We start from the raw sequence: 72,089 nt of genomic DNA, 5'->3' as shown, positions 1-72,089 counted from the left end.
TGGTAAGTTTCTATGATATGAATCTGAACTGTCATTGTTCACTAATCAATCTGATAGATGAGCTCACTCAGTTCATTGAAATGATGAAAAAGCATTATAAAGAATGGTTCTTAAATAGTATGTAGCTTATTAATGCATTGATCATTACTGACTTTGGAGGTTGTTGAACTGAATGTTTTAAAAATTGATTGTGAAAACAATAGTGCTAGAAATAGTTTGGTGTGGAGATAGACTTTGAACATATTAGATAGTCTTGCTGATCAACATAACTCAGCACTCCTGTTAGCACTAAATAATACAGTTCCTTTAAAACACAGGGAGGTCTCATTTATGCATTCAGATCCATGGTATAATTCAGCATTACAATCTATGAAAGCAGCTGGCTGGCCTCACTGTGCCTGCCCTGGATTTCTCCCACCATCATTTTTCCCCGTTTTCCCTCTTCATCCAGCTCCTTTTCAAAATATTCATCAGCTTCATATACATTTATTAATTCGCTGCCCTGTAACATGAGGTCAGCTTCTTGTGCACTGAACCCTATCCCCACCACACTTCTCAAATCCTGCCTTTTGCCATAATTCTGACTATTATGATAATAATAAGTACATCCATTGATATTGGCTTTGTGCCAGCTACTTTAAAAATTACTTCTGTAACCTCAACGTTAAACTCTGGTTTTGATGCCAACAATCTGAAAATGTTCAGCCCACCTTTCATTTACTTTTTTGCCTAAAGATCTTGGGCATGTTGTGGCCTCCGAAGTCGCCAGTTACTTAACTTGTAATAATCTGATTGAACCCTTACAGTCTGGGTTCAGAACACTGCACAGCTGTGAAACTGCTCTGCTTTGAATATTGGATATTTGGAATGCACTGCAAAAATGTATGCCACAATTCTTCAGAAACCACCTTGTGCTCAAGGCAATGTTTCAGAAACAAATGTATATCCCATTTGAACTTCATCATCTGTGGATATTTGTGAAGTCTGCTCTTGTTCGGTCACATCGATTTGTTGTGAAGAATCATCTTTATCCAGCATCGGTGCATGATTATTCTGTTGTAGCAAATCATAGGAATCACCTCTGTCCAATAGTCCCAGTACAAACTTTCCAGGTGTTGAGTTGAAAATTTATACCCCCACTGTTATTTGAGGAGTTGTGCTGAAGTGTATTTCATGATTTTGTCAAGTGTTATCTGGTTTAAGATCATGAGCATGCTCAGTTATAATGATGGCTTGCCTTTCTGCTGTTAGGTAGAGTCTTAGCAACTTCATTTTCATTAGCTCATGTTATTCAGGTGCTTTGGAGAGACCTAACAATTCTTCAATAAAATCTCTCATTGAGAAATTAAACTTTTGTTCATTCCAAACCAGCTTTTACCTTTTGGGAAAAAAAAACTTTACCTATTGTCATAATCTCTGCCATTGTAGGATATTTTAAAACATTTAAATGTCATGTTAATAAGGTTATTTCCTTCTTGTTCAAACATTCCCAGCTGAAATGTGTGGTCAGTTTTAATAACATTGTTGTTCCTGGTATGTTTCTTTGAAGCAACATATCTACCATTATTTTTTTTCAAGTTTTGTGCAGTTTCTGAAATACCTCCAGGGTCTTGAACATTAATCTTGCAGTTCTTACAAACAGCAATATGGTCATCCAGTCTAGTTGATACCTTGACAACTCTATATTTGTTATTCCATTAACTGCTGATAAATCAATTTGAAAAACAAAAAAGAAAAAAAATATATAAGTAACCTAATTTACAGTGTGTGTCTCAAGGCAGTTGCTGTGCAGTTTGTGACATTTTCCAAAGTGTAATTAACTTGTTTATGATTACAGTTCATCTAAACATTCACTGAATGTACCACAAAATCATTTAGGATTTTGTAGCATTTTACAAGCTGTTTCTGAGCTGCAGATAATACCTTTGACTGTTAAGGTAACAAGGCTAATAACTGTCAAGTCTCCACACGAAGTAATAGCTGAACACACCAGTGGTTTCACTTCATGCAATTCAAAAATACACATAAAAATTTTTTAATACTGAACATGAAAGAGTGACATATCAAATCTGAGCATTTTACACTGAAAAAAGCCTGCTGGACAGTATATGTGAGGGGCATGGTCCATTCAGATAATATTCTGCAGGGCTACACGTAATACATTTTGCCATTGAAAATTAGCCCTTGTAGCCAGCAGTTGGCTGGGTAGATATTGATATATATGAAATTACAAATTTTAAACTTACCTTTTCTTCTTTAACGCTTCCACCACAGACTCCAGAATACCACATTCTCTGAGAAAATTCCATAAATCCATTCTTGTAATTTCTCCTTCATTCGAAACTCGTTTTAGGACTCCTCAAAAGAACTGTTTCAACCACTATGGTCTTAGAACTAGTTCCTCTTCCAGTTCCCTGAACTGTAGGTCAGAAGAAGACTGCATGGTGGAAAAATAATAATACTGTGTTCAAACAAATTAATAATTGCTTTTTTAGCAGATTAATGCTTCATTTGAATGGATTATAAATTCACTGGATAGATTAATAATTTGTTCAAACGTTTTTTTTGGTTTTTTTTTTTGCATTTGCCTGACACCTACATGACTCCATGAGAGATTAAACTGAAAGGCTTGATGTACCTGTTAAAACAAAAAAAGAATAATAAGAGAAATGAAAAGCAGAGTCTTAAACAAACAATAATCTGAAAATAAGGCCAATTCAAAAACAAAAAAACACACCCAAAACGAAAGGCCATTTTAAACAGAAAAAAAAAACAAATTGCCCAAAAACAGCAAATGATCAATAATTAAATTTTAATTAAACAATGCCAAATCTCAAATTCACAATTATTATTAAGGAGAAAATGCCTATTTGAACCATAAAAAATGTCAGAACAAAAAAAAAACCTGAAAAATCAGGAAAAACCTTGAATTTTACCTTTTTTCAAAATTTTTATTAACAAGTCATAAACTTTGTTAAAATGAACCTGCCTAGTTTCCTTAATCATCTATCACTTTTTATGCTTGAATATATTTTAGTCAGTAATGATATTGGTGGGATTTCCAAATTGTATCTATTAATTTCCATGTGAATACTACTAGATGATTTTAAGCAACCAGTATAATTTGAGAATTTTTAATCTAGCGAGATTAACGAAATTGGTGATTCAAGTTATGGTTAACACTTTGTGTAGAATTAATAACTAGCAAATGCATCAGTATATGTTTTTAATTCAAGATGTTGCTGAAAAGATGTAGTTTATGTTTGTTGGTCTGTTTGTAGTCTTGATAGATAGTTTCCTGAGAGATGCTCCTTTTTAGCAGACAGCTGTGCTCCTTGCTTTGTGTCACTCTCATACCATAGACTTACACTGCACTTGAACTGAAATGTTCCTGATTCTGGCAATAGGGTGAGGTTCTGAAAGCTTGTAACCAAAAATACTAAGGATTTGTTTCCTTTTATTAGCTAAAAACCCAGAAGGCATTCTAATAAAATTGTTAATTTCTGTTTCCTTAGTGAAAATTATATGAGATTAAGTTAGAGAGAGAAAAGGGAGATATGACATGTAGTGGCAGGAATCACCCAAGCATTAGACATTTGCAGTTTGGAAAATCAAGAAAACCAACTTGCTTTCCTTGCCTTCAGACTGCATCTTACAACATTCTTGAAAGAAAGTGAAATAGAAGTATGCTGAAAATGATTAAACCTTGTGTAGTATTTGTATTTTTGTTACTGAGCTGGTATTCACGGGTCTAGTAGACTCAAAAATGTATTGTTTTTTTTAAATGATAAACTTCCTACAGACTGAATTTATCTCACTTAAAAAGAATATAGTCAGAAAATATGTTTACTATTTACCTCTGCTAGATCACATTGATCAATGGAAGTGCTATTTGATTCTTGTGATAAAATTGAATGTTGCTGTAGAAATCAATAATAATCAAGACTGATGTAGAATATATTGTATTAATCTCGGACAAATATAAAATTAGACAAGGTTTCAAGAGCTAATAATGTTTATTGTTTTTAACTGAACAATTTGAAAGGACAAAGTCTACAAATGCTGTTATATTAAATTATATCCCCTCCTTGAACCATCACCTTATCGTGGTGGAGGGGTTTGCATGTCCCAATGATCCTAGGAGCTATGTTGTCCGGGCCTTTATGCCCCTGGTAGGGTCATCCAAGGCAAACTGGTCCTAGGAGAGGGATGAGACAAAGAGCGGTTCAACAAACCTCCAATGAAGAGCAAAAACTTTGGACAACGTTTTCCCTTGCCCGGCCGCGGATCACCGTGGCCCCCTTCTGGAGCCAGGCCTGGATGTGGGACTTGAAGGCGACCCATGGGGCTCGGCCGGGCACAGCCCGAAGAGGTAACATGGGTCCTCCTTCCCATGGGCTCACCACCTATGGGAGGGGCCAAGGAGGTTGGATGTAGTGTGAGTTGGGTGGCGGCCTAAGGCGGGGACCTTGGCGGTCTGATCCTCGGCTACAGAAACTGGCTCTTGGGACGTGGAATGTCACCCCTCAGAAGGGGAAGGAGCCTGAGCTAGTGCGCGAGGTTCTGGCTAGATATAGTCGGACTCACCTCGACGCACAGCTTGGACTCTGGAACCAATCTTCTTGAGAGGGGCTGGACTCTCTACCACTTTTTGCCCCCCCGACTTGGAGCCTGTGCATTGGGGTTTACCCCGGTGGATGAGAGGATGGCCTCCCTCAGCCTTCGGGAGGGGGCAAGGGTCCTCACTGTTGTTTGTGCATATGCGCCGAACAGCAGTTTGGAGTATCCACCCTTTTTGGAGTCTCTGGAGGGGATGCTAGAGGGCGTACCTTCTGGGGACTCCTTTGTGCTGCTGGGAGACTTTAATGCTCACGTTGGCAATGACAGTGAGACCTGGAAGGGCGTGATTGGGAGGAATGGCCCCCCCGATCTGAACCCGAGCGGTGTTTTGTTATTGGACTTCTGTGCTCGATTGTCCGTAAAGAACACCATGTTCAAGGATAAGGGTGTTCATATGTGCACTTGGCACCAGGACACCCTAGGCCTCTGTGCGATGATTGACTTTGTGGTCGTGTCTTCGGACTTGTGGCCATATGTCTTGGACACTCAGGTAAAGAGAGTGGCAGAGCTGTCAACTGATCACCAGCTGGTGGTGAGTTGGCTTCGATGGTGGGGAAGATGCCGGTCAGGCCTGGTAGGCCCAAACGTGTTGTGAGGGTCTGCTGGGAACGGCTGGCAGAGTCCCCTGTCAGAAGTAGCTTCAACTCCCACCTCCCGCAGACTTCAACCACGCCCCGAGGGAGGTGGGGACATTGAGTACGAATGGGCCATGTTCCGTGCCTCTATTGTTGAGGCGGCTGACCGGAGCTCTGGCCGTAAGGTGGTCGGTGCCTGTCGTGGCGGCAATCCCTGAACCCATTGGTGGACACTGGCGGTGAGGGATGCCGTCAAGCTGAAGAAGGAGTCCTATAGGACTTTTTTGTCCTGTGGGTCTCTGGAGGCAGCTGATAGGTACCGGCAGGCCAAGCGGAATGCGGCTTCGGTGATTGCTGAGGCAAAACTCGGGCATGGGAGGAGTTTGGAGAGGCCATGGAGAATGACTTTCGGACGGCTTCGAGGAGATTCTGGTCCACCGTCCGGCATCTCAGGAGGGGGAAGCAGTGCAGTGTCAACACCGTATATGGTGGGGATGGTGCACTGCTGACCTCGACTCGACGTTGTGGGTCGGTGGGGGAGTACTTCGAAGACCTCCTCAATCCCACTAACATGCCTTCCAATGAGGAAGCAGAGCCTGGGGACTCTGAGGTGGGCTCTCCCATCTCTGGGACTGAAGTCACCGAGGTGGTCAAAAAACTCCTTGGTGGCAGGGCCCTGGGGGTGGATGAGATACGCCTGGAGTTCCTTAAGGCTCTGGATGTTGTAGGACTGTCTTGGTTGACACGTCTCTGCAACATCGCATGGACATCGAGGACAGTGCCTCTGGATTGGCAGACTGGGGTGGTGGTCCCCCACTTCAAAAAGGGGACCGGAGGGTGTGTTCCAACTATAGAGGGATCACACTCCTCAGCCTCCCTGGAAAAGTCTATTCGGGGGTTCTGGAGAGGAGGGTCCGTCGGATAGTTGAACCTCGGATTCAGGAGGAACAGTGTGGTTTTCGTCCTGGTCGCGGAACAGTGGACCAGCTCTACACCCTTAGCAGAATCCTGGAGGGTGCATGGGAGTTTGCCCAACCAGTCTACATGTGTTTTGTGGACTTGGAAAAGGCGTTCGACCGTGTCCCTCGGGGAATCCTGTGGGGGTGCTCCGGGAGAATGGGGTACCGGACCCCCTGATAAGAGCTGTTCGGTCCCTGTACAACCGGTGTCAGAGCAGTAAGTCGAGCCCGTTTCCAGTGAGAGTTGGACTCCGCCAGGGCTGCCCTTTGTCACCGATTCTCTTCATAACTTTTATGGACAGAATTTCTAGGCGCAGCCAGGGTGTTGAAGGGGTCGGTTTGGTGGACTCAGGATTGGGTCACTGCTTTTTGCAGATGATGTTGTCCTGTTTGCTTCATCAGGCTGTGATCTTCAGCTCTCTCTGGATCGGTTCGCAGCTGAGTGTGAAGCAGCTGGGATGAGAACCAGCACCTCCAAATCCGAGACTATGGTCCTCAGCCGGAAAAGGGTGGAGTGCCCTCTCAGGGTTGGGGGAGAGATCCTGCCCGAAGTGGAGGAGTTCAAGTATCTCGGGGTCTTGTTCACGAGTAAGGGAAGACTGGACCGTGAGATCGATAGGTGGATCGGTGTGGCATCCACAGTGATGCGGGCTCTGCATTGGTCTGTCGTGGTGAAAAAAGAGCTGAGCCGTAAGGCAAAGCTCTCAATTTACCAGTCGATCTACGTTCCTACCCTCACCTATGGTCATGAGCTATGGGTAGTGACCGAAAGAACGAGATCGCGAATACAAGCGGCTGAAATGAGTTTCCTCCGCAGGGTGTCTGGGCTTTCCCTTAAAGATAGGGTGAGAAGCTTAGTCATCCGGGAGGGGCTCAGAGTATAGCTGCTACTCCTTCGCATCGAGAGGAGTCAGATGAGGTGGCTCGGGCATCTGATCGGGATGCCTCCTGGAAGCCTGCCTGGTGAGGTGTTCTGGGCTTGTCCGACCGAGAGGAGACCCCGGGGAAGACCCAGGACACGCTGGAGGGACTATGTCTCCCGGCTGGCCTGGAAACGCCTTGGGATTCTCCCGGAAGAGCTGGAAGAAGTGCCTGGGGAGAGGGAAGTCTGGGCCTCTCTGCTTAAGCTGCTGCCCCTGCAACCTGACCCCGGATAAGCGGAAGAGCATGGGTGGATGGATGGATGGATTAAATTATATAATGAGCCCATTTGAACACAAATTCATAACATCGACACACAATATTAAAGGCATTTTTTCTACTGTGTGTGCATTGCAAATGTATTTTTGCACGTGATTCAATTAGATCCGATTAGATTAGATAAACTTTATTAATCAGACGGGGAAATTCAAAGGCATACAGCAGCAGATTCATAAAAAAACAAGGATACAGATACAGAAAAAATAATACGGCCAATCAATCATTCAACTGATAAGTAAATAAAAAAATAAAAATAAACTTGATGAGAACATCAGGTAGAAGCACTGAATTGCTTGATTGTAGTTGGCAGAAAACTGCTCAAGATGTGTTTCTTAGTACACCGTGCTGGAGTGAGTGTAGGCTTGAAAGTGCTCCAAGAGAGCACCTCCTGGAGAATATGGAGTTGACTTTTCATGATGACATCCAATTTTGCGATCTTCCTCTTTCTCACTAGAGCTTTTAGTGTGTCTAGTGGTTGCAGTGTAATGGAGCAGGCTTTCCTTATAGGTTTTTTCAGGTATTTTGTTTCATTTGAGTTCCGGTTGCCTCCCCAGGAGACTGCAGCATAGAACACCACAATGTCTACTATGAACTGGTAGAGCATCAAACACATCACTGTACAAATCAAATGACCTAAGTCTCATTAGCAAGTACAGTCTGCTCAGGCTCTTCTTGTACAGAGCCATTGTGTTGTCAGACCTGTCCAGTTTGTTGTTTATGTAAATGCCCAGGTACCTGTAGCTCTACATCACTTCCATGTTGTCCCCCTGAATGGTAACTGGTCTCAGAGGCTTCTTGGCACCACCACCAGCTCTTTTGTCTTCCTGATGCCGAGTTACAGGTTGTTATACCTGCACCAAAAGATGAAATCCTGCACAACCTTCCTGTACTCTGATTCATCTCCATTATTAATGCAATCTATGATGGAGGAGTCATCTGAACATTTCTGTAGATGGCAAGTGGTGATATTGTGCTGGAAGTCTGTTGTGTAGAGGGTAAACAGGAAGGGAGACAAGTAGTTCCCTGAAGTGTTCAGCACTATTTTTGATACACAGTCCCTCACCCTCACAAACTGTTCTCTGTTTGTTGGCCAGGTAGTCCATGATCCATGAGGTTGTTGTCTCCTTTGAATTTGAGGTCTTACCAATTCCTTGCACATCTCTTGAAGAAAGAGTTGTTTCTTCTGGAGCCTTCCTGTATTCCAATTTGGATTCAGTGCCACCCAGGCAAGAAATGCATTATAAGTGGAGGCCTTCAAATTATTGAAAAATACTACAAGTGACCAGCATAGAATTCTTCTTTTGCAGCTGTAGCCACTCATCAACTTACCAAAGTTATCAACTCCTCCTTTTGTACCATTGTAATCCATTATGATTTCCAGTTTATGATTCCCCCACCACAGATTCTCCGGCCCCTATGCGGTGTGCTCATGAATACAATATGTTTTCCTTTTTTTGGGAGCTAAGACACCAGGGATGTGTTAACTGTGAACAGGAACTTACTTGAATTGATATGCATGCTCTTTGTATTCATCAGCTGAGGTTGGAGCTGTGACTTTTTTTTTCTTATTGTTCCTACTATTGTCAAATTTCTCCACAGGAGTTCTTTTCAAAAATTATGCAAAATAAAAACACATGGTCACATGATGCTGTGACCACAGAGTGCCTTTGTCATATCTAGGACAACCTACATCCCTTGATTTTTCTCATGGGCTCCTCCATTATTAGTTAATGTGTGAGAAAGGGAATGATATTGATGGAGGTTGGATGGGTATGGAGGAATTGATGGAGGTCTTCGTGGTTGATGGTAATGTAAATAATTTGTCTGATGTGATTAGATTTTTGGTATTTGGAAACAAGGCCTTTAAAATGGTGTTATTGATGTTTTATAGACAGTTTCCACACATGTATTGCTCACAGGTTTTGAAGACCCGAACACCACCAATGTAATGTAAATCTGGTGCTGGGAGGAGGTCTCAGTATGTACAAGACAAGAACATTGAATCACAGGTTGATAAAAGAAATTGTTGTATCTTTTTATTTTAGTAAATATTGAAAATGGAGCATGCAGACCCAAATACTACACAACTGTCTAACTGAGACATAGCAACAACCATGACTTTTCCCAACTTAATGAATCCACTCCCCCGGTTTTGTTTACATCTCTCAACCCCATGGCTCTGGCCGCGGTGGAGGTCTCACGTTAATGTATCGTGAGAATTGGAAAGTCTTGCCAATATCTGTTCCTGCCTTCAGTCCTTTTGAATCTCTTGCATGTCAATTAAATGGACCTATTCCTACTATCATTGCAACTGTTTACCGGCCCCCTAAACCAAATAATGACTTTCTGAACAACTTTGCTATTTTCCTTACACACTTATCTACTGTTTCATCAAACATAATACTGCTGGGGGATTTCAATATACTGTACATATGGATAATATCAATGTTCCTATTACTAGAGACATCCTGCCTTGAGAGTTTTGGATTCCAGCAGCATACTGATGTTCCCACAAATTCCAAAGGACATATCTTGGACTTGATTTGCTGTTCTGGAGTTACCCCGCTTGAATGTACTGCAGATGAACTCCCCATAACTGATCACTTTCTTATTTCATTCATTGTTAAACTTGCACTTTCCAACACTAAGCTTTTACATCTCATGTCTTTCTGTAATAATAAGAATATTAACTTAGACTCTCTTTCCTCTAGTATTGATTCCCTTATAGTGGTCTCACAGTATGGACTGGACTTAATGTCTGTTGCTCCATTAAAAACTAGATCTGTTTCTTTCTCCTTTTCTGCTCCCTGGTTCACGCCTGAACTTCGGCTTTTGAAAGCCAAAGGCCGGCAACTTGAAAGATTATATAAAAAAAAAACTGGACTCTTTGTTCGCAAAGAGATGTACAAAAACCATATACTTTATTACAAGACTCTTTGTTCACAAAGAGATGTACAAAAACATATATTTTATTACAAGGACTGTATTGCCCAAACCAAATCTAACTATTATACTCTCATTATTTCTTCCAGTGAAGGAAACACCAAGTCTTTGCTTTCACTACTTAACAATATCACACAACCCCTGGATTCTTTACCTTCTCACCTTTACTCAACTGAATTTTGCAATTCCCTTATTTCCTTTTTTAATGAAAAAACCCAGAAGATTCACCAGTCTCTTTGTACGGATTCCTCCAGTACTGCATTTGAATTTCACCCACCAAATCACTCATTTTCCACTTTTCAGCTTCCTACATTCTCAGAAATCTCAGATTTTGTCTGTATGTCTAAGCCATCCACCTGTCAACTGGACCCACTCCCTACAGTTCTGGTCAAAGCCTGCCTCCCCTCTCTGGTCCCTCTTATCTCTGCTATAATCCACTCTTCTCTCACTACTGGTACTGTTCTTTCATCTTTTAAAACTGCTGCAATAACCCCAATACTGAAAAAACCTGGTGCTGATCCGACTAATTTCAGCAATTTTCATCCTATTTCTAATCTACCCTTCATTTCCAAAATTCTTGAAAAAATAGTAGCTATTAAACTTCATTCCAATTTATCTCAAAATAATCTGTATGAACAGTTCCAGTCTGGTTTTCATTCCCTCCACAGTACAGAAACGACACTTATAAAAATTACTAATGACCTCCTTATGGCAGCTGATTCTGGTTTAATTATTATTCTCATCCTTCTTGATCTGAGTACAGCCTTTGACACTATTTGTCACACTACTCTTCTCAATAGATTATCTTCGATTGGCATTGCCCACACACCACTAGATTGGTTCAGATCCTACCTCTCAGGCCACACTCAGTTTATCAGCTTAAAACATTCACATCCCAACCCACCACTGTTACTTCAGGTGTGCCCTAGGGCTCTGTCCTGGGGCCCCTCCTTTTCATTATTTACATTATTTACCTCCTTCCCCTTGGCAATATCTTTTGTGAATATAACATTAGTTTCCACTGTTATGCTGATGACACCCATCTCTATCTCACTAGCAAACCTACTGCTTCCTTTCCAGCCTCCTCCCCTACTGATTGCATAGCAGAAATCAAATCCTGGTTGTCTTCCAACTTTAATAAACTAAATAACAAAACTGAGGTTCTCCTCATTGGTACAAAATCAACATTATCCAAAACTGATCAATTTTCATTTGTTATTGATAATTCCTCTGTCTCCTCTTCCCCACAGGTTAAGAGTCTCTGTGTCATCCTTGACAGTACATTATCCTCTCAGTCCCACATCAATAACATCTCCCGGTCTGTATATTTCCACCTGCGTAACATTAATCATATTCGCCCCCTCTTACTCCCCACGCCACTGCTATCTTTGTTCATAGCCTTGTCACTTCTCGTCTGGATTATTGTAATTCCCTTTTCTTTGGTCTTTCTCGCAAATCTCTTTATAAGCTTCAACTGGTCCAGAATTCAGCTGCCCGCATCATTACTAGAACCCCCTCTATTCACCATATCACTTCCGTTTTGCAGCAGCTTCATTGGCTTCCAGTTCAGTTCCAAATTCAATTTAAAATTCTCCTACTAACTTTTAAGGCTATCCACAACCTTGCCCCTCCATATCTGTCTGACCTCTTCCATGTTGCCATTAACCACACCCTCAGATCCTCTTCCTCCATCCACTTGACTGACCCCTTCGCCCGTCTTACCACTATGGGGAACAGAGCATTCAGTTGGTCTGCTCCCCAGCTCTGGAACTCACTACCACCTGAGCTTAGAAATATTGAATCATTTTCATTTTTCAAATCTAAACTTAAAACTCATTTGTTTAAGACTGCTTTTTCTCTTTGATTACAATTGCTCTGTCTGATTTTAACTTCTGTATTTTACTTTTGTTTATAATCTGTGTTTTGTCTATTGTTCGGTGTCCTTGAGTGTTTAGAAAGGCACCTATAAATAAATAAAATGTATTATTATTATTAAGGGTTAAGGATAAGAAGAGTGTGTTGAATTTTAGTCAGTTTTCTTAGTTTATTTTGTTTTAACTTCAAGAACCGAACTGATGCTTTTTCTCTTTTAACAAGCATCCCATTAAATGAGAAGACAATGCATAAAATATACAACGTGAATCAATGTTTCAAAAAACTAACGCTTTCTAATAAATTTAATGCTTCAATTAACTGTAAAAAATGATAAAAGTTAACTTGTTAGGGTAATAAAACCTCTGATTTTAATAGAAGAATATGAGGAGCCAGAACTTATTCTGACATCGTAAATGTTTTTGAGAAGTGAAAGTAGTAAAGAAAACCAATGCAAGGGCGAGAATAACTTCCAAAACCGATGTTCCCTAAGAGAGTCGTATCAAACAAAATACATTAGTTTTGCATGTTTATACCTTGAACCCAAAAAATACATTATCAATAGTTAACTACTGAATAAGTACCCGTTATCTAGTTAAGATCATGAGTTTATGGAATTGCATTAACATTTCTTCTTAGATTAAATTTACATCAAATGTATTAGATGCTATTAAGCTGAAAGCTAAGTCTGTATTTTGTAATGTGTCTTACACTGTAAAATCTGGCTTGTTGTTCTCACTAAAAAGTAAGGAGTAATTTGGACAATGTTGTGAATTCTTGGTACAGAAGATAATATTTAAGTGGGTTTACCACAGTTTATCAGTTCATGAATAATGTCTGCACATCCTCTCTTTGACACACTACCATTGAATACTTTTAGCTAATAAATTATTGAACAGACATTTATCAAGAAACACTACTGGGGCTCCTTCATACCTACAAAAGTACACACCTTTATAGTATAATGCCTCACTATTACTGCTGCCATAGGTTTAAAGGCCACATTAAATGTTTTAGTTCCTGTAATTCTTGCGTTTTTATTGGGGATATTTGTTGTTGTTTGTTATAAAGTTTGTAATATTTCAGTATTTCTAGATTTCTCAGTCTTCTTTAAAAGTTAAATTCCTCCCCTGGGTCTGGCACAGAAAGCTCAGGAGAACCAGGCTTAATCTAGAGTATTTTTTTAGTTCATGGAGGAACCTTTAGTCTGGAATTCTCTTTTAGACTATCTGTTATTGCTTTCTGAATCTTTTGTATCAACTCTTTTAAACAAAGGAATTTTAAAAATCAGACATTTAATTGATACAAACATGAGGAGCAGGCACACCCCTGCCCACCTAGCAGCTGTCCTGGGGAATAGATCAATGCGTCTGGTTAAACTTTTTATCAGTCAGGTGAAAAACTGCACCGCGGAGGTCAGGAGCGAGTTCTCTGTGCACTGAGTACTTCACTGGCGTGGAGACGGCAGAGATGGCATTGCCCGCCATTATCTTTGAGGCCAAATGTCACTGACTACACTGACAGACTTGAACATTTTCTCAAGTTTGGTACTCTGGTTGAGAAAGATTTTGAACTGTTAGATAAAAAAAGATCTGTATAAATTGTGTGTCAAAGTAACATTTTATGATCAGTTGAAAGTGTTGCCAGATACACTGTGGAGGAAAGAACTGCAGGTCTCTGAGAACGTCACACCATCTATAAACTCCCACTGCAGAAAAGACTTGGGGATCTACAGTGGAGGATAATACACTCGGCCTTAGCCACAAACTCATTTCTTAATACAATTAAAGCTTCAGAGACTGACCAGTGTCCGTTTTGCTACACAAGAGAAACCATCTTTCACCTCTTTATGAACTGTGAAAGGCTAAGGCCGTTGTTCATATCCTTAGAGTTTCTTCTTAGTGGTTTTGGGATAGAGTTCTCAAAAGTTTGCTTTATCTTTGGAATTAAATATAATTAAAAAAATAGGAATAAAAGTGTTATTGGTAATTTCCTCTTAGGACAGGCCAAGTTGGCAATCTCAAAAACGCGAAGAAAAAACCTCATGGGGACCGACGTTCTGCTGCTCTTCAAAGTTTTCATTGAAAGTCGTCTAAAACTCAAATTAATGTACCACAAGCTAACGAACAATTTAGAAATGTTCAGCAAAATGTGGGGGACAGGACAGGTACTGTGGAAGGGGGCGAACTTGTGCTCAACTGGGGATGAAAACACAGTAGAAGTGGGCATTAACAACATGTTTTTATTAATGTATGGAGTTGGAGGAGTGTAAAGGGGGAGTAGTGGGTGTCTGTGTTATAATGAATTGTTAACTTTTTGATTTTCTTATTAATGTGCGGAGTAGGAGGAGTGTAAAGGGGGAATAGTGGGGGTCTGATGTATGGCTCTTTTGTTTATTCTGAAATTTGGCTTTTTGTCATTTGACTGTGCATATTGTTATGTTGATATTCTTTCTTCTTATGTTCACAGTAAAGGTTATTTTAAAAATAAAATATCTATCTATCTATCTATCTATCTATCTATATCTATCTATCTATCTATCTATCTATCTATCTCCCATTTAGTAGTGAAACCAAGATATTCTTGATCAACACAGTGCATCTCTGTAGCTGCCAAACAAACCTTAGAACCATCAATCTATAGCAGTTGTTTTTGATCAGCATCCTGTAGTTTTCAGTCCACCATCTGGTAGATCATCTGTATTTCATTAGACATTGTGTGTGAGCAGTTTATTTCAGTTATAGCAAATGCTTCGCTGTGATCGTATACGAAATTAAGCAATGTCAACAGGCAAGTTGGAACATTCCCAGTTTGATACCACTAAAAATCAACTGACAAGTTGCAAGAGGGTGTACAGATGGTAGGTTCTTTGGGAATTGAAATAAAATATTTAAAGAAACTGAAAAAAGACACAAGGAGAAGCTAAGAGGATTAATGAAATATAATACTTAGTAACAAAAAAACATAGACATAGGTAAAATACAATATACATTTTTTAAGTTAATCTGGCTTAGTCACTCTAAGAAATGGGCAACTCTAACACAGAGACTGTCTGTTAGCTATCGAGATATACTGTAGCAAGAGGACACTGAAGATATCAGATGGTAGGTAACAGAGTAACAGTTAAGAGATACAGTAGATGAAACAAGCCACAGAGACATTTGGTAGATCATACACATTACCTCCATTTGTTGAAAAAACTTTTTTGCTATCCATTCTTTATACATTTTAATTATAAACTAGCCGACCCGCGCGAAGCATACGCTGCATAATTATTCATTGATAGATGAACACATTTCAGCAATCCCCTATTCAGCATTGCGATAGAGTGGCGGCCATCACTGCGGGTTCAGTGTCGGTCTAACAAAGGAGGAAAAGAAGGGGCACAGAAACAACAGGGAGAACAGAAGCTTGCGGGGACAAAGAAAGATGGCAGCAATGAGATAGACCTGTTAGCAAAGCAAAGCAGCCCAAACCGAGAAGACCAATAAAAAGTCAATGTGGGTCAGAGAGCACCAATGAGAAAGACCTGTTAGCAAAGCAAAGCAGCCGGAACTGAAAAGAACAATGAAAAGTCAACATGGCTCAGAGGTGCATGTGGACTGTAGCAGAGACCAAAGCAACTGAGGATGTGTTTGGTGAGGTGTTGGGGACGGGAACATGCGCAGGCAGTGCACATGCCTTGAGAGCGAGGGTGGGCACGGGAGGAGGGTTAGAGTTGGCGGGCGGGGCTCCGTTGTGCGTACCCCATGGTCGAGCGACTTGGTCGATTATATATATAGATTATTTGGTGGTATAATAAAGCTCTTCCAAAGCACTTACTTAAAATAATAAGTGACAATAATTACATTCTTAGTCAAAGAAGCTTCCAGGTACATTTTTATGCAGAATGCAGCAGGGATGTGCAGAAAGTGTGACATTTTGATGTAGTTAGACTCTTGTAGCCTAAATCATTCTGGTAATTAAGAACATTGTTTTTTTTGTCAACTCACCTTATTCTTTAAAATGTTCCTTTTAGAAGCTGTATAAACGTGCAGTTTCATATTCTAATAAATACTGTTTTGCAATTTCATATTCTAATAAATCATATTTTGACAGCTATCACTTTCAACAATTATTTAATTAAATTATGCAGGTATATGGAAAAAATTAACCCAATTCATTGTGAATGTATGTTAATAGGAGATTATGGCTTTTATAAATCAGAATATGCTCTTGGGCTTTATTTAGAACAATAGCTCACTTAAAACATAAATTAAAACTCTCCAGTACAAATATAAATATTGCATTAGTGACAATTAGTTTATGGATTTCTTTTAACAGCCATACAATTTCAGCCGGAGCTGTAAGTATTGCAAGCTTCCTGCTATAATATTATAGTATGAATAACAGCATGTCACTGCTAACTCTAACCATCTTAGCAGACTGAAATTTAGTGCAGAACTTGAGATCAGTTGAATGATTTCTGAAATTAAACCTTCCCCTTAGACACTATTTATCACATTCAATTTAATTTTTTAATAATTCTAAAACTAGTCACACATCGCGTACTGAATGCAATTAAAACAACTTTACTATATATATATTAGTTTAGATACACATAAGTTTGAATACAATAATTCAGATTTACACAAATGGATGACAATATTGGCTAACTAAGTTTTGTTTCAACTTTGCAAATGTCTTTGGGATCTTAATCCATACAGACTCAATAGCATCACATGGTTTCTGCTTACCCATTTTTGGAGTTCTGTGTGACATGATGTCAACTTTGGCTTTTTTTCTCTGTTTTTTGTGTTGTTCCAATACACATAAAGGAAATAAACATGTATACACCAAAACATTTGTAATTGCAACAATTTTCTGGGAGAAATGGTGCATTTTCTGGGAAAATTCCAAGGGTGCTGATAATTTCAGCCATGACTGTAAATATGCTGTAAATTACAAGGCATGTAATTTAGTGAAATGTCTCCTGTTGAAAGTGGACACAATTCTGGTAAACAAAGGTTAGTTCTGGAGAAAGAAATATATTGACATTAATAAAAGTGTGAATATGTTAGAAAAAAAAAGATAAGTTTTTCACCAATCAAATAAAAAACAATGCCACTGTAATAAAATCCATCCTAACAAGTACATACTTATAATCTACCCTCCTCATAAAATTCACACCACAAAGTAAAATTAACAAAAACAAACCCAAAACCCTTCTAACACACCCCCGGCCCCTCCCTCCCTAGACACTGGAGTTTCAACTACAGATAGGTATGACCATGTTAGGGTAAACATAGGTAAATGTATCAAGTTTAAAAAAATGAAACAAACAAAGTGTTGAGCAGTCATCAACTCTGCGGATTTCCATCTAGATGCAACAATGATCTTTGCAGCTTCATTAATTAATAAGAAGACTTCCTTTTAATAATAATTAAAGGAAAGAGAAGAGTAGTTGGCAAACCCAGAGTCATATTAACCTGAAGAGACCGAGAAGGGTATATGCATGGGTGTCCTTCAATTAGAAAAGATGAATTATTAAACAAGGTGTTGGTTTGTGCCACATTGGTATAAAACCAAGTCTTTTCTCAACAGAGCAAAAGCACTGAATAGCATAAGTCAAATATAAAATCTACAAGACCTTATGAGAAGCTTATAGAATAGAATAAACATTAGTTTGTAAGGCATAGCTATAGAGAACTCAAGTGATAACCAAGAAGGAGAAAAAGAACTTGTGACTATACCAATAAGAGACAAACCACAAAAGCCCAATGATATGATCTGAAATCTAACAAAGAGAGGCGAGCAGTGCCTTTGGCATGAGTTAGAATTGTATATTCCAACCACAGTTTCATACCATTACAAATAAATTTCGAGAGAAGAGACTATTACAGCAGTAGTGTGTGAAGTGTGAGGATTAAATCATAGCACTGGCAAAGTTCAGGTGGGGAACACTATTCATTTTGACTTCAACAATTCAAGCAGAAAGTGATACAAAAAGTGAGGACCAGAAGGAGGAGAAACTTTTTTGATTTCATTCAAAATATGGAGATAGTTTAAAGTAGAAATTTTGTTTATTGATGGACATACTGAATATCTATTCCCAGATATCTAAATTGACTAGATAAAAAAAAATTGTAAGCAGAAATACTATTAATGGGGCATTTAGAATTAACTGGGAACAATTTTAAAAATACAAAACAATTTTCTGCACTGAAGTAGTTCATCATTATCCCTAACTCAACAAAATATCTTAACTACATACAGTACCATGGGCGCCGGCAGGGGGGTGCAAGTAGGTGCACGTGCACCCCCCTAGCTTTTGAAAAAAAAGGAAATGGAGAAAAAAAATAAATCTTTCAATAATAAGAAAAACACGAAAAAATAGTTTTATTTTAAATTTTTAAATTACAATTAGACGTTTACATTTTACAACTATACATAAACAATCATTCACTTTGTTTCTAAAAGAGCATCTCAAGCCTTCTTTTTTGTTGTCCAAACTTGTCTACAACTTTGTCGATAAATTTTGGACAATTATTTATTCTTTTTTTGTGTACACTAAGCATACATAATCCACTTAATCTATCGTCACTCATTGTAGATCGGTTCCAAGTTTTGACGCGCCGTAATGTGCTAAAAGATCTTTCAATACTGCAGGAAGTGTCATGCCAATCTTGAGTGCCTCGGAAACAGCCGGATAAAACTTCGTAGCCTCTTCAATTAAACTCATGCAATCGGTAATTTCGTTTGCAATGTTTTTATTTTTCCACATCTAATACCATGTGGTAGCATCAGATATAAAGTTTGGAAGAATATCACCATACAGACTGTTAATGTCTTCCAGAACTATTAAAACGATGATTTATCCAATTTACTCATTTCTTTTGGGTGAAGTTGTAAAAGTGAAAATGCTTTCTCTTGTGTAAAAGAATACCGAATTTGTAGAGAAGATATTATAGAATCCAAATAAGGGATGAAAATGGACCTCCTAAAATATTCTTCTGCGTTTTCAGAAAGTAAATTCGATCTGTGAACTTGCCTTTTATTTAACCGTGGCTGTTTTAATTCAATGTCTAATTCTTCACAAATCGATTGTGCTTTTTTGAAAATCAATGAACACTCTTCAGAAACATTGTCTCGATGGGATTGCAGCACATCTATTAATTGAATTATATGAGCAGTTACATCTTTAATGTTCATATTTACTTGCTGCAACTGATTGCACACAGGTTCGAGTTTAGCGAATAAGTAGCAATTACTAAAAGCGTCAAAATGTAAGTTGGAGTTGTAATAGCAGTGAACAGCAAATGAGCCTTAACCTTTGTGTTTTTGTTGCACTGTCCTCTGTAAGCTTTTCTAGCGATTGGACAATTACCAAAAGTTCTCAGAAAATATTCTGATACTTTTATACTTTGCCGACCAACGTGTTTCACAAAACAGAGGAATATTAGGAATCAAAGATCGTCGTAAAGTGCTCTCTCTAAAAAAGTTGATTACTTCTTTAGTTGTGCCACTGGCATTTTGAACTTCTTTGACATTGTTCAAGTCATTAATGACGAGATTCAATATATGACTGGCACAATGAAAATACAAAGCCTTAGGGTGCTTGTCTCTGATAAGCTTCTGAACACCACCTTCTTTACCTGCCATCGTAGAACAACCGTCATAACCTTGACCGACAAGTCGCGACAAATCTAAATTACAATCATTCAGAAACTGAAGGATTGCTTCTGAGATTGATACTGCATCCAATTTGGTCAACAGAGTATAACCCAGAAATTCTTCGCACACTGTCAACTGCCCGTGCCTTCATCGCAACGCAAAAATCGCACACCAATGGATAGTTGTTTTGTTCCACTAATATCTGCAGTCTCATCAGCCAACACAGAAAAACGGATGCTTTTTAACCTCGCAGATTATCTGTTCTTTGAGAATATCTGCACAGGTTTGGATCAGCTCATTTTGAATCTGATGGGATATGTATAACGCATTTTTTGGTCCAGATTCCAAATGATTTTTTAAAACTTGATCACCTGATTGAATTCGAAATGCAACATATCTGTAAAGACAGAACCTTGATCACTTTTTCCCCGAAGAGGAAGCTCATGCTGAGCAATAAATAAAACTGTTGAAGTAATTGACCGAAGCTTGTCTCTATTTTCTTCAATTTTTCTGTGGTATGTTGAATCCAGAATTTCACGAATACTGAGTTGTTGTTTTTTCATTATTTTCTGAAACTGGATGGAAGAAGCTATTGCATTGATGTGCCATTGGGAATTGGCGTGAGATTGTGCAACTTCATGAAATTTGTGAAATTTAAGACACGGGGAAAGGATAAATTGTTGCAGACCACGTTGAACTGGAGGTCGAAATAAGACGCAAACTCGACAAAAGGTCCTCTTGCACTGGCTGAATATGCTAACCACGGATATGTCTTGAGCCATTCCAATCTGAAGAGACGTTTAGCTTCAGGGTTTGCATCTTTCTTGAAATCATACGTTTGACTAGGAGTCCAACATTCCTGCAGCAGCTTCAGACGAAGTTCGTCATCAATATGACAGTTGGTGTTTGTGTACAACCCGATATCGATGCGATTGGGATTGACATCCAACGAAGTTTCATCAGTGGTACTTTCTGATCCAATGCTAGTTTGATCGTAGCTTGTGCTGGTACTCGGGATAGGATCTGCAGTTGTACGTAAACCATCATCTAAATCATCGATCTTGCGCTTCTTGGTTGAAATTAAAAACGTCTTATGTCACTCATAATAATATAGAAGCGTACTTTTTCTCTTAAAATAAATTTTCTTAAACTTTCTGAAAATAGAAGTTTGTTCACAGTAACGTCATATAATATTTTAGTTCCCTTATGAACATACCTTTATATTTATACCATGAGAAAAACCATACGGTTTAGAATATACTTTCGTTCGTTTGTTTATTTTGACACTCTTGTTTAACACTCACATTAACCACTTAAGGCATGCCGTCGTGTGTGAGACGACCGGCGGCAGCTTATACTGTCCGATTTTCACGTGGTCGTGTATGACAAGGTGGTTGCTCTTATAATATAAGAGCATACATATTATGTAACCAATCAACTGCATTTGCTTAAGACAACTGGGCGTGTCTTAAGCAAAAGGTAGTATCTAATTATAATTTGAAGCTTCGATAGTGGTATATTTTTGTCATTTGCATTCATTATTTTGTAATTATTACGTAAATAATAATATTTTGCATTCAGAGCGTGCTATTATTTGTGTATTGTTATTATATGTATAGGTGTATAGCTACAAAATGTATTTTCAAAATAATTATGCAAATGCGAAAAAAAATGTAAACTTTTTTTAAAATTTATAATTCCCCCAACCCCTTCTTTCTACGCCACTAATACTTTAAAACCCGAAAAATAATTATATCTATTTTACCAACATACAAGTATATAGCGTACAGCTAGATCTCTTTTTACGGTGTATAGTTCGATTTATGGGAGAACAGTGCTTTAGAGAAAATATTTATCATAAAAGTTGTAGAACTTATCAATGTCTACAATTTTTATTTGAAATATTTTTCTCTAAAGTGTACTGTTCTCCCAGAAATCGGAACTATTAACCGGCGTAAAAAGAGGTCTAGCTGTATGTAAGTGCTTACAAAATTACATTAAAAACTTAAGGAAAAAAGCACTAACTATGCCACTGAATACATCAATAACATTTTTAACTATATTCCAGTGATCATATGATAACAAAAAAAAGTCGATGATTTTTTGTCAGAAAATTAAAAATTAGGTCATGCCTTAAGTGGTTAATCTATCTATGCAAAAACTGACTGCTCTGTACTGTTCAGAGATAGCGACTGTATTGGCAGGGATTTAATGGGCACATACATATAAAAAAAGTTTTTGTTGCGGGGGGGAGCGTAGAAAGAAAAAAATCTCTTTATGCACCCCCCTGAATTAAATCCTGGCGGCGGTAATGTACAATACAGGCCAAACGTTTGGACACACCTCCTCATTCAACGTGTTTTCTTTATTTTCATGACCATTTACATTGGTAGATTCTCACTGAAGGCATCAAAACTATGAATGAACACATGTGGAGTTATGTACTTAACAAAAAAAGGTGAAATGGTTTTATTTCAGGTGACTACCTGTTGAAGCTCATCGAGAGAATGCCAAGAGTGTGCAAAGCAGTAATCAGAGCAAAGGGTGGCTATTTTGAAGAAGCTAGAATATAAAACATGTTTTCAGTTATTTCACCTTTTTTTGTTAAGTACATAACTCCACATGTGTTCATTCATAGTTTTGATGCCTTCAGTGAGAATCTACCAATGTAAATGGTCATGAAAATAAAGAAAACACATTGAATGAGGAGGTGTGTCCAAACTTTTGGCCTGTACTGTATATCAAGATTATCAAGATTTGCATTGATACGTAGGCAATTATACATTAAACAGACTACTTTCTCTTGTTCTGTTTTAATTGTTGTTTTAAGTGTGTGTACTTTAATTTTTTTTCTTTTTTCTCTGAAACATGAGGTGAGAACTGGCAAATCTTTTAGTTGCCCCTGGATGTATATAACCTCCAGGGTGTCTGCACTTTATCTCTTTTAATGGTAGCGGGAATTGTGAGGCAATTAAAACCAAAATGGGCTTTTAATTATTGTTTCACTCACTAGCAAGTTACGTCATTTTCCCAGGAGCTTTGCACACTGAGTTTTAAAGTGGTCATCCCCTGCAACAATAACATAACCCTCCCTAAAATCTTTTGTCGTATTCCTCTGGTCATATTAAAGATTTCCTGGTTTGAATTAGGAGTTCTCTTCCATTCTTATTTTGTGTGGGCTAAAGCAACACATTTTTACAAGCTTTCTATCATCTCATCTTTTACATGGATCTTGTTCCAGAAGTTAAAGACCAAGCAGCAATACCTTGTGTAAGGTTTTAAAAAGTGTTATGATCTCTGCCAAAAACTGCTCTACTATATATAGAGCATTCTCATTCCACTCCACCTCTTCTCAAGATTACAAAAATGAAATTAGATATCATTGTCCTATTGAGGAGCTATCCTATTTGGCCAAGGATTTCCTTGTCAAGGCCATCAAAACTGCAAACAAGCAAATCAGTTTGTGCCACTTAGAAGCTCACTTTATTGTGCATCTTCTGATTAGGAAAATTAATCTTTTTAGATGTATATGAGGGGAAGATTCACAAACTAAATTTTATTAGATTAAAAAAACATAGCAACACAATAGGTTTCCATCCGATCTATGTGGTTATGCAATTTTGCTTATGAACTTAATGAAATATACATTTGGTTGAGTTTTACAACAAAATAACATTTACAAATCTACAATAACAATCAGGTCACTTTAGGAAGGTTATATAATTTCTAGCAGTTAACCTTAACATTACAATAAATGTCCTGCATCTTCTAAATATCATGTATTAATGACAATGCTAGTAAACTATCAAATAAGAAACAAAATATATTAGTTATTTTTTTCCTTTGCAACAAAATTGTTCCTAGTTATTTTGAATCTAATATTTAATAGCATCTTTTAGGACCTACTAATAGTATTGATAAATGTTCCATTTTGTTTGTCTAAATCCATTGACTGTTTTCTAAAACAACTTCTAGAACTACACCTACTGTATGTAACAATAAATGGACACTCTAAGGCACAATCCCATATTCACTTATACTAAACCAATTTCTTATCACAGAAAATATAATACTTGATGAAACTACTCAAAATGGATGAAAAAAGTTTGTCATATAAACACAACCTGTTACTAGTATCATTAAAATAAAAAAACATTATCCTTTTATATGATTCTCATTGTTGTCTGTCAGCCATGAGTTTACCAAGTATTAATACCTTTATGTTTAACTTTAAAATGCGTATTAAACTCTGCAATTCTGAAACACACATTATTATAACTCTGCATCAAGGATTAGTCTCAAAAATACATTGGTCAATGGTTTACTACTTTAATGGTCATAACAGTAATTATTTTTTGTTTCTTTAACAATAGTCCCTAAAATGAGAAGATTAGTGGGCACATTGTATGAGTGACAAATAGACCACTTTCAGCCTAATCCAAACTGCATTTTATAATTCACTGTAACTGAAATTCATAACATAATATGCAGATTGCAGAGAATAAATCTCATCCAAATGCATACCTGTAATGTACAACGTGCAAAAGCCTTTAAAACATCTTGACTGCAGGAGCAAAGTTTGCCACTGAATTTACAGATTAAGAACAGATGAGGTAATTAGGAACAAAGATGGGGTTTCAAAAGAAGGGAGATGCATAACATTCCAGAACATACTGTGTTACTTTTTCCATAAAGATTAATGATGATTTCAAACAGGAGGTAACGGACTTTACCCTCCAGGTATAAGGTATGTAATAAATAATAAATTCAAAAATATTAGCTTTAAAATTAAATATGACATGTGAGTCCTTTTTGCTTATCTTGCTAAGTGAATATATTAAAACTTAATTGGAAACTAAATAATATTGGACAGTGGAAGTTTTTTTTTTTTTTACCAAATAATGAAAAACACAAAGATAAGCTAAAAAAATGTAACTCCCAGTAACTCAAATGAACAAAAAGGTAATAAAATTTGCAGTCTCATTGCAAGTGGCTTTAGCTTCAGCATTGTTCCTGTGGTGTCCGGCTATTTTAGAAAACATAATTTCCAGAGTTATTCTGCCAGCTTTGTGTTCATTATTTCCACAGTTAGCTGAAGCTTTATATGATTGCTGACACTGTACCAACTTTGAGACAAATCTCCATTCAATATGGTAAACTTGGGGCAAACAGAAAGAACACAGAACCCATCTGTAAAAAAAAAAAAAAACCATCTGAAATGAATTATTTATATATGCTGTTTGTCACATAATGAATTTGTAGAACAGCATCTTTTTAGTATCTGGTTTACACTAAATGTGGAAGTCATATATGGCTGCATTTGTGACAAGTCTGAAAGTAGTTAGTACTGTGACTTTACCTACCATTATACTGTGTAATGAAAAACAGACTTTAAGAAATAGGGAAACTGGTTATGAGAAGTCTAACCAAGACAACGAAACAACAGAAAAGATTTTCACAGCTTAATTTCTGTGAAATCAACACAAAAATCAGACCTGTTAGTGTATTTCAATCTCAGAAAATAAATGTAGTCAGTCACTATTGTAACTTTATAACAGTTCTTTAAAAATCAACTTCAATAATAATTATGTTACATAAATATTTCAATAATACCATATTCTAATTCCATCAGTGTAGATATGTTTGCTGCAATCAGAGCGCTATCCTATCTAATATGTACAATGAATCATTTGCTTTCCTGTTAAAGAGCCACATTTATATGTAGCAAAAGGTTTTAATGAACAAGGAGATAACATTACTATAATGCTTGCAGTTTTCTTATGGAGTACTTTTGATGATATCCTTATAACTTAACAGCAGAATCCTTGTTCATTTTTCCAGAAGAGATAATAATAAATTTATTGTCTCTCTCTTTCTGTTTCTTTCGTAGCGAACCCTCAAGGGTCAAACACCCATATTATCGCTTTCAATAGCACTTCCAGATTAAATATCTCATCGTCTGGCACTTTGTTCCCCGGATGGAATGTTCTTACAATTCCCTGGCCACATACAGACATTGGGCCTAGTTGAACCCCTTCCATTGGCAGACTGTCTGTCTGTCCTCCTTGATAATGATGACTAAGGTGGAAGCAAAAAGCTGCATTTTTCCTCTTTGAGTTATTCTAACATTTTTGTTTTTTATTTAATCTTTGAAGTTTTATTCGCCATGTCCATCTTTTTCTTCTTTGAATGTACAAGCAATTCAATTGTTTTTATGTAATGCCATTTTTTGTGAAGTGACTCAATATAATACACTATATGAACACAATTAAAAATAAAGGTCATTTGACTCTTCTGTGATTTGCCGTTAATAGATAATTCATTCATTAGTTAACATGTACAGAAGAATACTGGTGGCCTACTGACTAGCTTTGCTGTCTCACATCTCCAGTATGAATTTCAATACTTACCTGCTCACATTTTGCAATTTATGTATTCCCTCTTCCCTTATGTTTTCCTCTCAAAGTCGTACATGTTAATTTTTTTATTGAATGTTAACTCCAGGATGGCCTTTTTTTGAGTAATTTCAGCAGAGTTTGTCAGCCCCTGCCTTGCTGGCAATGTCAGTTAATTAATGGACAGATACCGTTAGCTTCCATTTATTTTAACCAGATTCAAACTACTCTGTTTCCATGAAGGTTTAAACGAAAACATCTTTATGTGTACTAGTTCTGTATTTAGTAATTTTTTTCATTTATATTGTACATTTTACTTGAGTACTTATCACAGGGCTCTGCACTGCACTCGGCGAAGAGCTCTATACTAAAATAAACTGAATTGAATTGAATGTTGCTTTGCTCAGATATAACTCTGAATTAGAATATGCCCATTGGAAAAAAGCGGAAATAAAAAAGTGCATTTAATAAGCAGATCTTACAAAGATTGCGTTTGTAATTATTTTTATGACAGGAAGGTTTTAATTTTATATAGGTTGTTTTTAATTGCCAAAAACAGTTGAAACATTGATCTACCTTGCTGTCAGTAGAAAAAGCAGATAGGTTTACATAAATGTCAGAAAAATGCATCGTTTGACAGGATAGGAGTGAAAGTTAAAGAAATAAGAACAAGTGAAGTGCTGCAAGTCCAGGCAAATGTTTTCTTTTAAACCTTTAAAGGTTATGTCATTTCAAATTTATTCACTTTGGGCTCACTGAACTCAATCAGAAATATAACAATAGCAAACATTTTCCATTGCTTTTTGACTCATGTCTCCATATTGAAAATAAAAAAGAATGTCACCTGCCATGCAATAAAACTCAGTACATCCCACGTTATAATGCAGCAATAAGTCATATAACTTCAAAATGTTTATTGTTATACTATAATCTCTGATTCTGGGAAAATCTGGAAGTGAAGATAAAGGCAACTGCTAACAAATTGTATTTCTCTTTGTACTACATATTATTTTTTAATCACAGAATCCTGTACCCTCAGCTGAAATAAGAAACCTCTAAACATCAGACTGTATTTATATAGTTTGCTTTTTTTAATTCGGAAAGGATGAGACTGGTCTTCAGGTGTTTACTGAATAGTAAATTATATACTTTGTTATCCATAACTTATATAGTTAAAAAAATGAAAACCACTGCTATTTGCAATTACCATTGAGTCATTGGCAGTTCACTTTTAAAATGCTTTTGAGATAAAGGGGATTATAAAACAAGGACATGAACAGAAAATATCACTATATGCACATGATATGGTACTATATATATATATATATATATATATATATATATATATATATATATATATATATATATATATATATATATATATATATATATATATCAGATCCACAAAATACTGTGCCTGCAGTCCTGACAGGGCTAACAGAATTTCAAAAGATTTCTGGACTCAAAATTAATTTGAATAAAGGTATTCTCTTTCCAGTGAACTCTCTAGCACACAATATTAAATTGGACACTTTCCCTTTTATCATTGCAGATCAGTTTAAATACCTAGGGGTAAATATCACAAGTAAACATAAAGCTCTTTATCAACAAAATTTCACCGTTTGTATGGAAAAAATTAAGCAAGACTTGCATAGATGATCAATCCTTCATCTCACTCTAACTGGAAGAATTAATGTTGTTAAGATAAATATTCTTACTCATCTTCTTTTTCTATTTCAAATCATCCCCATATACATTAACAAATCATTTTGTAAGAAATTAGATTCAATCATAACCTCATTTATTTGGCATTCAAAGGGCAACCCTACAACAACCTAAAGCAGAAGGTGGCATGGCATTATCAAACTTTCAACATTATTACTGGCTGGCAAATACACAGGCTATTAAAACCTGGACATTGACACAAATAACAGGCTTGGTCCACAATATAAATAAATTCCTGCAGTACTCCTTTATGTTCCTTGCTTTGTGCCCCAGTAAATACAAATTATCGGCAATATACTAACGACCCAATTGTGCTTCATTCACTCCGAATATGGAACCAATGTAGGAAGTACTTCAAGACAGAGAAACTTTTATCTGTGGAACCTCTGCACGATAACCATCTTTTTCCACCCTCTCAAATGTATGCAGATTTTAATGTTTGGGAAACATATGGGATTAAATCACTTAAAGATTTGTACATAGATAACATCTTTACATCCTATGAACAAATACAATTCATTTAAAATTGTCCAAAATATTTCCAGGGCAAGATTCAACCTTTAAATGCCTTTCAGACAGTCTTGGTGTCACAATATCTACTAATCCGCTAATAGCTATGTTTGGTGCACTCCCAGATGGGCTTAAAGTGGAGAATGACAAACAAACTGTAATTGCCTTTACTACACCATTGGCACGTAGACTTATCTTGCTCAACTGGAAGAATCATAGCCCACCTCTTTTAAGTCAGTGGGTAACTGATGTTATATACTGCTTGACATTGGAAAAAAACAAATTCTTACTTAGAGGATCTGTTCAAAAACATTTTAAAATATGGTAGGATCTATTCAATAACATTTTATAATAAGCACTTATACTTGGGAGTAAGACTTCTTTCACTCTTTACTACTCTTAAAGATTTACTCTGTTGATTTTAACTTAGTTTAGCTTGACTTCCTTGTATGAAATGTTACTTGCTTTTAATAAATTCAACAAATTGCAAGAAAAATATTTAAAAAATGAAAACATGACATAAAAGTGATTCTAGAAGGGTAACCAAATGCAGTATAGAAAGCCTATAGTGCATACTTTATGTCTGCCAATTTTGAAATAATTTTGAAGTAATTTTACATTACGTCTAATGATTTTAAAATTGTTTACATTTTTTTTTTTTACAATACACATCCATCCATCCAGTCATTATCCAACCCGCTATATCCTAACTACAGGGTCACGGGGGTCTGCTGGAGCCAATCTCAGCTAACACAGGGAGCAAGGCAAGGAACAAATTCTGGGCAGGGCACCAGCCCACCGCAGACAATACAAATCAAATTCTTAAAACTTTTTAAACATGTAGTATTTTCTATTTGCAAATGTAAAGCCTCCTTCATAATAATAATAATAATAATAATAATACATTTTATTTGGAGCGCCTTTCAAAAAACTCAAGGTCACTGTACAATCAGGTTAAAAAGAAAAATATATAAACATTCAATAACTAGAAAATTTAAAACCCAAATAAAACATCAGATAAAACACCAATAACAGTTACAGTGAATAAGCAATTTTGAACAAATACATTTTGAGATTAGCCTGGAATTGGTGAAGGGTAGTCATGTTCCTAAGGTAAGCAGATAATGAGTTCCATAGGGAAGGTGCCGATTTGCTAAATGCTCGGTATCCCATCGTGACAAGATGTGCTGGTGGATTATTTAAGTTGATGGAAGAAGATGATCTGAGCATACGAGAGGGTTTAGTGACTTGTAGCAGCTGTGAGAGATATGTGGGGGCAAGATTATGAATGGCCTTATATGTAAGGACTAAGATTTTGTAGTTGACCTTGAACTTTTTTGGCAGCCAATGATGCTGCTGAATAACGGGTGTGATGTGATCAGAGTAGGGTGTTTTGGTGATTATACGAGCAGCCGAATTTTGAACAAGTTGAAGTTTATGTAATAACTTTTGGGGCAGACCAAAGAGAAGTGAGTTGCAATAGTCCAGGTGGGAAATGACCAAACTGTTGACTAAAATGGCAGTAGAGTGATTTGACAGAAATGGACGCAGGCGATTAATGTTTCGCAGGTGGAAGTAAGCTGCTCGAGTAACAGAACTGATGTGAGACTGGAAAGACAACATGCTGTCCAGAATTACACCAAGGCTTTTTATCTGATCTGTACAGGTAACAGATGTGTTGTCTATTAATACTGAGATCTTTGATGCCTTCGCTATTGCAGATTTCGTGCCCATAAGAAGCACCTCAGTTTTATTGGAGTTCAACTGCAAGAAGTTAGAAGAGAACCAGGACTTAATCTCAGCAAGGCAATCAGTAAGTGAGGATGGTGGTAGCGATGCAGATGGTGAAGTTGAGATATATAACTGGGTGTCGTCTGCGTAACAATGAAAGTTTATCTTCCATTTACGAAAAATGACACCCAAAGGGAGCAGAAAAATGATAAACAGCAGGGGGCCAATGACAGAACCTTGAGGAACCCCAGATACTACAGGAGTGGGAGTGGAGGTACATGTGTCCAGCTGAATGAATTGAGTTCTGTCTGTAAGATATGACTTAAACCAGTTTAACGGAATGTGAGAAATACCTAGTGCAGATAACCTTTTTAGTAGGGTGAAGTGACAGACAGTGTCAAATGCAGCACTGAGGTCAAGAAGAACAAGGATTGTGATTAGGCCTGAATCTGTAGCCACTAAGAGATCATTAATTGATTAATTAATTAATTGATCTTAATTAGTGCCGTCTCAGTGCTGTGAAAACGTCGGAAGCCTGACTGGAATGGTTCGTATAAACTGTTAGCAGATAAATGCTGATGTAGTTGGGAAACCACAGTTCATTATGGAAGATGTTACTCATCCTGCACATGGATTGTTTGATAACCTCCCATCCTGAAGGAGATGGCATAGCTTACAGGCTACCACTACCATGTAGAGAAACAGATTCTTCTTGGATGCTATTTTGACTGATGAATACAACATCACTAAATCTGACTGTACACTCTGTATGATTTATACTACACTTTGCATTTTGTTTCAGTAATCTCATGTATTAAACTATTGCTACTGCCTTTTTTCCTTGCTGCTAATTACAAGGCATACTGCAAAAATATTTATTTTAGCTATAGTTATCTTACTGTATTTATGTATTAATGTTATTTTGTTCTGTTTATCATTAATCCGTGATACTTTATCACAAAGTCTATGGGGTTAAGGGGTTACTTTTTATAATGCAATTTTTTTTTCGTTTTTTTTTTTTTTAATCTGATTATCGTGGGCACTGCTTAATTACTGGGACCTGAGTACTAAATTTTGTTTTTTCACATGGATGTTGGAATGACAATAAAAGATCCTAGATCCTTAAGAGACACACTAAACATATGTATAATAGTTTATATTTACTGTATAATTGTTTTTTTCGTATGTTATGCTATCAGGAAATGTAATGAAGATTCATATTTCTCTTTATTAAAATTGTTCTTGATTTTCTGTTTTGTAACAATAGATACAATAGAGCATTATATTATTCTACTGTGAATTTTTAAAGTATAATTCTTTTGCTACTTCTTTAGTAGCAAAACATTTTTTCTATTTAGTACAAAATAAGCCCTGACCTGTTCTTTGGTGTTTTAAGAATAAATATTCAGCAGTTGCATTTTGTCATGATGAGGAATGCTGTGTTTCATCTTCTTTGTGTACAGGTATCCTTTAGTAAAAGGACGCTCTATATAACTGCACAACTTCAAGAGCTTTTAATGTTTCTAGTTTTCTTTGCTTTGTGTAAAAGATGGATTTTGGATTACAGCATTAGATAAAACTCCAACACCACTGTTTTTATAAAAAAAAAATGCTTTTTAAAAAGTAACACGGTAAGCAGTTTATTGCTTGGACATGGACTCAGTTTGTGCTGTGATCACAGTTTGGATCCCTTTGTTTTATACTTTTTTTGTGGGAGATACTTCCCAAGAAGATCTTCTTGACTTATTCCAGAGTTGAAAATACAGTGACAAATCAAATTCTTCTTAGAGACAAATACATCACCTGAGATCTCTGCAGGAATACTCTGGGAAACTCTTAAGGCCTTCTTAAGAGGTCAGATTATCTCATATCTTTCCCACAGAAATAAATCCGAAGCCAAGAAAGTAGCAGAGATAAACAGCGAAATTACTAAAATAGATGAAGAACACGCCAGACTACCAAGCGAGACTCTACATAGGAGGAGGCAGGCTCTACATTCAGAATTAAACCTCTTGACAACTAAAGAAACGGAACAACTAATCTACAAATCCAGACATCATTATTATGAACATGGAGAGAAAGCTAATAAGCTTTTAGCTCAACAAATTCACAAGCAAGAAGTGCGCAATGCAATCTCGGTAATCACCAACACGAACGGAGATAAAATCGAACACAAAAATATAATGCACACTTTCAGAGACTACTATAAATCCCTATATACTACTGAGTTTAAAGAAGACAATACACAATCTAATGCATTTCTGGATACATTACAGATACCACAAATAGACGCTTTTAGTGTGGAGGAACTTGATAAACCTCTGGCGTTATCAGAATTACTAGATGCTATAAAGTCACTCCAAGGTGGAAAGCAGCAGGCCCTGATGGCTACCCTGCAGAATTTTACAAGAAATTCTCCTCTCAGCTAGCTCCCCTCCTATTAGCAACATTTACAGAAGCCAGAGATAACCAATCTCTTCCACAAACCTTTCGCCAAGCACTAATCACCGTTTTTCCAAAACAAAATAAGGACTTATTACAATGTGCATCATACAGACCAATTTCACTTCTGAATAACGACGTTAAAATACTCTCTAAAATCATAGCAGAAGGATGGAGAAAGTGCTCCCTCGGTAATATCACAAGACCAAACTGGATTTATTAGGGGCCGCACTTATCTTCAAATCTTCGACGCCTGTTTAATGTAATATACTCACCAACTAAATCAAACACCCCAGAAATATTATTATCATTGGATGCAGAAAAAGCATTCGACATGATTGAATGGAAATACCTTTTTACTACATTGGAGAAGTTTGGGTTTGGCCCGAACATTTGTGCATGGATTAAATTACTGTATACTAACCCAGAAGCTTCAGTTTGCATCAATAACATTTGCTCAGACTACTTTAAACTAGAACGTGGCACTAGACAAGGATGCCCTTGTCACGCTGCTGTTTGCATTGCCATTGAACCACTGGCAATACATTGTCGAAATACTGATCAGATAAAGGGGATTAGCAGAGAAGGACTGGAACAGAAAATCTCATTATATGCAGATGACATGGTACTGTATATATCGGACCCAGAAAATTCTGTGCCTGCAGTCTTAGCAGCACTCACAGAATTTCAAAAGCTCTCTGGTCTCAGAATTAATCTGAATAAAAGTGTACTCTTTCCAGTGAATTCTCAAGCATATAATATTAGATTAGACACCCTACCTTTTATCATTGCAGAACAGTTTAAATACCTAGGGGTAAACATCACAAGTAAACATAAAGCTCTTTATCAACAAAATTTAGCGTCTGCATGGAAAAAATTAAACAAGACTTGCATAGATGGTCAACCCTTCATCTCACACTAGCTGGAAGAATTAACACTGTTAAGATGAATATTCTTCCTAAGCTCCTTTTTCTATTTCAAAACATCCCAATATACATTAATAAATCATTCTTTAAGCAATTAGATTCAACAATAACCTCATTTATTTGGAATTCAAAACATCCACGCATCAAAAGAGCGACCCTACAAAGACAAAAGGCAGAAGGTGGCATGGCTCTACCTAACTTCCAGTTTTATTACTGGGCAGCAAATATACAGGCGATAAGAACCTGGACACAAATAGAAGAACATACACAGGCTTGGACCGCAATAGAAGTAAAATCCTGCAGTACTTCTTTGTATTCCTTGCTCTGTGCTCCAATAAACACACGCTATCGGCAATATACTAATAACCCAATTGTGCTCCACTCACTTAGAATCTGGAACCAATGTAGAAAGCATTTTAAGACGGAGAAGCTTCTATCTGTGGCACCTCTGCAAAGAACCACCTCTTTCAACCTTCACAAACATATGCAGTTTTAATATCTGGAAAAATTTGGAATTAACTTGCTTAGAGATCTTTATATAGACAACGTCTTTGCATCCTATGAACAATTACATTCCAAATTTAACATTCCAGCTACACATTTCTTTCACTATCTTCAAATCAGGAACTTTGTTAAACAGAACCTTCCAGATTTTCCTCATCTTGCACCCTCATCCATGCTGGAAAAATATTGCTCAATCTCAAGGACTTAGACTCCATCTCTACAATATATAAAATCATTTTACAATCCCTCCTTTCAAAGATCCAAGAGGACACTGGGAAAAGATCTCTCAATTAATATATCAGAAAAGGAGTGGAAAGTAGCAATGCAGAGAATTCACTCGAGCTCCATATGCAAAGCATACAATTATACAACTCAAAATTATATATCGAGCACATCTGTCTCGACTAAAACTCTCCAAAATGTTTCCAGGGCATGATCCAACCTGTGAACGCTGCAAACCAAGTCCCAGCCTCACTAGGTCACATGTTCTGGGCCTGCACCAAATTAACATTATTCTGGACAAAAATTTTTAATTACCTCTCAGACAGCCTTGGACTCACAATCCCTCCTAACCCATTAACAGCTGTGTTTGGGGTTCTTCCAGAGGGGCTTAAAGTGGAGAAAGACAAACTAATTGTGATTGCATTCACTACACTGTTGGCACGCAGACTTATTCTGATAAAATGGAAGAACCAAAACTCTCCTCTTTAAGTCAGTGGGAAACTGATGTGTTATATTATTTGAAATTGGAAAAAAATCAAATACTCAGTTAGAGGATCTGTACAGACGTTTTTCAAAACATGGCAGGATCTAATCAGTAATATTTTAAAATAAGTTCATAAAGCACAGAGAATTTATTAATTTAGGTATGTTTAAAAGCCTTAAATTTTATGCCCTTTGGCTTGCTCTCTCTCTCAAGGGTGGGGATCGATCTGTTCTTAACTCTATTTTTCTTTTTGTAAAAACTTGATTGCTTTGTATGGAGTGCAATAAAATTTATAAAAAGAAAAAAAAAAAAAAGAAAAAAAGAAAATACAGTGTTGGATTATCAAGAGAGAATAATGGAGGGGAAATGGACAAAGATTATAGCAAACAGAATTATTTGAAACTTTGAAGAGAACAGAAAGGTCCAGTGTAAGATAAGTGCAGAAGCAGTGACCTAGCAGTGTTACACAACAAAGAACTTGGAGCGCTGGTTCAGCTTAAACTTAGATTCTCAAAAGAATTAAAAACATAAGACTTGTTTGCTTGCTTATTGCTGTAAGTTATTTTTCATGTTTCTATGTACTATGTTTAGCATTTGACACAATAACATATGATTTGCAGTTATGAAATTATTTTTTATGTTAAAATTTATGATTACTTGTTTATTATACATATTAACTGGATACCATAAGTAGAACTAGGTGATCCATTAATTTCCCATTTTTTTACTTATCAAACTGTTTAAGTAAGAACACTACTAAGAGCACTGAGAACATTACCATCAAAACAAAGGATTTAGTGTGCTGTAGTTATAATGCTGATAAACAAGTAAAGTTAGTTTCTGTATTTGAAATGTCACACATTAAATTCAGTTTATGATCAATTGTTTATACAGATTTAATTTTAATAGTACTTGATTATTTTCAGTTATTTTATTGGTATATTGTTAAGTTACCTAATGACATGAAACAAGGTTATTCAGATGCAGCGCTAATTCTGGTCAGCTTTCCAGAGAAACCACTCTCTTGATGTCAGAAAAATTATATTTGACATTCATGATCTAAAGAACTTAGTTCCTGGCACTTAATCAAAGCATACGATTTAAAACTATGTTTTGTCACCACATACGCTTTTCATGAGAACCTGATAATGTGAACATACTGAACCTCTTTTTTGTTCATTTTCCTGGTGATAAATTAGTCTCATATGTTATGAAGCTTCATTATTTAGGTGACCCCATCAACTGAACTGAATAACCGTATTTTTTTTTTTATATTTTATTAATCATTAATATAAAAGAAATAGAAAAATATTGTAAAATATTGTGAATAACTATTGAACCTCCCATTAAGCTACTAAAGTATTTATTATAATCTATATGTTTTCATGCTGAGGATCAGGTAAACAATCTCTCAAGTTAAAAATGAGGTAGTAACACTATGGAGTAGCTTATGACATACAACTCATACAATAAAAGTGCTTATAAATTATTTGTACTTTAATGTTTTACGTTAAAGATGGATTAAATGGATAAAGATAGGATTAAATTAAAATTTTAGAATTGTATGTTTTTGCAAATGCCTTTTTTCAAAGAATGGTGCTGTTTGAAATTGTGTGAGCTCCAGTTGTTCTCCTTTAAATGTTAGATTTTGCAATCCATTAATCTTGTTTAATCGCAACAAATCCTTATATTTTGCATAGAAAGTTGATCCTTATGCAATACATTTTCTACAAATGGAGAGAATTTCGTGTTACTAAGAATATACTAAAAGTAAGACTACCATTTAAATTCAGGCCACAGGTCGACTGAAATATGTTCAAAAAACATACAGATCAGCAATCTCATTTTTAAAGAAGACCTTTGTAAATATTTGAATTTGTTTCTAATCACTTGTACCTATAAAGTGTAATCAGGGGATAAAGCAAGGACTCACTAATGTATTTATTTCAACTGTATGCATTTTCAGGCGGCACTATACATACTGCATACCTACAGTATTCACTAAATCTAAGTAACCTATAAAATCATCCCCGTTAATAATGGATGTTAAGATAGTAGAGGATTCAGTGATTAAGGAGACCAATACAAAAGTTGGGACCAGTAGCAGAGAGTGTTGTACTAAATCTTGTCTTTCTGGTGCACTATAGATGGAAAGTTTATTAACCTTGTGGCATCTGGCCTATTTTAGAGCAAACATATGCACTGTCTCAGGGAATGTGTAAGGGAAGCTAAATCCACACACCACTCAATCAGATTCAAAGCGCTTCTTACTCTTCACATCCATTGACATCAACCAATTTCTCGTCTTCTTACCACCACTCACCATCTAACAGATCTCCCTGCTCACAGTGTTGTGGAAAGAAATGACCTCTGTTTTCAAAGAAGTCATTCATTGAGACCAGATGAAAATACAGAACGATTCTTTATTTGCACATAGATTTGCACAAATGTCTCAGTCCATGGAGTGTGCAATCAAGAAAACAATTCCCTTTTATACTTTCTTATTACCATTACCTTATCTAATACATCACATCATCTAACTTTTAATATGCATCTTAGCCCATCGACTAGAGCCACCAGTAGCTTCATATATAAGGTTATGCTTCCAATAATCTAAACATTGCTTTGTTAATAGGGGTGTTTTATGGATTTTCACATTGATCTTATCACTGCTTCAAAACAGGGGTGTTTGGGCTTTCTCACTAATTTGTTTTCGCTTTTTAAAGGGATGTTTATTGCTCCTTTACTTCATTTTAACCTTATTAATTACCTTGATGGTTCCTCTTAAGGCAGCCCTCACATGCTCAAGCTGTAAGCCACGTTTAGTTAATGCTTTAGTTAGCTTCAGTGCTTTTCCTTATGCTTTTAATAATCCATTTTTACAACTTAATTTAAGTATATACTTGTATAAATTGTAAAAATCATCATGTATTGATTAAAAATATTTGATTAAAATTCTATAGCAGTCAAGTAGCTAGCACCCAACTGTTGTTTACCAATAGCATTCTGCTAATAATGTACTTTACTGTAGTGTATTGTTTAATTGTTACACTTATTATATTCTTGCTGATGTTTTATGGTTTGCACTTTTTCCTGTGGAGTCAAACACTATAATGTTCTAGCCTAACACCTAAATAGTAACCTACTGCAAAATACATAGAACCTCAATGAGTTGGCTTATTTAACAGACTCACATTGTTTCTTTAATTCTTTATGATATTTTAGGTGATTTTTGAGTAAACCCGATTTCTGTCAAAATGCAAATAGAATTTTTCCTAAAAGAAATAATAAGAATGACCTGTCTAGTATCTGAATTCTAAGCTCCTAAAATGAATTCCAACAACAAATTAAATATATAAATTATGCCCTAAATAAGGATCCAGGTGTAATTCTCCCCGTTTCACTGTTGTACATCACACAAAAATAAAATTCTTCTCTTACATTTATATCTATAGTTTCCCTGTGATACACTTCAAGATAAGTGGTGTATACTTAATTGGCTTGTCTCAATATGTAAATTGAACAAACTTATTAGTTTCCAGTCTTTATCAATTTCCCTAGTATGTCTTTGTTTCTGAATATTACAGACAGACTTTATAATAACCTTCATAAAAGTCACTAACAAAAGTACTGTACAAAACAAACTAATGTCAGTATTATTGTACACAACCTTTCCAATTCCAAATCACCTCTCATTCAGCAATATTAAAAATACTTGGCAAAAATTTATAAATAACATAAGTCTGATATTATTTTATATATATTGCATTTGATAACACTCAGCAGGTTTGGTACAGTGCTTACAAAAATATGCTTAAACTTTTGCATAATATAATGTATTTCTTAGTGATTAATACACAGAAATTTAGCAGATATAGTACTAACATTTTTACAAAGAATCAAGAATAATATAACTGTTAAATCATTACTTGTCATCTTATCTTTCTTAGTTAATTAATGCTTCAAAGAGAAGTATACTTATTTAAAGTAATGATTAGTGGAAAAACCATGTAACAATTACACACATCTTTTTTAACACTAGTATTCCCGAAGCCTACGAAAAAACTTGTAAACCCAGCCCACCTTAAATTCCTTCACACCTCTCTGTCAGTGTCTTCTGTATTGTAAATGTGTCGATCAGCATAACCAGCAAGCAGCCTGCTATCCCATTCTCCTGCCAACCACCGCAGCTCAATTCACAAACACGGTTCTCAGTGCTCAGTGTTTATCTTGGAGTGAAGTGCCTGGAGTTGTAGAGGGTAAATAATATTTCATCATTTGGAAGACATACATTTCATGTGTGTTTCATGTCTACAACAATCTATGTAAACACATTGTTAAAACAGAAATGTTTTTCATGTTTTAGTAATAGTTGACAAAATGTAGACATGAAGTGTATATAATGTGTGAACCCTGAAGTCCAAATATCAAATAAACACTTTCACAAAAGATACAAGAGTAACAAAACAAGTGTGCTTTTATTCAAGAATATAACTGAAGAAAAAGAAAATAGGTTAGGGTAGGCTATTGATACAACAGCTTGCGTAGTGCAGCGATAAGAACAGCTGACTCCTAATTAAGATGTCACCAGTTTGATACCGGCTGCCTTCTCTCTTATTGCTCTTACTCCCACAAACCCCTAATCTGACTGTGTTTTCAGATAACTATGTGGTATAGAAAACTATTTATTTGAAAACAGTGTCAGATCTTGTGCATGAATGAGACTGGGACTAGGAAAACTGTGGACATGGGTGTAAGTGGTGTGCGTGACTGAGAATGACTGTGGATGTGAGCTTTTTTTTATTCGGGTTTTATTCTTGAGTGTTCCTGCTCATGCTGAATTAATATGCACAGTCTGGTCTATGATGTCAAAGCTGCACTGACAAAAAAGAGTGACATAGGTATGTATAGATGACATTTGGAATAATTCATTTTATGACCTGTGTAGTACATTTCAGAAAAAATTGTTGCACTAATGCAACATTATATTCATTCACATACCTTCATACAGTTGTAGTCAGAGTTTGTTTTTTCTTCCCGATCTTGCCCAGTCTCCACATGTTGGTGCATGATGGTGTTTATTTTGTACTCCAGGAGAAACAGAGGGCAGAATAGTACAGAGAGGTCAGTTCTGCACTATGTACAATCATCACATTCAAATATTAACAGTTCACACACACCCTAGGACCATCCTTCCTACATTTACAACATGTGTACCTGTTGCAATGTACACATCTCTCTATGCCGTGGTTCCTATTACACTGAAGGAGCACCTGACACTGAAGTTTCTTTCCTGGGGAAAGCAGAGGTATTGGAACGGAATCTTGTCGATGTTGCATTCTCTTTTCTTATTCCATCGCCTTTTCTTGTATGAAGTGACAAAGAAGTTCCTCTACAAGGTGAGCCATGAACACTCTTCTTTTCTCAGTGGACTCCGAACATGCCTTGTACAGCAAATGTGCGTTCAAGCCCATGTTTGAGTGTCAGCTTTTATCCCGCCACATCAGAGAATTCCCTGTAATTTCCAGCTGAGAAAAGAAGAGTGTTCGAATTGGGACACTTGATTAAGTTGGCAGAAGTCATTGAAAAAGCACCAACTGTCATCTGGCATTGGAACCAGAAATATGGGGCTAGACCAAAGACTAAAATTTTCCTCAATTACACCAAGATCTAACATTCTCCTGATCTCAAGTTCAACTTTAGCTTGTTTTGCCAGTACAAGCATTCTAAAGTCAGCTTTTCAATGCCATCTACTAGATATAAATTTTAGCAATGCATACATTATGGTATTGTTACAATTTTCTTGATCAGTTTCAGTAGTAGAAGAATGCTAATATCTATCATCATGAAACAATAACTTATGTGCTTGTATTGTAGTATGAAAATGAAAGAAAAGAATTTTGATTGTCCTGAATGTTTTTTTACACTAGAATCCCTGAAGCATATGACTCATCATAAAGCCTGGCCTCGGGCCTAAAACTCATAATCCTGGCAAGCGCCACCGACATTGTCAGCAGCTTAAATTCCTTCGCACTGTGAGAAACTTTCGTCATCAGCGTCTTTTGTTTTGCAACTGTGTCAATCAGCACAAGCAGCAAGCAGCCTGCTATCCCTCCCAACCCCCAAACATCCCCGGGAATTTAAGGTGGCCCAGCTATCCCTCCCAACCCCAAACATCCCATTATTAGTTTTTCGTAAGCTTCAGGGATTCTAGTGTTAAATCAATCTCTTAATCATGATTTACAAATACTTTCAAAACAACTTTGTATTAGTTCCAGGACATGCTAACCATGGGCATAACTGAAACTTTCCTTGTATTTGGGTGAATAACTCAATTACTTTGTATGTCATTCAAACCTGCCAGTTATGTCATACCATTTGAAATCTTGGGCTCATCGGTCATAGAGAAGAGCTGGCATTGATTCCATTTAATGGTTGTGCCTACTGTGACATTCATTTTTCTGCCTTTGCAAAATGGTTGATGAGTGCAGCTTAGTATAGAATTATGGAACAAGGATGTTAGACATCCTCTAATACTCCAACTTAATAATTTAGCCACCTATATGATTTAAGCAGATGCCCATAGCTCAACCTTAAATAGGCAACATGGTTCCTTCTTTCCTGGTACAAATATCAGCCTCCAGGTCTTCCAGTTTCCTACCAACCCTACATTTTCATCCATCAAAAATTCAAGCAGAAAGTGAAGTACCGCTAATTCTTGTGCTGCCCAACTTTAGTATCCTTGACATCATTCTTCAAACTCTCTTGGCCCTTTGTCATTTGACATCCTAGGCAACAGTCTTCTTTTTCATACATGTATACACGGATGCACTGTCAATGCTATATGATTTTCTCCAGCAAGTAGCAAACGGAAAGAGTTTCATGTTATTTCAGTGTATGCATGGGTGTGGCACCAGACTTACAAGGGCTAAATTACAGTGTAAAGTAGGGACGGATATAGAGGTGACACCGCAAACCTTACTGTTTACTCTTCCTCAGCTGGGGGACTGCAACCATAAGTGTTCCTCTGGTCCCACCTCAGTACACCATCTATTAACACCACTGGTATCCTGAGGAAACAACAAAGTGTTGCCAGCATAGATCAGCAAGTAACAGAGACACTCATTTTCTGCTTCCATCCTTTACCTACAGGATTACTTTAGGACACACAAGGTGGACACCAAACTCTGTACAATTCTTGCTGTTTTCGGGTTTATACTAGAAAATGTGCAAATGTTAATAATTGTTACATCTTTATTCAGAAACTCAGGAAAAGGCTTATGTTTACTGAAGTTTACAGACGTACACACACAGCTTCCAAAACTATTCTTCATAGGCTTCACATGGCCAACTTACCCAGTAGCAAACACTTAACATTTTTAGCATAACAGCAACAATAAAATTACTGACAGACTTCTACAACAAAATTAAAAAAATTATATTTAAATTTTATCTATGTAAATACAGTATATTCTGTCATTTGACTTACCACCTGCATGTTAATTGTTTTTCATAACATGATACTTTACAGGTCGTCTTATCATATAAGATCAAAGAGACAAAGAGAACAATAGAAATTGCAAATAAATTACAACACTTGTCTTTTAAAACAGCAAAAGTAGTCACAAGTCTGCATGATATTCAACCAGACACAAAACATGCCTTAAAGTATATTCAAATGACTGCCCAAAATGCTTTAGTGACAGGATAAAGAGAGTAATAGCTTACTCAACTTAAAAGTAGAAGCCTGAACAATTTACTTTTTCTGTTTTGCAGACAGATTTTCTTACTTCTAGTTTTTCCCACAAAGTCATCCTTACCAGTAGCAAACGCTGAAACCGAAACCAGAAACACAACATACACATATACATTTGGACACTCACTCATAACAAAACTGAAAATGACAAATCAGCACCATGTACAGTCTATAAACGGAAAGCATTTTTGACAGTGCATTTATTGAATAAGTGCATTTCTATTCTATATTTTCAGCAATTGAGGAGATTATTGTGGCATAAAGGTAAAGTGTTTAGTTGCCAGGTTGTATGAAACATTCTTATTTTACTTAGAATTATTCTTCTTCGAGTGTCCAACAAATCCATAAAACTTTAATTAAATCTTGGTGTGATGTTTTCAGAACATGCTTTGAAGCTGCATATGCACATAATGTACAGTGAATGTGATATTATTATGTTATTTATTATATATCTGTCTCTTCTTGTCATAGATCTCTTTTTTTCTGTCACATTTATCTAGGTTTTTAATACAAAAACCAATCTCAATCAGTTCTAAGGGCAAAAACTTGACATAGTAAATTCGTCACTAGATACTGGGGTCTTCCCAGACTGTCTTAAGACTGCTGTAGTTAAACCCCTACTTAAGAAACATAATCTTGACCCCTTGGCTCTTGAAAATTTTAGACCCATCTCTAACTTGCCCTTCTTAAGTAAAGTTCTAGAGAAGGCAGTCATTATGCAGTTAAATGACCACCTAAATAAACATGCTATTCTTGATAAATTTCAGTCAGGTTTTAGAACATATCACAGCACAGAAACTGCACTTGTTAAAGTAGTAAATGACTTGCGGGTAAATGCAGACAGAGGCCATTTATCTGTTCTCATCCTCTTAGATCTGAGTGCTGCATTTGACACCATTGATCACAACATTCTTAGAAACCGCCTTAGTCAATGGGTGGGCCTCTCTGGCAGTGTCTTAAATTGGTTTGAATCCTACCTGACAGGGAGAAAATATTTTGTTAGTTGTGGGAATTACAACTCGAAGACACATGATATCCAATATGGTGTTCCACAAGGCTCTATCCTGGGTCCGCTGTTATTCTCAATCTACATGCTTCCGTTAGGTCAGATTATCTCAGGGCACAACGTGAGCTACCACAGCTATGCTGATGACACACAGCTGTACTTATCAATAGCACCTGATGACCCCGATTCTATTGATTCACTAGCACAATGTCTGACTAGTATCTCAGAATGGATGAATAGTAATTTTCTCAAGTTAAATAAAGAGAAAACTGAAATTTTAGTGATAAGCAATAATGGATACAATGAGGCTATTAGAAATAAACTGGATACATTAGGATTAAAAGTCAAGACGGAGGTAAAAAGCTTAGGGGTGATTGTTGACTGTAATCTGAACTTTAAATCGCATATTAATCAGATCATTAGGACAGCATTTTTTCACTTAAGAAACATAAGTAAAGTTAGACCTCTTTTATCACTGAAAGATGCTGAGAAATTAGTTCACGCGTTTGTTTTCAGTCGACTAGATTACTGTAACGCACTCCTCTCAGGACTACCCAAAAGATATAAATCGCTTTGCAACTAGTGCAGAATGCAGCTGCTAGAATCCTAACTAGGAAAAGAAAATCAGAACACATTACTCCAGTTTTGATGTCACTACACTGGTTACCTGTGTCATTCAGAATTGACTTTAAAATTCTGCTTATGGTTTATAAAGCCTTAAATAATCTAGCCCCATCTTATATATCGGAATGTCTGACACCTTATATTCCAAATCGTAACCTCAGATCCTCAAATGAGTGTCTCCTTAGAATTCCAAGAACAAAACTTAAAAGAAGTGGTGAGGCTGCCTTCTGCTGTTATGCACCTAAAATCTGGAATAGCCTGCCAATAGGAATTCGCCAGGCTGATACAGTTGAGCACTTTAAAACACTGCTGAAAACACATTACTTTAACATGGCCTTTTTATAACTTCATTTTAATCGTAATTTAACTTAATCCTGATACTCTGTATGTTCAATTCATCATAACAACTATTCATGGTGGCTCTAAAATCGGTACTGACCCCTACTCTCTTTTCTGTTTCTTTTTCCGGTTTCTTTGTGGTGGTGGCCCTGCCACCTCCACCTACTCAAAGCTTCATGATGCTCTAGCGATGATGGACGGATTAAAAGGAAGAAGTCTACGTGACCATCATCATCATCAAGCCCTTCCGTGAGAACCCTAAATCCAAAGAGGACTGTTTCATTTATGTTAGGTAGAATGCCCAGAGGGGACTGGCGGTATCATGGTCTGGAATCCCTACAGATTTTATTTTTTTCTCCAGCCGTCTGGAGTTTTTGTTTTTCTGTCCCCCTGGCCATTGAACCTTACTCTTATTCGATGTTAATGTTGATTTATTTTTTATAATTATGTCTTTCATTTTTCTATTCTTTAGTATGTAAAGCACTTTGAGCTACTGTTTGTATGAAAATGTGCTATAGAAATAAATGTTGTTGTTGTTGTTGAAAAAGGTCAAGCAGCTTGAGGGCTGTCAAAACAATTTGCTGCACAAATATCAATCAAAAGGCAGCTGTTGTCCAATAGCCATATGACAAGTAATATACCTGAGAAAAGCTTGTGTTATCACATCAGTCAATATATATTGTTACGGACAGCCGGGTCCCATGCCCAGCCCGGACACCTCTGCTGCATACGTCCCGGGGGAGCCATCATGGACATTGCAGTACCTTCCCCGGGGCGCTTGGGGGCAGTCTCCCTGGCCGTGGATCCCTCCTCAATCTCCTCCGTGGCTCCATGGGACATGGAGTCCACCACAGCAGCCCGGTTGGGAGATGGGGTGGCGCTAGGGGTACTGCAGAGAACCAGCCCCACCACATTGGACGGTTTATCAGCCCCACCCGGAGGTGCAATTAAGACCAGCTGGTCAGGCACCTGAAACACTTCCGGGTGGGGTATAAAAGGGCCTGCCTCCCAGCAATCAGGGCCAGAATCGGGAGGAAGAGGACGAGGTTGCCTGGGAGGAGTGGTGGAGCAGGAAAGTGTTGGTTTGGTGTGGGTTTTGTGCTTGGGACTTTGTTGGGCCGGTGGGACACGGGGAAGATGTGTGCCCACGGCTGAAGAGCAAAAAAATAAAAACCCTTGAGTGTGAACACGTGCCTCTGCGTAGTCTGTGCCGGGTCGGGCGCTATATAGCGCCTTTATCACAATATATATATATATATATATATATATATATATATATATATATATATATATATATATATATATATATATATACAGGGTGGTCCAGATCTAATTATGCAGATCCAGATCGTTTGGATGAGTGACTTATGTGGGGACCATTCCAGTTTGGCATGATGACGATTCTTCATGTCGTCAGTTCATACACTTCTCTATGGTCAAGGATTTTTCAGGTGATTTTCTATGTAATAAACTTAATAAATTATAGCGTAATGAAAATTGCATAATTAGATCTGGACCACCCTATGCAGTGCATGCCCAGCAGTACACGTGGGACAAACATCTAAAAGATTTGCAACAAGTATACAGGAACATCACAATGCCATCAGAAAGAAAGACCCAAAAATACCCCAGGGTTTTGAGTCCCCAAAACTCCCCAGCAGCATGGTGCACCAAAAATCTGTCAATGCAGACAGAGATTGCTTGTCTGTTGCAGAGGCAACCACAGGTTTGCAACCCATTGATATAAACTGGCACTGTTACTGTTTGCTGTGCCTATGTGTATTAAAGTGGTAGCTCCCATTTGAATAAAGACTGTGCCTGTTTCGACTGAAATTAAATAGGTTTTCCTGAAGTCTGTGGACTCAATGTCTTCCCTCAGGTGCAAGACAGTGACTTGTGCATCACTTGGTATCAGGAGTGGGGTCTTACATTGATGGCATACAATGTTCCGCTCCCAACAGAGCTGAATGAGGTTCCTGCAGGTGCTTCTGTCCTTACCCGTCCCCTGGATGGCTGGTGAAGATGGCTACCCTGGATGACCCCCAGTGTTTCCTATTCTGTTTTGAATGCACAACAACATTGATGAACTGTGACATGAGAGGCTGGCCAAGTATTTTGATCCCCTTTTTGACCTTGGAGGCCATTCAGGTCATGCAACAGATCCTCCTCCTCATGTTTATGACCCCTTGTCCAAGGGACATAAGCTTTTCAGCTGTGGCAAACTGATCCCGATTGGCCTACATGGGGATAGGTCCAGGACTTAATAGATCTGATTCAAAGCTGGTTTTGTGGAAACCCCTTCGAGTGTATTGTGGAAATATTGCTATTAACGTAGTCTTGTCAGGGTGATAAGATGTTCTGGAGCCCACAGACTGAAGGGCTCCCAAGCTGCCTGGAAACAGAGGGACTATCCGTAATTGCCACTGACTGGCCAATTGCCGAAGTTGCAGCCTCCACTTCCACCTCATCCTCTCCTCTCCTCAGAGCAGAGTTACTTATGCCACTACTTGAGGCACACAGACCAATGCCGTGGGTAGAAGATGCTATTGCAGAAAATCCCCAGCTGGGATAGAGTGCAGGTGCTTTCACTGTGATCAACTAGGTTATCTGGCTTGGGAGCGCTGCCTCTTGCCTGCATAGTCCATGAACTTCAGTCTTGCCTAGGTAGGCAGTTCTCAGGCTTCCCCCAGGGTGTTGAAGACAACTTCAAGGTCTCTATTAAGTTGACCAGACATAAAATCCCAGCGCTGTTGGACTCTGCATAGTCTGCTGTGACTTGCTCCAGCAGATTACCTACGCAAATATAGACCTCTGAAATTTAAGGGGAGGAACTTTAAAGTGTGGACCATATCGGACCCTTTTTTTAATAGGGAAGAGAAATGTCCTCTTCCCATGCATTCTATTCACCTTTTGGGCACCTCTTTCTGCAGTCAAGAGGGTGGGGCTTGCTACTGACAAAGTCAGTATAGGAGCTGGCTTAGAGATTGAACCTGATTTGTGCAGTGAGTCTGGGGACAACCTCTAACATGAAGGTCCGGGATAATTAGAGAACTTTTCATATCAGGTGCTTACACCTTCAACCTTCACAAGCCAGACAGCAGCTATATGACCAGGAGAAACAATGGCTAGAGAAAAGCAGGGTGCTGCATTGGGCCCAGGAAAAGTGGGGACTGATACTCCAACTGAGTTTGCATGCCTGCAATGGGCCAACAGCAGTTTAGATTTTGCATTTAAAAAGGCACATGTCCCAAATGACTCCTACTATATGGAGTGGGAGGGCCCAAATTTCAAAATACCATACTTTTTGATTAAGGATGGTTTCTTGTATCAGATGATTTCTAACTTCATTGAGGAAAGAATGATTGAGCAATTGGTGATCCTGTATGAGACAATTTTAAAATGCTCACACTTCATCTCGGCACAGAGAAGACCATGGATTGCATTTTGAAATGCTTTTATGGGTTGAATATGGCCCTGGATGTGGAACAGTTTTATAAGTCTTGCCCTGACTGTCAAGTTGTTCCCACACATCAACCCACTATGGCTTCCCTCTCACTGTTGCCTATTTTGGATGTCCCCTTTGAGAGGGTTGGATAAGATGTTATTGGCCCACTTCCCATGATTAAGAATGGTTATTGATACATTCTTGTGTTGGCTGATTATGCAACAAGGTACTCTGTGGAGTGTGATTTGTCCAAGAGCAAATTTCTGAATTGTTCTCTATCACAGTACAGCTTCAGCAACGCAAACAGGAGGCACAAAAACTTGATTATCACAATAAAAGTAAACTTTGCAAATTCTAAAAAGGGAGATTGGGTTGATGTTGACCCTGTCTGAACCCCGTTAATTTCAGGTGAAGTGATTGGGTCCAGTGATATGAAGGAGCGTATGAGTTCCAAAAATTACAAGTTCTGAATACCTGGCCGACAAACGTTTTCTACTGGTGATGATTGGATGGACACCCAGAAGACTGAGTTTCTACACTCAGAAAGCTGAGTTGCTGAAACTGATTGGGAGGAACTTGAATGTCTTTTGGTCGTGCCTGACTGGACTAAAATTACTGAACCCAATGTTAAAATACAGATGCACTCATATTGTCTTAAGAGGGGATGAAGAATGTGATATGAGATGAGATGAAGCAGATGCTTGAACTGGATGTAATTTGAAAAAATAAAGGCAAGTGGCAAAGCCCAGTTGTTCTGGTTCCAAAGCCAGTTGGTCTGGTTTGGTTCTGTATGGATTTTAGAAGCCTGAATAAGATTTTCAAGTTTGATTAGTACCCAATGCCATGTACCAATGACTTGTTGGAGAAACTCAGACAAGCCTCGTATATTTCCACCTTGAATCTCACAAAGGGATACTGGCAGGGACCCCCTGGAGGGAGCCAGTTGTGAGAAGATTGCATTTGGTACCTAGTTTGCTTGTTAGAATTTACCAGGCTCCCATTTGGGCTCCATGGTGTGCCACTGGCTTTTTAGCAGGTGATGGATCAGATTATGCAACCCCATTCCACGCATTACGGGGTTATATCTTGATGATATGATCATTTTCAGTAATGATTGGAGGTTGCATCTTGATTGCCTGTGGTGCTTGACTGTTTGAGGCTGGCTGGATTGACAACCAATCTTAAGAAGTGTAAATTGGGGATTTTGGAAACACATCATTTGGGGTACTTTATAGGGAACAGTTTGATTAAACCTCAGTTGGACAAGGTGGGTGAGGTGCTTGCATATCCACATCTGGAAATGCAGAAACAGGTATGTGCTTTTCTGGGATTCACTGGGTATTACAGACAATTCATTCCAAACTTCGCACATAGACCAGCCCCTCTCACTGACCTGACAAAGGGCTGAAAAAAAACGCACCATTGTCTGGACCAATGATCGTGAGCGGTCCTTCTCTGACTTAAAGGCTGCTTTGTTTTCATTCCAGGGTCTGCAAAATCCAGACTTTTCTAAGGCATTCATTCTATAGATGGGCGGTGCTCTCTCAGTGTTTCAATGGGGAAGAAAATCCCATCACAATTCTTAGCAGAAAATTACTCCCCAGGGACTGTAATTAAGTGACAATTGAGTGGCTGATGAAGGTCCTCTGCTATTACTTGTGGGGCGGACAGTTTACCCTAGTGACAGTTCATGCTCTGCTCCAGTGGCTCTACTGACAGAAAGCTATGAACTCTCAACTCACTGGGTGGTTTATTAGTTTGCAGCCATTTGCTTTCGATGTTCACCATTGGCCTGGCTCTGCATACATTAACTTGGACGTCCTCTCACGTGAACAAAGCTAGGGGGGAATGTGAGGTTTTGAGATCCCAACTCAAGACACATGATATCCAATATGGTGTTCCACAAGGCTCTATCCTGGGTCCGCTGTTATTCTCAATCTACATGCTTCCGTTAGGTCAGATTATCTCAGGGCACAACGTGAGCTACCACAGCTATGCTGATGACACACAGCTGTACTTATCAATAGCACCTGATGACCCGATTCTATTGATTCACTAGCACAATGTCTGACTAGTATCTCAGAATGGATGAATAGTAATTTTCTCAAGTTAAATAAAGAGAAAACTGAAATTTTAGTGATAAGCAATAATGGATACAATGAGGCTATTAGAAATAAACTGGATACATTAGGATTAAAAGTCAAGACGGAGGTAAAAAGCTTAGGGGTGATTGTTGACTGTAATCTGAACTTTAAATCGCATATTAATCAGATCATTAGGACAGCATTTTTTCACTTAAGAAACATAAGTAAAGTTAGACCTCTTTTATCACTGAAAGATGCTGAGAAATTAGTTCACGCTGTTTGTTTTCAGTCGACTAGAATACTGTAACGCACTCCTCTCAGGACTACCCAAAAGATATAAATCGCTTGCAACTAGTGCAGAATGCAGCTGCTAGAATCCTAACTAGGAAAGAAAATCAGAACACATTACTCCAGTTTTGATGTCACTACACTGGTTACCTGTGTCATTCAGAATTGACTTTAAAATTCTGCTTATGGTTTATAAAGCCTTAAATAATCTAGCCCCATCTTATATATCGGAATGTCTGACACCTTATATTCCAAATCGTAACCTCAGATCCTCAAATGAGTGTCTCCTTAGAATTCCAAGAACAAAACTTAAAAGAAGTGGTGAGGCGGCCTTCTGCTGTTATGCACCTAAAATCTGGAATAGCCTGCCAATAGGAATTCGCCAGGCTGATACAGTTGAGCACTTTAAAACACTGCTGAAAACACATTACTTTAACATGGCCTTTTTATAACTTCATTTTAATCGTAATTTAACTTAATCCTGATACTCTGTATGTTCAATTCATCATAACAACTATTCATGGTGGCTCTAAAATCGGTACTGACCCCTACTCTCTTTTCTGTTTCTTTTTCCGGTTTCTTTGTGGTGGTGGCCTGCGCCACCTCCACCTACTCAAAGCTTCATGATGCTCTAGCGATGATGGACGGATTAAAAGGAAGAAGTCTACGTGACCATCATCATCATCAAGCCCTTCCGTGAGAACCCTAAATCCAAAGAGGACTGTTTCATTTATGTTAGGTAGAATGCCCAGAGGGGACTGGGCGGTATCATGGTCTGGAATCCCTACAGATTTTATTTTTTCTCCAGCCGTCTGGAGTTTTTTTGTTTTTTCTGTCCCCCTGGCCATTGAACCTTACTCTTATTCGATGTTAATGTTGATTTATTTTTTATAATTATGTCTTTCATTTTTCTATTCTTTAGTATGTAAAGCACTTTGAGCTACTGTTTGTATGAAAATGTGCTATAGAAATAAATGTTGTTGTTGTTGTTGAAAAAGGTCAAGCAGCTTGAGGGCTGTCAAAACAATTTGCTGCACAAATATCAATCAAAAGGCAGCTGTTGTCCAATAGCCATATGACAAGTAATATACCTGAGAAAAGCTTGTGTTATCACATCAGTCAATATATATTGTTACGGACAGCCGGGTCCCATGCCCAGCCCGGACACCTCTGCTGCATACGTCCCGGGGGAGCCATCATGGACATTGCAGTACCTTCCCCGGGGCGCTTGGGGGCAGTCTCCCTGGCCGTGGATCCCTCCTCAATCTCCTCCGTGGCTCCATGGGACATGGAGTCCACCACAGCAGCCCGGTTGGGAGATGGGGTGGCCGCTAGGGGGTACTGCAGAGAACCAGCCCCACCACATTGGACGGTTTATCAGCCCCACCCGGAGGTGCAATTAAGACCAGCTGGTCAGGCACCTGAAACACTTCCGGGTGGGGTATAAAAGGGCCTGCCTCCCAGCAATCAGGGCCAGAATCGGGAGGAAGAGGACGAGGTTGCCTGGGAGGAGTGGTGGAGCAGGAAAGTGTTGGTTTGGTGTGGGTTTTGTGCTTGGGACTTTGTTGGGCGGTGGGACACGGGAAGATGTGTGCCCACGGCTGAAGAGCAAAAATAAAACCCTTGAGTGTGAACACGTGCCTCTGCGTAGTCTGTGCCGGGTCGGGCGCTATATAGCGCCTTTATCACATATATATATATATATATATATATATATATATATATATATATATATATATATATATATATATATATATATATATACAGGTGGTCCAGATCTAATTATGCAGATCCAGATCGTTTGGATGAGTGACTTATGTGGGGACCATTCCAGTTTGGCATGATGACGATTCTTCATGTCGTCAGTTCATACACTTCTCTATGGTCAAGGATTTTTCAGGTGATTTTCTATGTAATAAACTTAATAAATTATAGCGTAATGAAAATTGCATAATTAGATCTGGACCACCCTATGCAGTGCATGCCCAGCAGTACACGTGGGACAAACATCTAAAAGATTTGCAACAAGTATACAGGAACATCACAATGCCATCAGAAAGAAAGACCCAAAAATACCCCAGGGTTTTGAGTCCCCAAAACTCCCCAGCAGCATGGTGCACCAAAAATCTGTCAATGCAGACAGAGATTGCTTGTCTGTTGCAGAGGCAACTACAGGTTTGCAACCCATTGATATAAACTGGCACTGTTACTGTTTGCTGTGCCTATGTGTATTAAAGTGGTAGCTCCCATTTGAATAAAGACTGTGCCTGTTTCGACTGAAATTAAATAGGTTTTCCTGAAGTCTGTGGACTCAATGTCTTCCCTCAGGTGCAAGACAGTGACTTGTGCATCACTTGGTATCAGGAGTGGGGTCTTACATTGATGGCATACAATGTTCCGCTCCCAACAGAGCTGAATGAGGTTCCTGCAGGTGCTTCTGTCCTTACCCGCCCCTGGATGGCTGGTGAAGATGGCTACCCTGGATGACCCCCAGTGTTTCCTATTCTGTTTTGAATGCACAACAACATTGATGAACTGTGACATGAGAGGCTGGCCAAGTATTTTGATCCCCTTTTTGACCTTGGAGGCCATTCAGGTCATGCAACAGATCCTCCTCCTCATGTTTATGACCCCTTGTCCAAGGGACATAAGCTTTTCAGCTGTGGCAAACTGATCCCGATTGGCCTACATGGGGATAGGTCCAGGACTTAATAGATCTGATTCAAAGCTGGTTTTGTGGAAACCCCTTCGAGTGTATTGTGGAAATATTGCTATTAACGTAGTCTTGTCAGGGTGATAAGATGTTCTGGAGCCCACAGACTGAAGGGCTCCCAAGCTGCCTGGAAACAGAGGGACTATCCGTAATTGCCACTGACTGGCCAATTGCGAAGTTGCAGCCTCACTTCCACCTCATCCTCTCCTCTCCTCAGAGCAGAGTTACTTATGCCACTACTTGAGGCACACAGACCAATGCCGTGGGTAGAAGATGCTATTGCAGAAAATCCCCAGCTGGGATAGAGTGCAGGTGCTTTCACTGTGATCAACTAGGTTATCTGGCTTGGGAGCGCTGCCTCTTGCCTGCATAGTCCATGAACTTCAGTCTTGCCTAGGTAGGCAGTTCTCAGGCTTCCCCCAGGGTGTTGAAGACAACTTCAAGGTCTCTATTAAGTTGACCAGACATAAAATCCCAGCGCTGTTGGACTCTGCATAGTCTGCTGTGACTTGCTCCAGCAGATTACCTACGCAAATATAGACCTCTGAAATTTAAGGGGAGGAACTTTAAAGTGTGGACCATATCGGACCCTTTTTTTAATAGGGAAGAGAAATGTCCTCTTCCCATGCATTCTATTCACCTTTTGGGCACCTCTTTCTGCAGTCAAGAGGGTGGGGCTTGCTACTGACAAAGTCAGTATAGGAGCTGGCTTAGAGATTGAACCTGATTTGTGCAGTGAGTCTGGGGACAACCTCTAACATGAAGGTCCGGGATAATTAGAGAACTTTTCATATCAGGTGCTTACACCTTCAACCTTCACAAGCCAGACAGCAGCTATATGACCAGGAGAAACAATGGCTAGAGAAAAGCAGGGTGCTGCATTGGGCCCAGGAAAAGTGGGGACTGATACTCCAACTGAGTTTGCATGCCTGCAATGGGCCAACAGCAGTTTAGATTTTGCATTTAAAAAGGCACATGTCCCAAATGACTCCTACTATATGGAGTGGGAGGGCCCAAATTTCAAAATACCATACTTTTTGATTAAGGATGGTTTCTTGTATCAGATGATTTCTAACTTCATTGAGGAAAGAATGATTGAGCAATTGGTGATCCTGTATGAGACAATTTTAAAATGCTCACACTTCATCTCGGCACAGAGAAGACCATGGATTGCATTTTGAAATGCTTTTATGGGTTGAATATGGCCCTGGATGTGGAACAGTTTTATAAGTCTTGCCCTGACTGTCAAGTTGTTCCCACACATCAACCCACTATGGCTTCCCTCTCACTGTTGCCTATTTTGGATGTCCCCTTTGAGAGGGTTGGATAAGATGTTATTGGCCCACTTCCCATGATTAAGAATGGTTATTGATACATTCTTGTGTTGGCTGATTATGCAACAAGGTACTCTGTGGAGTGTGATTTGTCCAAGAGCAAATTTCTGAATTGTTCTCTATCACAGTACAGCTTCAGCAACGCAAACAGGAGGCACAAAAACTTGATTATCACAATAAAGTAAACTTTGCAAATTCTAAAAAGGGAGATTGGGTTGATGTTGACCCTGTCTGAACCCCGTTAATTTCAGGTGAAGTGATTGGGTCCAGTGATATGAAGGAGCGTATGAGTTCCAAAAATTACAAGTTCTGAATACCTGGCCGACAAACGTTTTCTACTGGTGATGATTGGATGGACACCCAGAAGACTGAGTTTCTACACTCAGAAAGCTGAGTTGCTGAAACTGATTGGGAGGAACTTGAATGTCTTTTTGGTCGTGCCTGACTGGACTAAAATTACTGAACCCAATGTTAAAATACAGATGCACTCATATTGTCTTAAGAGGGGATGAAGAATGTGATATGAGATGAGATGAAGCAGATGCTTGAACTGGATGTAATTTGAAAAAATAAAGGCAAGTGGCAAAGCCCAGTTGTTCTGGTTCCAAAGCCAGTTGGTCTGGTTTGGTTCTGTATGGATTTTAGAAGCCTGAATAAGATTTTCAAGTTTGATTAGTACCCAATGCCATGTACCAATGACTTGTTGGAGAAACTCAGACAAGCCTCGTATATTTCCACCTTGAATCTCACAAAGGGATACTGGCAGGTACCCCCTGGAGGGAGCCAGTTGTGAGAAGATTGCATTTGGTACCTAGTTTGCTTGTTAGAATTTACCAGGCTCCCATTTGGGCTCCATGGTGTGCCACTGGCTTTTTAGCAGGTGATGGATCAGATTATGCAACCCCATTCCACGCATTACGGGGTTATATCTTGATGATATGATCATTTTCAGTAATGATTGGAGGTTGCATCTTGATTGCCTGCAAGCGGTGCTTGACTGTTTGAGGCTGGCTGGATTGACAACCAATCTTAAGAAGTGTAAATTGGGGATTTTGGAAACACATCATTTGGGGTACTTTATAGGGAACAGTTTGATTAAACCTCAGTTGGACAAGGTGGGTGAGGTGCTTGCATATCCACATCTGGAAATGCAGAAACAGGTATGTGCTTTTCTGGGATTCACTGGGTATTACAGACAATTCATTCCAAACTTCGCACATAGACCAGCCCCTCTCACTGACCTGACAAAGGGCTGAAAAAAAACGCACCATTGTCTGGACCAATGATCGTGAGCGGTCCTTCTCTGACTTAAAGGCTGCTTTGTTTTCATTCCAGGGTCTGCAAAATCCAGACTTTTCTAAGGCATTCATTCTATAGATGGGCGGTGCTCTCTCAGTGTTTCAATGGGGAAGAAAATCCCATCACAATTCTTAGCAGAAAATTACTCCCCAGGGACTGTAATTAAGTGACAATTGAGTGGCTGATGAAGGTCCTCTGCTATTACTTGTGGGGCGGACAGTTTACCCTAGTGACAGTTCATGCTCTGCTCCAGTGGCTCTACTGACAGAAAGCTATGAACTCTCAACTCACTGGGTGGTTTATTAGTTTGCAGCCATTTGCTTTCGATGTTCACCATTGGCCTGGCTCTGCATACATTAACTTGGACGTCCTCTCACGTGAACAAAGCTAGGGGGGAATGTGAGGTTTTTGAGATCCTGAAACTTCCCCAGCTGCACAGTGCACCAAAACTCTGTCATCGTAGGGAGGGATTGCTAAGGGAACAGCAGGTTTGCAGCCTTGCCACAAAACGGCCGATGGTTGATACAGGAAACAATCAAACCCGGCCACTAACCTGGAACCGGTACTGCTTGTTTGCTGTGTCTGTGTGTGTTAAAGTGGTAGCTCCCATTTGAATGAAGACCCTGACTGTGTTGGCTTTCCTGAAATCTGTGGATCAGCATCTTCGCTTGGGTGTAAGACAGTGACTGACACATCACAATATATATATATACTAGCAAAATACCCGCGCTTCGCAGCGGAGAAGTAGTGTGTTAAAGAAGCAATGAAAAGAAAAGGAAACATTTTGAAAATAACGTAACCTGATTGTCAATGTAATTGTTTTGTCACTGTTGTGAGTGATGAGTGTTGTTGTCATATATATATATATATATATATATATATTATTTACACACACACATAAACATATATATATATACATATCTATACATATACACATATATACATACATATATATATCTACATATATACACACACATATATACACACAAATACATATATATATATACATACATACACACACATATATAAACATATATATACATATACATACATATCTACATATATACACACACAGCTATTTCAGATCAGTGCAATACGCTGTTTGTTAAAGCGGTTGACTCCGCTCTTACGTGCAATAACAAATCAAATCATTCAGTTGTCTTTGCTCATATGTCATTTTAGAGCTGGACGCCTGGCATCTTTTTGGCCACAAGTTCGTTTCTGTTTGGTGTGAGGTTCTGTGTTGTGGAGATTCTCAGGATGGATTGCAGGTGCTCATCAGTGAGGCGACTCCTGTGTGCTGTTTTGTTAGTCTTTATCACTGAGAAGAGCTTCTCACACAGATATGTGCTACCAAACATGCACAAGGTTCGAGCCGCATGTAGACGGACTTTTTTTGTTCTTCAAAGTCACCAAAGCGCCGTGCAAACTCAGTGCGCAATAACTCTAGCTTCGCAATAACTTGCAGCATCATAAGGTAGACTTGATTAACGCGGTTAGTGTACGGCAAGGCAGCTGAAGCGCTGCATTATGGGATCTGTAGTTTATTGTGTTACCAGCGCTTCATATACCCGGCCATTAATAACAATAATACAGTATATAAAATGATCTCGGGCGGATATAATTACACACCGGGCCGGATGTGACCCGCGGCCCTTGAGTTTGACACATATGGACTAAATAGAACTTGAAAAGATATATTTTTTCAAATGTGATCGCGCAATTCAGATAGAGTTGACGCAAGACTACAGCCTGCATGCCTCAATGAGTCATCCTCCCTCGCTCTTACTTTTTACCGTTCATCTAATGAATACACTGAGTATGGCTTTACCAAAACAATCATTGATGGCAAATAAAGTATCCATTATTCGAGTATGTAGATCGGTATATATATATACACATATATATACCCGTATCGCAGCGAGAAGTAGTGTGTTAAAAAGGTAGAAAAAGAAAAGGGAACATTTTAAAAGTAACGTAACATGACTGTCAATATACAGTATTTGTTTTGTGAGTGTTACTGAGTGTTACTGTCATCAAGGATTTAATTATCAGTATTTCTTTCAATCAGGTTCGTATTTGTAGGATGTGTTGTGTTCAAGTTACATTCCGTGTTTGTCAATCGTTGTAAAGATGACAGGTTTCATTCATCGATTCGTTTCTTACTGCATCAATAAACAGCTCGTATTCTTCTTTATCTGAGACCTGACACACTGCATGCACGGGTTTTTTACACTGTCTTCCTTTAGCGGACATTGACTTTTTCCACCGTGTGCTTTGTTTCCGCAGTAGCTGGATTTATGAATATGCTTATCAGGCGCTTCATATTTTTGCTGCCTTTTCAATTGTGTAATTCGGTTTTGTTCAGCGCTCTTTGGAACTGTTGCTTTTTATCTGTGCACTGCGTCAGTTCACGTGAGCCACTCGGTGTACATGCATTGAAGGTTCCCAGCTGTGCTGGTGCCATCTCGTGCTATGTCCATGGCTGTATTTAATGTTACCTTAGTCCTGGCACCTAAAACTTTCTCTCGCAGTTTCGCTGAGTTTGTGTCAAACACCACCCTGACCATCTCATCTTCCTCTCCATAAGCACAGTCCTTCACCCGTGAATATTTACCCGTGGCAGTTTGCTATTGGATTGCCGCTGACGGACGGCCTTATATGGGTGGGCACTAAATTACAAACGCCAGCGGCAGCCTGTCTATGAACTTAATTTAAAGTGTAGGTTTACATCGTGCTTTGTTTCCGAAGTAGCAGAACTCATGAATATAGTTGTATATGTCACTCGCTCGCTTCTTATTGTTTTGCTGCCTTCTCAATTATATAATGCATGTTTTCTTAAGCGCTTTTTTGAGGTCTTCCTGGTTTTCTATGTACTGCGTGATTACGTGGGAGGCGTGATGATGTCACACGAAACTCCGCCCCCACGGCGTTGAACCTCATCTCCATTACAGTAAATGGAGAAAAACTGCTTCCAGTTATGACCATTACGCGTAGAATTTCGATATAAAACCTGCCCAACTTTTGTAAGGAAGCTGTAAGGAATGAACCTGCCAAATTTCAGCCTTCCACCCACACGGGAAGTTGGAGAATTAGTGATGAGTGAGTGAGTGAGTGAGTGAGTGAGGGCTTTGCCTTTTATTAGTATAGATATATATATACTACCAAATTACCCGCGCTTTGCAGCAGAGAAGTAGTGTGTTAAAAAAGTTATGAAAAAGAAAAGGAAACATTTAAAAATAATGTAACATGATTGTCAATGTAATTGTCGTAGGCTTATTTTATTATTTTAAGGTGAATTTAATGATTGTAAAGGGTTTAATTTATGATTGTAAATGTTGTGTATGACAAATGCAAATTTTTAGGATGTAAGGATCTCTGTAAATGACGTTTGCAGTTCTGCCCTCGAGCTGTAAAATGACCAAGCTGTCTGGTGAGCTTACTCTTGAGCATGCAATGTACAATTGGCCATGTGAGAAGGAATCTTGTGTCAAGTCAATGACAACCTTTTTTTAGAGTCTGGCCCTGTGAATTATTGTCATAGTGAAGCAGACCCTTACTGGAAATTTAAGGTGTTTGAATTGGAATGGGAGGTCAGAGGGTATGAGAGGGATGCGAATAAATACAGTCTCCCTTGAGCCAGTTCCAGTGAAGGCAGTTGCCTCAATGAAGTTCTTGTGCAGAGATTTGATCTGAAGCCGGGTACTGTTACAAAATTTTTGTGATTGTAAGTTTCGTATTAAAGTGGTGGAGTAAACGAAAAGGCAGGAGTCACCAGCAGGAAGACGTAAAGCAAGGCCAAGAATAACAGGCTTGAAGCGGTGGAGTAAAGAAGAAGGGAGCAGTGAGCATGACAAACAGCTGAGGAAAGAAAGGAAGCGAGTGAGAAGGCACATGAGTGCGGGATGTCAATAATGTATATAGGCAAGGAGCCAACCACGTGGTAGGTGCGTGGACAGCAGCCGTGCGGAAAAAAGAAGGGGGACCAGGGGAGGTCCTTGTGCTTCTCTGTTGTGAAATAAATCCTCTGTTAACGGAAATAAGGAATGAAACTGCCAAAAGGAGAGGTCAGTTTCAAAAATTCCTTAGGGCATAATGGTGAAAACCGCCAAAAAGAAGATGTTTTTTTTGTAAGTTTGTTAAGGGGCAAAATGCAAAATGAGACATACTTAATATTTGTAAGTACAATCTTAAGGATGAGCATAGGAAATTTGGGCTTTCTACATATATTGGAAGTCACAGAAATAGTATGGAGGGGGTTTATTTTTCCTGTATATACAATTTAGGGTGTACACCCATTTCCCCCCCTTGAGTGTTGCAATAGGACATAAAACATACCTAACGTTTGTAAGTACACTGCAAGGAATGAGCACACAAAATTTCAGCTTCCCACCTATATGGAAAGTGGGAGAATTAGTGACGAGTCAGTGAGGGCTTTGCCTTTTATATGTATACTAGAAAAATACCCATGCTTCGCAGCGGAGAAGTAGTGTGTTAAATAAGTAATGAAAAAGAAAAGGAAACATTTTAATAATAATGTAACATGATTGACAATGTAATTGTTTTGTCATTGCCATGAGTGTTGCTGACATATATATATATATATATATATATATATATATATATATATATATATATATATATACACACACACACACACACACACATATAAACATATATGTATACATATACACACATATATATACATATATATACATTAATCATAGATATTCATATACATATATATATACACATATGCATATATACATATACAGTATATATATACCTATACATATATACATATACATATACATATATACATCTATACTAATAAAAGGCAAAGCCCTCACTGACTCACTCACTCACTCATCACTAATTCTACAACTTCCCGTGTGGGTGGAAGGCTGAAATTTGGCAGGCTCATTCCTTACAGATTCCTTACAAAAGTTGGGCAGGTTTAATTTCGAAATTCTACGCGTAACGGTCATAACTGGAACCTACTTTCGTAAACTGTATACGGCCATAGTGGGCAGCTCGGTCGCTGTGTGAGGCGGTTGCGTCTTGCATCATCACGCCTCCCACGTAATTGAGTGCCTGCCCATATAAGGTAAATATTCGCGGGTGAAGGACTGTGCTTAGCATATTCATAAGTGCGGCTGCTGTGGAAATCAGCACGCCTCCCACGTAATTGACTGCCTGCCCATATAAAGCCGTTCTTCGCTGCGGTGTGTTCATTCCTTTCCTTACTTCACCAAGGAAGCAGCCTTTTCACAGTTCTCCACTGTTTAGTAAACAAACGACATATAAGAATGTCCTTTTTCCTTGCTTCGCCAGCGAAGCAGCCTTTTTATTTATACACGGGTTCTCTGCTGTTTTATTGTTCATTTGTTATGATTGTTATAGTTATTGTGTAGGTATTTTACACTTAGTTTACTGTTCAGGTACCCATTTCCTTTATTTAATCCGCGGGCTCTCCACTATTTTTTTGTTCCTTTATTACGATTATAGTTATTTATTGATTCCCTTCTTTGGCTGACTGCCTGCCCATATAAGGCGCTCCTCTGTTTTTTTGTGAGGCAGCCTTTACACAGGTTCTCCGGTGTTTTATTCTCCTTGGTTCGTGGTTCCCTACTGTTTTATTGTTTTTCCTTGCTTCGCCAACTAAGCAGCCTTTTTATTTAATCCACGGGTTCTCCGCTGTTTTATTGTTCGTTTATTACGATTGTTATAGTTATTGTGTAGGTATTTTATATTTTGTTTACTGATTAAGTACCCATTCCCTTTATTCTTCCAACTGTACCCCTATTAAAATGTCTATTGAGGTGATCACCATCAATCAAAGAACTATCACTTAGCGAGTGGTGTCCATGCCCAGAGATGGCGCCTGCCTTTTCCATTCTCTGTGTTACATATTGCACGGACATATCAGGCTCACTTTTGATATCCGCAGGGACATTGTGTCTTATGTATTAAATGACTGGGACAGGTTCAAAGTGTGGACTGATGATGGTACAGGAGATAATTATAGTACACAGGAGCACTAGACTGAAATGTTTAAGCCATTCACCTATGGTTCTACATGTGAGTTGATGGCTGCCGCTGAATTGTTTGGTTGTCGCTTTCAAGTGTACCGAAATGGCCAAATATTTCACACCTTTGGAGAACTGTCAATGCCTCTTAAACATCTTAGATTCACAGGTGACAATTTGAGTAGTGGACACTTTGATGTTTATGAATATTTCAACTCTCAAAAGCTGGATGCGAAGTTATTGATGAAGCCAGTTGTATGCTTACATCGATTGACACATACCGAATGTCAGTTCAAGACAAATCCCGCTGATTATGACAGCAGCAATCCAAGCTGTGAGAACACAGTAAAAAGGAGGCGTATCAGACGTCGTGGTAGATTTTCTGATGCAGCTAGACGGAATCAACTTTGTGCAGCTACCGCCAAATGCTCGCAGAAAAATCCACAAGTTAATAGGGACGCTGTCGCTAAATACTCGCAAGCACATCCACAAGTTAATAGGGATGGTGTCACTAAATACTCACAAGCAAATCCACAAGTTAATAGGGACGCTGTCGCTAAATACTCGCAAGCACATCCACGAGTTAATAGGGACGCTGTCGCTAAATACTCGCAAGCGATTCCACAAGTTCATAGAGACGCTGTCGCTAAATACACGGAGGCAAATCCACAAGTTAATAGAGCTTCTGTTTCTAGATATGATCCCAATAATGAAAAGTGGCTCATACAAAAACAATTGGCTCAAAAAAGACAATTGTGGATTTGCGTATGACCCAAATATACATTATGAGTCTGACAAAACAGTACACATTGGATCCATGGATGTTCCCTGTGACTATTGTCAAGCAAAGAAGTGGAAATGCGAGTCTCCTGGTTTGTGCTGTAACGGTGGTAAAGTCTCTCTCACTCCTTTATGTAAGCTTCCTGACCTTCTTGAGGGCCTGTTAAATGGCGAACATCCTCAAAGTGAGCATTTCTTGAACAACATTCGAAAGTACAACAGTGCATTTCAAATGACGTCATTTGGTGCTAACCAAATCGTTGAGGGAAATTTTATGCCTTCATTAAAATTCAGGGACAAGTGTATCACTTGATTGGCAGTCTTTTACCTATTCCAAGTGAGGAACACAAATTTTTTCAAATTTATTTCGTCGGGGACGATGAAAAGGAAGCACAAATCCGCTGCGCTAATTTTTCTGGACTTAACATGCCCCTGGTCAAGCAATTACAAAAACTGCTCCATGACTGTAACACTTACATCCAGGACTTCCACTCCACAATGGACAGTATTTCAGATGATGACAAAGACTTCAAAGTTGTCATTCACGCAGACAAAAAACCATTACATGCACACAAAGGCAAATTTAATAAACCCACAGTTCATCAAGTTGGTGTTATCATCGTTGGGCAAACGTTCAACAATAGAGATATTGTCTTGAAAACCAGAGACAATAAACTGCAACGCATTAAGGAAACCCACAGATCCTATGATGCACTTCAATATCCTCTCATGTTCTGCTATGGTGAAGACGGCTATTATGTGTCTATACCTCAAGTTCATGCTGCCAGTAAGTTACCTATGAACAAAACCGTCTCTGCAGCAAACTTCTATTCATACCGGCTTATGATCAGACAACATTATGATAATAATATCCTTTTTTTCCGAACTTTATTAAATCAGTTTTTAGTTGATATGTACGCAAAAATTTAATCCGAAAGACTAAATTATATCAGACTAAATAAAAAAAAACTACGGGCTGAAAATTACATTCACTTAAAAGATGCTATTGACAAAAATGACACTGATTTAACAGAACTTGGTCAAGCTGTGATATTACCATCTTCCTTTACTGGAGGACCTCGCTATATGCACGAGCGTACACAAGACGCAATGACATATGTACGTCGTTATGGCCGCCCTGACTTATTTATCACATTTACTTGCAATCCTAAATGGCCTGAGATCACTGAAATTCTCCTTCCACGTCAAAAACCTCACGATCGCCACGACCTTATCAGTCTTGTATTTCATCTCAAGATTCGCAAAATGATAGACTTGCTCACGAAGAGTACCATTTTCGGCTGTAGAAATTGCTACATGTACACCATAGAGTGGCAAAAGCGAGGTATTCCCCATGCACACATTCTATTGTGGCTTAAGGATAGGATTAAACCAGCTCTCATCGATCAACTCATCCGTGTGGAGATTCCTGATCCACAGACTGACCCTTCCCTACACAAAATAGTAAAATCCAACATGATTCACGGCCCATGTGGACCTCATAATATCAACTCACCCTGCATGATCAACCGAATATGCACTAAGAAGTAGCCACGTCCGTTCATCTCAGAAACTCAGACCGGAGAAGATGGTTACCCTCAGTACCGCCAGCGCGCACCTGATGATGGAGGTCATACAATTAACATGAAATGAGTAGATATCGACAACAGATGGGTGGTCCCTTATAGTCCTGTGTTGTCCTGCTTCTTCAATGCTCACATCAATGTCGAATTTTGCAATTCAGTAAAATCGATCAAATACATCTGTATTTATATATATACATATATACATACATTCACATATATATAGATATACAGTAATCCCTCCTCGATCGCGGGGGTTGCGTTCCAGACCCCCCCCACGATAGGTGAAAATCCGCGAAGTAGAAACCATATGTTTGTATGGTTATTTTTATATATTTTAAGCCCTTATAAACTCTCCCATCCTGTTAACATTATTAGAGCCCTCTAGACATAAAATAACACCCTTTAGTCAAACGTTTAAACTGTGCTCCATGACAAGACAGAGGAGATGACAGTTCTTTCTCACAATTAAAAGAATGCAAACATATCTAATCTTCAAAAGAGCGCTGTCAGGAGCAGAGAATGTCAGAGAGAGCGCTTGCTAAGAAAAGCAAACAATCAAAAAATCAATACCTGCTTTTTAGTATACAGAAGCACCGCGATAGAGCAGCATTTTGTAGAGGAGCCTCCGTATCCTCTGTGCAAACAGCCCCTCTGCTCACACCCCCTCCATCAGGCAGAGAGAGTGAGAAAGATAGAGAGAAGCAAACAATCAAGCACCACGCGGGAAGCATATCTTATATCATTGAGGAGTTTTAGTTAATATGTAATACATGCTCTGATTGGGTAGCTTCTAAGCCATCCGCCAATAGCGTCCCTTGTATGAAATCAACTGGGCAAACAAACTGAGGAAGCATGTATCATAAATTAAAGACCCATTGTCCAGAAAGCTTAACCAGTTTAAAAATCCATGATATATATTTAGAAGTGCATACATTTAAAATCCGCGATAGAGTGAAGCCGCGAAAGTCGAAGCGCGATATAGCGAGGGATTATTGTATACATATATATATGTGCTCGCTGTAACAAGTTTTGCATTTTGATGGTACCGTAAGGTTGAAGTGCTTCGGTGGTATGCAAACTCCTTTTTGCACAGTTTGCACAAAACCATGCTTTTATCAAGGCTTCCGTCGGGTAGTCTTTTGAAATGAAATTTGCCTCCAATCAGTCCTAGCAACGCACTTTCTTCCGACTCTTCCATTTTTGTAGCTCTGATGTGTGCATCAATGTAATCGATGTACCTGAAAATCATGCATTGACAAAAGTTCCCCTTGGCTTGGAATGCAAAGTGTGATAAAATGTGTTATTTTTTTTAACGTGTTATGGGGTGCATGCATCGAAGCTTCTCAGCTGTGCTTGTGCTAAGAAAAGGAAACATTTTAAAAATAACGTAACATGATTGTCAATGTAATAGTTTTGTGACTGTTATGAGTGTTGCTGTCATCAAGGATTTGATTATCATTATTTCTTTCAATCAGATTCGTATTTGGAGGATGTGTTGTGTTCGAGTTATATTCCGTGTTTGTCAACCGTTGCAAAGATAACAGGTTTCATTCATCGAAGTGTTCACCACTCAAATCGGTACTTGTGAATCTAAGATGTTCAACAGGCATTTCCGGTATTAAGTTGTGGATTTGCCTGCGAATATTTAACGGTAGCGTGTGTATGAACTTAATTTAATCTTTTCCAGTCCTGCAAAGTCAGTTGACATGAGCTGCTCGGAGTACATGCATCGAAGCTTCTCAGCTGTGCTTGTGCTATCTTGTGCGATCTCGCAATGTTCATGGCTTTATTTAATTTTAGCTAAGACCCGGCACTTAAAAGTTTCTTGCTGCAGCAATTTTAACTCCGTTACAAAGTGATCCAAAGTCTCGTTTATACCTCGTGTCTTCTCATTAAACTTGTATCTCGCGAATACGGTATTCGTCGTAGGCATGGGAGCATGTCTATAAACTTAATTTAAACTTATGGTTTACACCGTGCTTTGTTTCTGCAGTAGCTGCACTTATGAATATGCTTGTATGCATCACTCGCTTGATATTCTTTTGCTGCCTTCTCAATTGTGAAATGCGTTTTTTGTTCAGCGCTTTTTGGAGCTCTTCCTTGTTCTCTACGTACTTACGTAGGATGTGTGATGCTGCGGCACGCAACTCTGCCTCACACGGCGACCGAGCTGCCGGCTATGGTCAAAAGTAGGTTCCAGTTATGACCGTTACGTGTAGAATTTTGAAATGAAACCTGCTTAACTTTTGTAAGTAAGCTGTAAGGAATGAGCCTGCCAAATTGCAGCCTTCTACCATCACGGGAAGTTGGAGAATTAGTGATGAGTGAGTCAGTGAGTGAGTGAGGGCTTTGCCTTTTATTAGTATAGATATATATAAATGAAAACAAATTTATAGACTGCCTGTCATAAATTGTAAGTATGTACTACATTCAGAAATCAATTAGTGCATTTCAGCAATATGTAGAATGCATGAGATTCTTTAATTCTTAAATTCAATTCATATCATGTCATTTTCTAAATCACTTAATCAAGACCAGGGTCCTTAAGTTCAAGTATTTAACAAAACTATATTGGACAACATGTATTAAATATTACAGCCATAATTTAAATTAGCAGGTAAACCTTCTCTCTGTAAGCGGTCTCGTCATTTTTGTGGATCAGGCTTATGATAGTCAGATTTCCACACAGTCATACATGAACAAGGAGCACAGAAGAAGAATCAGTGAACTACTCTGTGGAGTGCCTGTGTGAGTCAGTGCGGAGGATATGATGCTGCCAATTTGCACACTCAGGTTATGCCAATTAACAAGTCTAAATTAAGTTACAATGGGTAGCCTTAAGTTCAAAACTGCAGAGTTTGGTAGTCAGCCTTGATGGTAAAACAGTGTTAAATGCTGAGTTGTAGCACTCTGGCATAACAGTTTTTATTATACAGATGTACCAAAATGGTATGGAGTGCATGGGATATGGCTTCCTCAGTGGACCAGCTTTAACATTGTGCCAGCTGGAGTTGATTATGACTATTTGAATAATTTGTTTATTGTGCCCTTCACTTCATCACAATAGGAGTAAATGCCACCAGTCTGTAGTTATGCAGACAGTTCACTTTTGTTTTCCTAGGCATAGGAATAATTGTTCTTTTGAAGCAGGCAGGGACCACATTTCTCTCAGTGAAATATTAAAGATGTCACTGAAGTCATTATGTAATTAGTCGCTGGTAAAAACAAATGTATGACAAAAAAACACTTTCTTTCTGTGAATAGTTCTTTGTATACAAAATTGTTTTTTGAGCTTTGAAAAGCTCCTAATACGTGGACAAAACATAAATTTTTAATGTACAGTAGACAACCTAGCAAGAAACTGAGAGATCAAAAAAACCTGAACTTAGCCTGTGTTATTATATGCAGAAAGAGTCCTTTAAAATCATGGCCCTCATTGGTATTTCACAAAACATTTATCATCTGTTCATGGCTATTTATGGAGTCTGTTACAGATCTATATAAATAACAGTTCTTTCTGGAATCTCAATATGGGCAGTTCTTTTGGAAGCCAAAATTGGTTCCCCTATGGTATTGCTGTGGAGAACCATATTTTGAAGAGTATATGAAAGGAACAATAGCCGTTGTATAAAACCAATGTGCACATAAGGGTTGCATGTATGCTTCACACAGAATGTTCTCAAATGAATGCTTAAATTCAGTGTGTGTGTGTCACCAGTCGCCCACTGAAAAAAACATCCATTCAGGTCTTAAAACACTATGTAGCCACAAAACAAAAAAGCAGAATTTAATTGACCAACTAGTTTGCGACACTTGTTATTAAGTGTATAAAAGTGAACCTAAGGATGATAGCATGCTGCCTTTTCTGTAGCATGCATAACATGACTGTACTTTTATAATTAATTGAAAATGCTATAACTGGTACAGTTAATCAGATATTGTGTATTTACTGGCTCAGCATTCACTTTATCAATAATACCACTTCTTGCTGTCTCTTTTAGTTTTCTTCTTCTTGTTTTTCAGAGAACAAAACAGTATATTCATGGTTGCTTTGAAGTACAGTTTTATACAAAATGTCACAGTTTCACCGCACCAGAACACAAGAATTAGGCACAATCTTTAGTTTTCTTATTGATATTCACAGTGGATCATAACTGACTGATAAAATTAAAGTAATGGGTGCACTGGCTATCTGCAAGCACTGCACTAAATGGGTCAAAACAATGAATGAACTGATGTATGGATGAATGAGCCTTATAGTTGTGCTCTCTATGATAAGCTGAATGCAAAATAAGACTAACTGATGTACAGTTCTTGATATTGTTATATGTGCTTCTTTGTATTCAGATTAAAGTACAATGTATAGTTTCCATAATCTTCTGCAACTTCAGACATCAGTGTGATTGGACAGTTACATGTTGTTTTTGCAACCTTTGTTTTAAACACAAGCTACAATTTATTGCTATGCCCTTGGGCATTAAAGAGAAATCTATGAGAAAGTGGAATTTTTGACTCTTTACATTTATGGAAATTAAACCTCTAATTATATACTGTTATGTATGTGGTGAGTATGTCTTGGAATTTGGAAAAGTACTTAGCATTTATCATATCAGATTAAAAAAAAATGAATGTCCTGCACTACATTCAATATATGTTTCTGTTTTTATCCCTTTAATCATAACAGACTACTAATAAAGCTAAGTGAAAGATTACCTTTCCATATATTAACAGAGAATATGCGACAAGCATGTCTGTTGAATTGCACCCCGAGGCAACCTCTTCACAAACAACTGAAATAATGAAAATGAACAGGATATAATGTACTGTTACCTACATTGAGGTGTAGCAGACTATGGGTCTATTCATGCAGTCAACTGGATTGAATTCCTCCCTTCTATACTAGCTTGTTTAAAGCTTTTTCTTCTATTTTTTAAAGAAACCAGCTTTGACAAATGCTCATTTTTTACTTTCACCCACACAGTGTTACATCAGTCCCACAAGGCAGTGCATTTAGGAAAGTATTAAACAAACAAAAATGATAATGGATCTACTGAGCCGAGCTCTGACATTTTCCTTTTCACCATTACTTCATCAATATCCGCTGAAAAGGTCATTATACTGAATATAGTTCATCCTGTTTCCATTATTTTGTGAACAGACGTAAACAATAAGTTGCTTACAAATATAAAATGCAAGCACATGTACGTTACAGTTTATCCAATTTTTAAAAGCAATTTGCCTGTTTTTTTAATAAAATAATTATACTTCAAATCTGATAATAAATTGGTAGCATTAGGATCAGTGGTTACTCCTGCTGCATCTAATTAGAGATATCCGCGTAATGATTTTAGAACACTGCTCTGAACAAATTCAGACTTTTCAAATGATTTTTCCTCCCTTCTCTTGGCATTTATCACCTCCGCCCATCCAGTCCTTCTTTCCAATTCAAGGTCATGGGAAGTTGTTGCCTATCCTGGCAGCATCTGGTGTGACAAGAGGGATCATTCTCGGACAGCGCACCAGTTCATTACATCAGGCTAATTCAGAGACATCAGTTAACATAACATGCAAAACTTTTGACTATAAGGCAAAATGTTCGCGAAAAACCCATGCAGCTAGAGAAATATTAAAGACAAATTCTTCAGAAATGCTGCTATTGTGAATTTTTCTTACGATTTTAATTTCTGAAGGCAGTGAGTTTGATATTAACAGACCAAACCTTGGAAAAATGCATGTTTTTTTACTAAGGTCAGACTGGATTAAACATGGAAGAATTTATATTTTTTATGATCATTCACTCCAAATGAAATGTATTATACACATTTTGAAAATCAAGTGAACTTTCATAGGGCTTATTGAGCTAAAGAGTTTTTATGCTGCATTGCCACTTTGTAACACATTGCACTTACTTTGCTCTCGCAGTCAGAAGCTACTTTCTGGAATTTTACTTTAATCACCGCCTTACACACTCAGTGACCGGAGTGTACTCCAGACTGTGTATTCAGGACAAGACAAGACTCAAGTGTATTCAAGACTGAATACATGGAATGGTCACTCAGTAAAGTTAACTACTGCAACACCAGAACAAGTTTGCTTCGCATTTTTTTTATTATAAACTAAAACAAAATAAGTGACACCATCTCTGATCAAAATATTAAAATAGCATTATGCTACTGGATTCGTGCTTCATTATATATCTGTACTATCATATATATGTATCAGTTTTTATTACTTTGACTATAAAGAAGGTATTCTTTTCTGAAAATATTTTACCTATATAGGTACAATCAGTCTACAATGTTTCTGGTTCTCCCACAAAGCTCATGTAAAAGCAATAATTGTACACAACCTGACAGAATATTTTATAATAATTTTTCCTTCATCATATATTGAAAACATTTTAGTTTTTTTAAATAATAGAGTGAGCACCTAAAACTGTATAGTACTGTACAGTATGTTCATTACTTGCTAATTAGTTGCATAAGATTTTTTTTCATGGTAGCCTCACCAAGAAATCCCCATATAGACATGCTTTGTTTTAAAATTTGTGACTCAGTGTAAATGTCAGTCTGTTATGTGCTGCCAAATCCCACACACAACAGGCCTGAATCCAGATTATGTCCCTTTATGGTAAGTGAATTATTAATACACTTGCAGCTCAGCCATCTGTGAAACAAGAAGGATTGAACAGAGATGCTCATCGTGACATTCCCATGCTTTCCCACGATTCCACAATAAGTGCAGTTGAGTTTTATTAAATATTTATGTATTCATAGCTTATTCCCTTTTTCTTTTAAATGAGCTTATTTACAATGTAGTGTAGTCAACCAGTTTTCTGTTGAATTAGGATTACCATTTGCTTTGCCTTAAACTGACTGATGCATACGTTCACAAAATATGAATAAAATGTAACACTTCCATCTATTTTACACCATCTCACTCCCATTGCCTTTCCAGTACAGAATCATTGGAAGATGGTCTCTTTCACAAAGGCAAATGGAAAATATATCCTATTGTAAGTACATTCCAAGAGGACGAAATCCCAACTGTTTTTATTTATATATTGAGAAAGCAGACTAAAAACTCAGTGAAGGTGACTTGCAAGAAAACCAGCATTATGTATTTATTTTTGTTTGACATCAAAACCCACTCTGATGTGGTTATTTGACCAACAAATATAAAACACAATGGGATAAGTTCTTTAAAACACCAAGAAAACATTGCACAACACATCCTGAGGACAGCATTGATTTGCAGTTAAATACAATATAAATATTGGTGCTTTCCAAATATTTTCCATGGAGACAACCCAATGACTTTCAAAATTCTGCTCAATAGCCCAATATAATAGGGGCATGTATTTACATACTTAGCTTATACACAGAAAAAGTCCTGTTTAGATTTACAAACACATTTTTTAATTAAAGACCTTGTACAGTCAGCGACTCACATGCAACTCATGAGTTTTATACATTTTTTTGGAACTGGGTTGAACATGAGACAATGTAACTCGCATTTCTTCAGTCAAGCATTTTTAACTTCTGTGTTTTCCTAGTGTTATTTTCAATCGCACACTAAACACAATGGACTGTTATCATCACATTATTTTAAAATCCTTCTCATTGTATAAAGTTACTTTGTATTTCGTAAACTATACATTACTGTCAAAAGAGAGTTTACATCCTGACTTACTTGTGTTGTCTTTAGTAGAACTGACAGTCTTCTGAGTCCTAAGCACACGCCTTCACAGTGCATTTCGGAACAGATTTTTTGCTCTTGAATATAAAGTTGTGTTAAGAACAGATTTTTTGAATAAAAGTATCATTCTGCTCCTGCTCCCTTTCTGGTTAACTCTTTAATCCAGAAACCTCTGACTTACTGCTGCTATATGCTAGAACTATTTAGCATCCATTGCAGCGGTTAAACAATTTTTTTCTCAAAAAAGGCAATAGAAAATAATTGCTATATTAATATTTATTTTGCTCTTACATTGTCTTGAAGACCACAATTTTATAGAGTCTTTTTAACATCAATAATGGTCATCA

This window comes from Polypterus senegalus, chromosome 3, assembly GCF_016835505.1.
Source record: "Polypterus senegalus isolate Bchr_013 chromosome 3, ASM1683550v1, whole genome shotgun sequence".
Lineage (NCBI taxonomy): Eukaryota > Metazoa > Chordata > Cladistia > Polypteriformes > Polypteridae > Polypterus > Polypterus senegalus.
This window is presented reverse-complemented; position numbering follows the sequence as displayed.